Raw genomic sequence first — 72,089 nt, 5'->3', positions numbered from 1 at the left:
AACTTGGAAGTGCTACATCTGCTAAAGGGAACTGTCATATCCATAGCACTTTGTCCTCTCTAATATCCCTCATGATAGAAACCAATCCATATTACAAGACCTTACTCCCTCTCCCCTGGAACCTGATAGCCTTTGAACTTCAGTCTACAAGGTGCTGCTCAATGCTTTGGGGCCAACCTTGTCCTTGGTTAGCATGGCGTTAGTGAGGAATTTGGTATATAATGAACTCTAATGATATATCTGATTCGTTTCTCTGATGGTCCTCTTCTTACCTTGGGGTTCCTGGGACTAAATTAGAAGGAATATACTGACGATGTAATCTCACATGCCGAAGTTCCCATCATGGCTCAGTGGTTGACGAATCTGACTGGGAACCATGAGGTTGTTGGTTTGATCCCTGGCCTTGCTCAGTGGGTTAAGTATCCGGCTTTGCCATGAGCTGTGTAGGTCACAGACGCGGCTCAGATCCCACATTGCTATGGCTGTGGTGTAGGCTGGCAGCTGTAGTTCTGATTCAATCCCTAGCCTGGGAACCTCCATATGCCATGGGAGTGGCCCTGAAAAGGAAAAAAGACAAAAAAAAAATTTAATCTCACACGCCAACAACAGTTGTTTGGTGATGACTTCCTAGAGGGCTGTGTGGAAGAGTATGTCCACTGAGCATCTAAGCTTTCAAGGAAAAAAGTGTTACGTCTGCCCTGGATGCTACATGATAGAACAATGGATCACCTGCCATGCACTTGCAATTCTTGGCCTGATCTGTAAATTTCTCAAAAATAGAGACTGTGTTTTTTCATCTCCATATCCCCAGCACTTGGCATAGCATTTGATACATATTAGTTCTAGCAATAAACCTTTGTTAAAGTGTTCAACCTTTTCATTGGCCTGTTAATAGCTTTTCTCTGCTACAGTTCCACATGATGGGTCATTGCACTGACTGCTGTTGTAGTCCCATAGTAAATATTACAGCAAACTTGGGTCTCAGTGAGGTGGTCATGGTATATTAAGAATGAATGGTGGTATATTAAGAATGAATACACAGGTTCCAACAAAAATATTCCACATTCCATAAATTCAGTACATTCCAAGAGGGATTAATGCTATATACCAGGATCCCCCCTCATGGCACCACATGTGGACACTTTGTTGATTTATGTGTGTCTCTTTAAAAGTCTTTTTTTTTTTCAACCTTATTTGAAATCTCATGTAAAAATTCTTTGGGAGTATTGCAGTCTTGTAGCAATAATCTAACAATGACTCACCTACATTTCTTAACTAAATACAGTAAAAAGCAACACCCAGAGCTTGCCAATGAATTCCTCAACTGTCTTCTCTATGACCTATTGAAATAGTAATGGCTTTTTCTGTTATGGATGATTGAAGGCACAGAGAGCAGTCCAATTTTTAAAAAATTGTCCAATACCAGAGTAATAGAACAGAAGTCAAATTACTTTGATTTCTATCTCTAAATACAAATTTCAGATTATTTCAAAACATACAAGTATTTCTAACATACCACTAGGGTTATAGAAGGAAGAATATTCTTAATGAGAAGTCCCAGAAAAGAGAAAGAAGGTATTTTAAAATGAGATGGTATTCGGTAAATAGAGATCAGAGTGAAATGGGGTAACACTATGGCTTTGGATTTATGTAAATTTGCTCTTATTCTTCTCAGAAAAGAATAGATTACCTACAGGTGTGGACTATCCTGCTTAAGGTTCAGCAGGGACAGCTGGTAATTTATTCAGGCTAGAGCAGGTAAGGTGGGGCTAGGGACCTAGATCTGGAGTCGTTGTGACTACTGGGAAAGATAGGAATAGGATGAAAGATGAGGACAAGCCCATTTGGAGTTGATGAAAGGAGGTGGGACATAACAGGTAAAGAATGGATATCTTAAAGAAAATGAATATCTGCACAGAAAGTCAGTAGTACTTAGCACAGCACCATCTTCTTGGGAAAAATTGTACCCAGCAGATAAAAATTTTAGATCAGGAGTTCCCGTCGTGGCGCAGTGGTTAACGAATCCGACTAGGAACCATGAGGTTGCGGGTTCGGTCCCTGCCCTTGCTCAGTGGGTTAACGATCCGGCGTTGCTGTGAGCTGTGGTGTAGGTTGCAGATGCGGCTCGGATCCCGAGTTGCTGTGGCTCTGGTGTAGGCCGGTGGCTACAGCTCCGATTAGACCCCTAGCCTGGGAACCTCCATATGCCGTGGGAGCGGCCCAAGAAATAGCAAAAAGACCAAAAAAAAAAAAAAAATTTTAGATTAGAGGATTTATGTGGCTGAGCATAAAATTAGCATGAAGTCAGTGGTTGAGTATTATTAAGGTATATCATTATTTCACAGTAGCGTATCCATTTTTAAGAACTATTTAATTCAGAAGTGTTTAAATAAAGGATATGTTGATAGAAGCTAATAAAACTCTACATCTGCTGGTAAAAGCAAATTTATTTTTTAAAATCCTGGATGATTTAGCTGCTTAACATACCCCTTCAGCAATCTAGAACAAAATAACACGTAAATTCTAGCTTCAAAGAACAGAGTATTACCACTCTTTGAAAGATAAACTCTGAATTAAAGAAAAAAAAACTCTCATGGCTTTTATATAGACAGAAGTGTGAGCATCCCTAACTATGAGAAGGACCAGTTGACCTTTTCAAGAAAAAATAGAACTATGCTAATAAAAGTAGATGGGACTACAGCAGAAAAGAGTTCTTAAAATTGCAAATACCCCTGCTCTGAAATTTCCAATCTTCTTCACTTTTTTCTCCATGATCCTGACCTCCTTCTAAGAAATTATTTTACTTATTATTGTTTTCTGCCACTTTGTAACTAGTTCTTTGTGTTAAGTTATTAATAATGAACTACTTAGCATGGAATGGTCTTTCCTGACTGACATAGCACCTTAGTTGGATTTTCCTTTACTTGACAAAGTCACTTTGTGAATTGATCCAAATCTTAAGAAATAATTAAAGCTTCTTTACCCTGTGGATTGGTAGATTTTAGTGAAGTCCACCCTCCTTTTTAATATATATGATAGCCACACCAGATTGCTGTCTTTACTCCTTACCCATACTGAGGCCATAGTCACCCTGTAAAGGCCATGGTCACTACCAGCCTGAGTTCTGAGGATTGCTCCAAAATTTGACTCTCCCATACTATACTTGAAAATTCTTATTTGACTTCCAGCTTGTTCTATTCCTACTTAATGGCTCAATACCCTGATTTGCCTTTCTACTCAAGCCCAAGCCCCTTAATATGGATAACATTCTTAGATTGTCTATCATGTCTTCTCAAGATTTACCTGTCTAACTGCTTCCTTGGATATACTTACATTTAGCCCTAAAGCAAATGATGTACTCCTCTGCACGCAACAAATGTGTTCTAGGAACTAAAAACAACCCGGGGCTAAGAATCTTTGGAAAGAAACCCTGCAAAAAAAGATCCACACTCACTCTATGTGTGTGTTGCAGAATGGATTAAAAATTTCTTCTGCTAATAAGTAGAGAGCAGGATGGAAAATTTTGAAGATAAACAAAGTCACTATTTTAACCAGTATATAGTGAGCTATACTTTGTGCTTAGCCGTGTTCTATGTGTGAGGGATATACCAGTTAACAAGACAGGAAAAGTGCTCTTCTCTGTTCTCCTAGAACCACTTCTGACTTTTTAGAATGGCAAAGAGAAACTACAGCCAGTAGATCGTGTTGTTAAAGTTTTCAAGGCAATGTTTTCGCAAGAGGCAAGTCAAAATTTTGATGTCAAAAGAAATATCTTTTCATCCCATGTGATTAAATTGTGTTGTCTTCCCCCATAATGAATGCTCATCCTAGCAAGGCTGCTTGCTTCTAGGGCAAATGAGAAAAAAAATTCAGCACTTAGGTGATAAGTAGACTGAGATGAAATGGAGCCCCACTTTTGCTCTCTCTCATTGACTATATTTAAGACCCTCTCCCTCTGTGGTCCACAATGCCTGAGTTGAAGAGTATCAGCATCCAGTCCAGGATCAAGGCATCTAGAATGTATTGGATGCAAACATGGTCTGGGTGGCGAGGAGGAGGGTGACAGAATCTCTTAACTAGGGGGGTAGAACCCTTAGAGGGGAGAGAAACACAGTGGAAAGAGAGATAGTGTCTTCACAGAACTCTCTACTTTTGAATGCTTAAATATGTCAGACCCTCAGCAGCCACACCTGAAAAGATGCTCTTTAAGGTTTCATTTAGTACTAACACACCACAATTCTAAAATTTAAAGCATGATGGAAAAAAAAAAAACCCTAAATACATTATTTGGATATCACATTTGATATGGCTTAACATTTAAGGAAGATACACTGTATTTTTTTTTTGGCCACACACATGGCATGCAGAAGTTCCTGGGCTAGAGATCAAACCCATGCCATAGCAGTGAAAATGTCAGATCCTTAACCTTGAGGCTATCAGGGAACTCATATATTGTTCTTAGTGCTCAAAAAGAAACAAAAAAGGTACTCTAATTTTCAAAAGCACTTGTGAATTTCAAGGTCTTCTCAAGAAGGAGCTGCATTCAGTAAATTCTACTAGGAACTGATCTCTTTTTTTTTTTTTTTTTTTTTGTCTTTTTTAGGGTCACATCTGTGGCATATGGAAGTTCCCAGGCTAAGAGTCTAATCGGAGCTGTAGCCACCAGCCTACAACACAGCCCCTGCAATGCCAGATCCAAGCCGCATCTGCGACCTACACCACAGCTCATGGCAACGCCAGATCCTTAACCCACTGAGCAAGGCCAGGGATCAAACCCGCAACCTCATGGTTCCTAGCTGGATTCGTTTCTGCTGTGCCACAATGGGAACTCCAGGAACTGATCTCTTATCAAGATAAAATTTCCTTCTAAAAGCAAAGAGTATTTTCCATGTTAAACAAAAATGAGATCTTTGAAATATTCTGGTACAAATTTTACTTTTATAATCTGGTTTAATCTTCATATCTGCCCTATGAGGTTGATAGAATTTCATATTTTTAGGCGTGGAGATTGGGGCTTGGACAAACTGAGTAACCTGTTCAGAATTACCTAGCCATTCAGTGACAGAGCCTGGATTGGAACTTGTGCATCTTGGTAGCTATTATGCTATTCTGTGGTACACCAGATAAACTAGAGGATGTTACAGCAACAAAGGAATAAGAAAAGTCTTGAACTTGCCTTGTTTTAATAATCTTGAAGGAAGCAGGAAGTGTTCCAGGACCTAATGCAAAGGCCCTTGAAGATGGCCCCACACACGTTCTGTCCAATAGTGAGCTGATGGGGGAAGGGCAAGCCTGTGGAACTGGTCTGAGAGAATGCTGAAGCTCTTTCAAGTCTAAAGGCCTTGTTTTCCAAGTTCTTTATCTTTGCGTTTGGAGATAAGAAGCAGCAAAACTATGTCTATCGCTTCCTACACAATCCTTGCTCTCTATTTTCACATGCCTTCATCTAGTTTCCAAAAGGAAATACAACAGACTTTCATCACTCAGTGGCCCCTTTACAGGGAGCCTTTGCAGTCTACAAGCATAGTTGTCCTTGATCAATTATTGGAACAGATCCATTTTCCACATCTTTGTAACAGACTGCTGACTGCCTTATCGGAGGAGGCAAGAAATAGGAGTCCCAACTCACAAGTTTATTTTTCTTAGTTAAAAATAAGATCATAGTCATACAGCAGTCTGGGGCTCGGGTGGTGGGTGGGAGGAAGTAGAACTAGAGAAAGGAGGGAGAGAAAGAATAGCTACACTCAGCTCTAAGTGGGCTGGCTTCTGTTATTTTCTAATGCCTGTTATTAATGGAGTTTTTCGTTGAACTGATTCCAGTAGTTTTGGATCTACAGTGAGGAAAGTTGGTCCTATTCTAAATTCCCAAACTCCTACCTATAGTACACTTCCCCAAACTTTACTATGGCCTCCAACAGAGTGCCACACGCCACAGCTTAGATCAACAATGTTGGTTCACAAACATCAGTGTGGATCTTGAGAACAGTGGTTCTCATCTTGAGTTGCATATAGAATCCCTTGAGAGCTTTTAAAAGCTACCCATATCTAGGCCCTGGCTTCACAGTATTTCTGATTTAGTTGAGATAGGTAAGAATGGGCATCAGAATTTTAAAAGCTCTGCCCAGGTTTCTCTAGTCGTAGGCAACACTCTGATCCCCTGCTCTAGAATCCCACATCTGATGTCCAGACCCTCTGCCTGTAGATCAGAGAATTCTTTGGGGCAGGATTAGACAGGGTGTGAGTGAATATAGTCCTGGCCATGGGAGGCCTCCCTGCAGCTCTGCAAATGCACCTTCCGCCTTTCTTTTGTCTTTTTAGGCCATCCCTGCAGCATATGGGAGTTCCCAGGCTAGGGGTCAAATCAGAGCTGCAGCTGCTGTCCTACACCACAGCCACAGGCACACTGGATCCGAGCTGTGTCTGCAACCTACACCACAGCTCATGGCAACACTGGATCCTTAACCCACTGAGCAAGGCCAGGGATCGAACCTGCATCCTCATGGATACTAGTTGGATTCATTACCACTGAGCTATGACAGGAACTCCCTCCACTTCTTTAAATGATGACTGGGGCTTGAAGACAGAAATCTAACCTAGTGTACCCACAAGCTACTCCTTCCAGCAATACAAAATCTCACAGATTTGAGTCAAAACTACAAAGACTAATCAACGTCTCTCCATACTCCTACCAACCAATAGGTAGTATTAGTGAGCCAAGGAAGAACCCCTCTTCATCTGGTCTTTGTTTCCTGGACATGATTTTCAGTCAAAATAAACTTAAGCCACTCGTGAGAGTATATCTTCTGCCTCATAATTCAAGTTGTCCCAAAAAATATACTGCCTTTTCCCTTATTTTGTGCCAGCTACATGCACCTGACTCTCAGAGGAATAGGAATAGGACCAGGACTTCAAATTTCTCAGAATTAGAGGCACATCCAATTTAACTCTAAAGGATTGCTGAAATCATGCATTTAGCAAAGGGCCTAACATCTCTCCCTCTAGGGCCCTTAGGAATATGTGAGTAATAAATTTATTGCCCAAGTTACATGAAAGTCCTTTGTGGACTTTTCCAGAGTCTCAAATCTAATCATGGTTAAGCCAACAAAGGGATTACAGCCTTATCAGGAGTTTATTTTGCAAGACTCCCACATTGCTTTGCCAGTATCCTGTTTTTCCCACTATGCTGAGCTCAAAGATCCCATTAAATAAAGTTGAACTCTTCAGTTATGCAGAAATATAAACAAACTTCTCAGTGTGATTTCAAATTATATTTTCTTTTAGAAAAAGATAATGTTCAAATACTAAACAGTGTTGATACCCCCCCCCGCCATAACTCAAAATCTGAATGTGGTAGAAGAGGAGATTCTAAAATTTTTCCAGTGGAAAAAAAGCACTATGTATTCAACACACACACATACATATATACATACACACACACTTTGGGATTTTTTTCTACCCAAACCATAGAGTCTACTTGATAATCAATGATACCTATAGAGTTTCTCAGTGGATAAAATATTAAGGATGTATATTCATTCATAGTATGGGACAAATCCAATAGAAAGCTTTTTTAGACTCAAGTCTAAACAATTCTTCTTATATACAATTAGTTCAACCTAATCTGAACATATGGAATTTTTCAGGCTTGTTAACAGTGTGTCTTGAGAAAGATGTTATATGCTATAGATAGGGTTGGACATCTCTACTATGTAGGTTTCTGTAGATAAATATCTAATACTTGGTCTTAAGTAGGCCAAACTAGTTGAATGGAAGGTCCATGTCCAGATACAATTAGATCTAACCAGCCACTTTAACAAAAACAAAATAATTCCCATTTCTGTGAAAAATTATGACCTTAAATAACAACAAGGAAATCGATTGTACATCTCAGAATTCTACATACTATCTTTCTTTCTACTGACAGATAGGACTTTAAGCCACATCTCCTCAGGTGCATTTGTGACTGCAATGATGAGTGATTTAGGAGATGATGGAAATGGAAGAAGGTTGTGGAATTTACTCTTCTGAAAGGACATTGATCACCCCATTCCACACTGCATTTTTTTTCACTCACCTCATGGCTATAAAAGCAGTATGACTGAGGCTCTGGCTATAACCACCACATAATCAGAGATATCGCATTTTCCAAAATGGCTGCAAAATTATCTCCCATTCTTCTTGCTATGTGATAATGTCATTCCTCCCCTCAAGAAGAGAGTCCAGTTCCTTTTTGTTTGAATCTGAGCAGGATTTGTGGCTAATTCTACTAGTAAAATATGGCAGAAGTTATGCTGTATAACTTCCAAGATTGGGTTATAAAAGGCAATTTTACTTTTGTCTTGTTCACCAAAACAGGACACTTGGAGCTTCCAGCTAAATCCCAGAACTGCCAGGTAAGAAGTTCAGCTACCATGAGATCACCATGCTGTCAGGAAGCTAAGCCACATGGAAAGTCCACAAGAAGGTTCTGCAGTCACCAGCCCCAGTGGCATTTCTAGCAATACTCAATACCAGCTGCCAAACCTGAGTGCCTCGTCTTGATCAGCCTAGTCTAGCCTTCAGGTGACACAAATGCAGTGCTATCTCATTTCAGCTATTTGACACCCCCCAAGCTCCTCTCAAATTCCTGATCCCCCCACCCTCCCAAAAATAATGAGCAAAATAAAATGGCTGTTTTAAGCCTCTAAGTTTGGGGGTAATTTGTTATGCAACAATAATAGCCAAAACAGAATTATTTCAGAGTTACCTTTATTTTTTGCTATTCAGACTGCTTCAGAATCTAAGAAGATCAGAAGTTTCTGGCCACCTTTTGTAAAGGAGTATCTTTTCTGAGACCCTTGGCCTTGAATTTTCTAACACCCTGGCGTTCCTAGAATTTGCTAACCGCTAAATTTTCTGAGAGATTTCTCTATGTATTTGGGAAAATGTATTTTACTCAACTACATGGTAGAAATGAAAGTAGGGAAGAGCAGGATATTCTGTCCATGTTCAATTAATAATAAATAGTTGCTAAACTTCCTTCCAAGGGGAGGGGGGAATCCTGTTCATAGTGGATGCATTTGCTCTGTTGAGCACCTAGCTGAGCAGAAACTGCAAGTGTAGGAAAAGAACTGAATAACTCAGCAAAATAGAGGAAACTGGCCCATGTTTGGAAAAAGTGAAAAGGAGAACACCCTGTTTGCTGAGCAGCCAAAATGAGAACTTTGGGGAAGAGAGATATTCAACAATGTTTTGAGAGAGTTTGCTATTGAATGTGCAAGGAAAATTTATTCCCTGTCATCCTTACCAGAAGTTCAGTAAATATTACTTTGCTCAATCATTCTCTTACTGCAAGAGGTTTAGAGAAATATGGAAATGTTGGGGTTGGTAAGGTGATTAGAAGAGACTGCTTATAAGGAGGAGTAGATATCTAGGTTACCCACATACTGGTAGAAATGTAGCAGAACAAAACATTTTTTTGAAAGGGGAAAGAAAACAGTGGAAAAGTAATTTACCATAAGCTATCACCTAGCCATGGAAGCCTTTAAAGGAAGCATTTTACACACACTGTCTCCCGAATATTGAGAGAGAGGATGGGCACGCTCGTGAATTCCTAAACATTGATCAGTGTTTTTGTCCTCTGATGCTAATAGATGTTTAGTTTTAAAGGAGAAGAGACTTGTGAGAAAATTTGCACTTTGGATATACAGAAAGTGTCATATACCAGAGTCACATATATAAAAAAAAGTGGCCCAGTACTTTACCAACTTCTGGCAGTTAGTTTTGTCTCTTTCAAAAGTTTCCTCTAACTTGTCCCACTTTCAGGGAACAAACTCTAATGTGATTCTGTTCTGATAAACATATCAGCACTAAATTATTAATAACTTCTCCCAGAGCAATAGAAATAAGAGCAAAAATAAACCCATGGGACCTAATCAAACTGAAAAGCTTTTGCACAGCAGAGGAAACCCAAAAGAAAACAAAAAGACAACTTTCAGAATGGGAGAAAATAGTTTCCAATGATGCAACGGACAAGGGCTTAATCTCTAGAATATATAAGCAACTTATACAACCCAACAGCAAAAAAGCCAAAAACCCAACGGAAAAATGGGCAAAAGACCTTAAGAGACTGTTCTCCAAGGAAGATATACAGATGGCCAGCAAACACATGACAAAATGCTCAACATCGCTGATTATAAGGGAAATGCAAATCAAAACAACCAGGAGATACCACCTCACACCAGTCAGAATGGCCATCATTAATAAGTCCACAGGCAACAAGTGCTGGAGGGGTCGTGGAGAAAAGGGAACCCTCCTGCACTGTTGGTGGGAATGTAAACTGGTACAGCCACTATGGAGAACAGTTTGGAGATTCCTTAGAAATCTATACATAGAACTTCCATATGACCCCGCAATCCCACTCTTGGGCATCTATCCGGACAAAACTCTACTTAAAAGAGACACATGCACCTGCATGTTCACTGCAGCACTATTCACAATAGCCAGGACATGGAAACAACCCAAATGTCCATCGACAGATGACTGGATTCGGAAGATGTGGTATATATACACAATGGAATACTCCTCAGCCATAAAAAAGGATGACATAACGCCATTTGCAGCAACATGGATGGAACTAGAGACTCTCATACTGAGTGAAATGAGTCAGAATGACAAAGGCAAATACCATATGATATCACTTATAACTGGAATCTAATATCCAGCACAAATGAACATCTCCTCAGAAAAGAATATCATGGACTTGGAGAAAAGACTTGTGGCTGCCTGATGGGAGGGGGAGGGAGTGGGAGGGATCGGGAGCTTGGGCTTAACCAGACACAACTTAGAATAGATTTACAAGGAGATCCTGCTGAGTAGCATTGAGAACTATGTCTAGATTCTCATGTTGCAACAGAACAAAGGTTGGAGGAAAAAAAATGTATACTTGTAAGGATAACTTGATCCCCTTGCTGTACAGTGGGAAAAAAATTAAAAAAAATTATTAATAACTGGTAATAAGTGAATGTATTTTATGTAATTAGTTCTCTGGGTCATTTGCATTTATTTATGAAATTTACCCCACAATCTTGAGTGTGAGAAAGTATACTGTTCCTTCACATTCCTCAAATTAAATCCAAGTTTGAGCCTCTTTCTTTCTGAGATTGTAGAAAAATTTAACTTCTCTCATTATTGGGATTGATGAGGAGAAGTCTTCTTCTTAGGCTCCATCTATCACCTAGTAGCCTAATTTGGGTTCCTGAAAATATAGGGGAAGTCACGGATCTTCAGTCCATCCTGACCTGCTGTATACACTGCAGATTATACTGTCCTCTGAAGTCTGGTGGCTCCAAAGTTTCCTCCACTGTGTGTAGGTAGAGAAAATGTAGCTAAGGCAGGAGCCCTGTACCAATGTCCAGCCTCCTTAGGTGCAGGTTTCCTGGGTCCTGCCTGCCATCTGTTTCTCTTTCATGGTGTGGGATTCCGCACACAGAGTTCCATTCCTTCCAATCTTGAGGAGTCTCCCTTCTCAAAGTACATTCACTTCTCTCCTCTTTCCCTAGTATATGATCAGCCCTCTGTATCCATGTGTTCTGCATCCACAGATTCAACCAGCTCCAGATGGAAAATATTTGGGGAAAAAATCCAGAAATTTCCAAAAGGCAAAACTTGAATTTACTGTACCAACAACTACTTACATAGCATTTATATTTTATTAGGTATTATAAATAATCTAGACATTATTTAAAGTATATGGGAGAACATGTGTAGGCTATAGACAAACACAACCCCTTTTAAATCAGGGACTTAATATCCACAGATGTTGCTATCTTGGTGGGGATCCTGGAACCAATCTCCCACAGATGTTGAGGGGGATGACTGTAATTGTCTCAAGGAGATCAGCCCTTGGGGACATAAAAGCCAGAAAGAGCCAATGTCTGCAGTAATTTTTGCTTCTTGCACCTGCAACACAGTCCTCCTCCGAGGCAAGGGAAAGACTCAGAAGGCAAAGCTACCTTCCTGGGAGAGGTAGAGAAAAACAAATTGCAAAAAGAAAACGCAAATTCATGTTTCAACAAGACACACAAAAGTAGCAATATTTTCATCCAAAGGAATGGGACTTTTTTAAAGTGGGTCCTCCAGCACTCCTAAAGTCTGGGCAGAAGTCCCTCTCCAAAAAGGCTCTGAGCAAGTTTGAAACACAATGCACTTGAGAAAATCCTGAGTTTAGGGATGTTGTTCCTGGAGTCAATCTTGAGAGAGGAGACATGGCTGCAAGGACACAGTCCTGAATCATGTTTGACCAGTAAATGTTCAGAAGACATTTTCCTGCCCCAGCCCCCGCTTCTGGGGTAATGTTAGCAATAACTTGGGGCTGCTTAGCCAAAGGCAAGCCCTGTCCTACCTGACTCCTGCCAGAAGGAGCTGCCTTTGAAAACAGCAAAAATAGCTCTCTGTGTGAGGAGGAAGCAGCAAGACCCCTGGCACTGACTGAGCAGACCTCTCATACTTCCTTCTTGCCACTGTTTACAGGCAGCACAGTGTAGGGAAAATGAGGTCAAGGAGCCTCTCTTGCTGCCCTCTTCATAGGCCCGGGTAACTGGGAAGATGATCTTCAGAAGCAGGTACCTTGGTCACTGCCCTTGGTGCCCTTGAGACTTAGACTCTGACATGTGACCTCAGAGGGGTTCTGTCGAAGCTCCCTGTTATCCCTCTGAGAATGGCAAACTTAGAAGTCTAAAAGGATGTGGATTTTCATATTCAAACTAAGAGAGAGATTCTAGCAAAGCACACGTTAAATTTCCATAGGACCCTTTTTTTTTTTTTTTTTTTTTTTTTCCATTTTACTTGGATCAAGCAACCCCAAATCCAAGCCCTTAGTCTCAGGCTTCTTATTGCTTTCAGCAGCCTCACTTTACAGGAGGCAAACTGAGGCTCAGAGAGATTAAGTGACTCATTTCAAGTCCCACAGCTATTAAATTGTATAGTTCAGGATGGCAAGCTGAGATTTCTGGTTGACTTGACCCATTTGTGGCCTTTTTAGATATATATTTCACTAAAACATTTTTAAGTTTATATGTTAAAGATAGATGTTTGAAGAAAACTGAAGCTTCCTAACATTAAGATAGGCTGGATCCCTGTTAGTAAAACCAGACATGTCTTTATGAAATTCTAAGCAAATTATCTGTCTCTGGCAGGCACCAATAGATCGCAGTTGTCAAGGGAAGACTACACAGGTCTCTTAATTATTTTACAAAAAATTATTTTCTGTTTATGAGCTGTTAGCTCAATTTAAGCATTAGTGTGCATATTGGGGTGTGTGTGTTTGTGTGTGTGTATCTGTGTGTGTGTTAGAGGTGTCCATGAGGTAAACAAATAAGCTTTAATATAGTGCTGGGTAAAGCCAAAGAAAAAGTACATTGTATACAGCAGAACAACTAGAGTGTTCTGTAGCTTTGAATAACACTGTGGCCAAACAAAATGTTCTGCCAGGGGCAACATGGGTTAGCCTTCTGTCATCTCAATATGAGCAGGTTATTTTCAGGTTCTATTGGCCTTCAAGGTCCAGCCTAATAAATTCTGTTCTTGGGTACCGTGTTTTGTGACAAGACTAACAAGTTCCATTTGGGGAGCTGTAAAGGAAGACGCTAATTTTCACAAAAGTACATTTTTCAGAAAAATTCTTGGTTCAACAAGTGCCTCTAAAGAGGGAAAGAAGAGATATGTTTCCTTTTGAGAAGCTGTAACCTTTTTAAAGCAATTTTTCAGTTGATTGGGGGTTTCATTAGGACCATGTAATAGTAACCACCATTAACTGGATGGTTACTTTGCACAAGTATACAGACATGATCTCACTTAATGGCCAAGGAAATCTCAGGACAAAGGCAGTGTACGTCATGCATTCAGACACAGAAACTAGGGTTCAGAGATTTTAAATAATTTCCTTTAAATGACCTCATGGAAAGTGGTGGAGCTTTTGGACCTCAGCTCAAGTCTTTGGCCCCAAAGCCTTAACCACTACACATACTGCCTCCCAACTTGACACTAGGAAAAGGATAAATTATCCACATGGAAGAGGTGGGAGTCAGTACAAGATAAGCAGTAACTAAAGTGTGATACTCCATTCCTCCAAACTGAATGAGGACAACTGTAATCTTGATCTTTGCTTTGAAGCAAATTCTTTCCTGTAAACACAGTCTATATTTTTCTAGTTTTCAGCTGGGTACATTGTGTGGAGTGGGGAGAAAGATACTAAAATTTAATTGCTTTGCAGAAAACACCTCTTTTTTCATCTCTTGGGGCCATAAAAAAAAAAAAACACACATTAAACTAGATCACATGCAAATGTCTGAGCTAATCATGTAGAGGTTATTCTTTCCTAAAAAAAAATTACGTTGAAGTTCAGATGTATCTAAAATGAAGGTATCTGCAAGATAATATAAGAAAAGGAATATGACTGGGTCACTTTGCTGGGTGAGCAGAAATCACCTATACTTTAATAAAAATAATAATATATAAATAAAAATAAGGTCATCTATAGAAACTTTGTTACCAGTGACACTGATGGCTTTAAATAACAGTAGTCTTCACAGAAAGCTCATTTGAATGTTCTTGAAATATAAAAATGGTGGCAACAAAAATTGCAAAATGTGATTCATTTGTCTACTTGGCATTGACATGGATGAAAATTGTGGACATAATGAAAAGCAAAACAGAAATTTCAGAATACTACATAAATATGAATCCATTTATATAAAATTTAAAATATGCAAAATTAAATAATCTGTTTTATAAGGATATAAATATATGTGGAAGCTACTGAGAATTTCATGGCAATGATACCCCAAATTCTGGACATTGGTCATCTCTGGGAGAGAAGGAGATGAAATCTGAGTAGGACACACACAGAGCTTTAACTGGGTTTGTCGAGTTTTGTTTCTTACTCTGGGTGATGACTGAGACATTTGATTGTTTAAAGTTCCCCTGAGATCACCATGCCCTCTCCAAATGAACAAAACAAAGGTCTGCTCATCATCTTTGAGTACATTGCCTTCTTTTGACCATCTTGTGCCTGAACTCTTGAGAACTTACATCTCAGATGAAACAATGAAGACAACTACCAAGATCCCATTTTGGAAAAATATGAAGTTGTTCCACATCTACAGCCTGGACTCTCTTCAGCAACTCTCAGAAACTCAGTAGTGTGGATTCAGTGCCTTTGCCCTCGGCCTAGGACCTCGTGGAAAAGAGGTACTGACTTTCTGAGAGACAGAGAGAGAGATTTGAGATTGCATTCTAGCCTTGCCATTTTTTACCCTTGATTTCCTCGTCTGTGAAATGGACCTAATAAGACAAACCTACTCATTGGATTTTTATAAGGATGGAATTAGTTACTACATACAAAGTGCCTGGTGTGCAAAAAGCACTCATAAATAATGTCACCATAATTTATATAAATCACCAGTCTAGGAAAGTCTGTTCTGATTCTTTTTCTTGCTCTTACTTTCTCTCAGATGTCTTTTTTCAAATTTGTCCTGTAACTAAATATTTTCATTCAGATCACTTTCTGAGGCTTATGGTAACATGCATCCTAATTCGTTGTTTGGATAGTCCATTTTCCAGTTATTTCTGAACTTAAAAAAAAAATGTTCTACTTAGTCATGTTTCTTTCTTTTTTTAAAAGTGCTAGTTGAGGTCATGAGACCATTACCTCAGAGTGCTCAGACATTAATAAAACAAATTACTCTGGGTCACTGTAAGAGGAGCCCTAACACTCATTCTGACAGAGGAGGCCTGGAGGCCCCCTGAGAAGGAGTGAAAGAATGGATCTTTTGTTGGCTCACACATGATATTATTTAGAAATAGCTTGTTTTGCTAATATGACCAGATGTCTCCCAGCCATATTTAAAAACATTCTAACCCACACTGATTTGCTTGATAAATGTCCCACAACAAACCGAAGGGCATGTGTCTTTTAGGGGTAAATCTCGTTCAAGGATTGCACCCTCTGCTGATGAGAGCTCTTCCTTGGTTATACAAAACCCTAATGTTAACGGGAAAAGCACTCACTTGAGCTAGAGATTGTAAGTTTGAAATTTTACCTCTTCATTTGTAAAGCAGGGACAATAATATGAATCCCAAGGAGTTTTGATAAGATTTAAGTGAATACAATGAAAAAATTTGAAACAGACACCGATGCATAGAAAGCATTCAGCAAATGTTGGGTAAACTATTAATTGACTCAGTAGATCAACTTGGACACATCTTCAAACTTCAGATCCTAGTTTCAAGATGGTAGAGATGATAGTGAAAGGGAAAAAAATGTTAGATTTCGAGTAAAGAAAAGTAACTAAATTGAACTTATTACTAGCTGTGTGGCTTTGCACAAATTTCTCAACTTTCCAGGATTTTGAGATAAGCAAAGTTTTTTTCCTCAACCTTCCAATTTTGTATTCCTTCTGTTTCTAAATGTAACAACTATTGTTAAGTATGTATTTTTGTTTTCTCAAATTACTCCTTCTAATGGAAAGACTAGCCTTCAAAAGAATCCAGTGGAAGAATTATAGCTAGGTTCTGAAATTCTACAGTTCTCTCTGAGGGAACACTTTATATGCAAAAGCAAACAGAACACTAGTTCCTTCACACAGAACATTAGTAACAGCAATGATTAAGATAATTATCCAGCTCTGGAGAAATGCCACCACCTTCTGTGACCTTATGCTTTCAAGTTCAATAAGATGGAATAATTCCATAGTAATTTAAATCCCAGAACTACCTTTACTAAGAGTCTGAGTAATAGTTTCTGAACACTCAACAAATCAAATTTTATAGCCAATTGGCTGCATTGTTGAGTAAATTGAAGGATAAGGCTCATGAAAGCCTGAATTCTTTAAGAGTTCAGACCTAGTGAACTGGGTGGTATTCTAGAATATGGGGTATACATTAAAGTTTACATAATATTGCCTAGAGGATAATAACTTGAGTTAGTTTTTAGTTTAATTGAATAAAAATTCTTAAGTTAATTTCACTTCTTCCTTTGGGGACAACACTCTTTAATCTCTATAAACAATACATGAATATGTTTTTACTTGAAAAAAAAAGTTAAAACCCTGTAATAGTTAAGCCTCTTTCATTAGCACTTTCTTTCTCAAAGGTGCCTATGATCAGCTCACTTTATATTCTTTGAGAAATCTTTTCTCTGCATTTTCTTCTTTCTTTCTTTTTTGCTTTTTAGGGCCACACTTGCAGCATATGGAGGTTCCCAGGCTAGGGGCTAAATCAGACTTACAACTGCCAGCCTACGCCACAGTCAGAGCAATGCCGGATCCTTAACCAACTGAGCAAGGCCAGGGATAGAACCTGCCTCCTCATAGATGTTAGTCAGATTTGTTAACTGCTGAGCCATGACAGGAACTCCTGCATTTTCTTTAATACATAATGTATATATTCAAACAAATAGTTTCATTAGTGTATATTCATACAAAAATAATATAAACTATCCTTAACTGGCTTTTTACTCCACAGCATGTATTAGTCAGCATGCAGATAGCCACCTCATTCTTTTTAACTGTTACATAGTACCCCATGGTATGAATGGACTATCTTTGATTTAGCCATTTACCTATTGACTTACAAATGAGTTGTTTCAAATATTTTGCTCTAATAGATGCTGCTTCAATAAATATATTTTACCAAGTCTTCTTAGGCATATGAGTAAATATAAAAAAGTAATTACTGATCATAAAATATACACATTTCAAATTACAATTATAATACTGTCAAATTACTTTTCAAGATGTTTATACCAGGTAATACTCTGACCAATAGTGTATTATGATATCTACTTCTCTAAACTTTTACCAACATTTGATATATAGAATATTTTAATTTCTTGCTTAATGACAGGAAAATGGTACCTCATTGCTATTTTTAATTGTATTTCTTTGATTGGTTATACTATTGAGCATCTTTCCATGAGTGTATTGGTTATTTTCTCTTTAATAAGCTGCCTGCTAATATATTCATAAGATATTTTCATACTTTATTCTTTTTAATCTATTTGCATTTTCCTACATAGATGCTATTTTTGTTTAATCTAGCTTTTTATGTTTTAGTATATTAGGGGAGGGGCTCATCTTCAATTTATAGAGACCTTTTTACTTATGAATTTCTTACACAAGGAAATATCTAATTGCACATCACTCCTGTGACCAAATGACAGCTACCTCTCTCCATTTCTTAGAGATGGGGACATAAAATGACAAAATGTATAGAGCCAGATCTAAAACCCAGAACTTTGGGTCCAATGCTTTTCTTTCTGAAGGTCTGTGATTATACCCAGGTGCCACAGAAGCCTAGAATATTTGTGGGGAAGTAATTTAGGTAGGAATTATCTAATTTAAACTCCTCATTTCACAAGCTAAGATATGAGAAAGCAAAATACCTGTGACCTGATACTAGAACACTGGTATTCAGGTCCAATTGAAATTATTTCCACTAATCCGTGTGGGTTCCTGTAACAGCAGCACTTTATAAACAAGTTCTAGTGTTTTATCCCTATCAATCACCTGGAAGGGGAGAAGAATTCAGAACTCATTGTCGGAGCTTCAATTTTTTCCCATTCTCTTAACTTCACAAAATAAGGGGGAATAAAATTGTCAAAGTTGAGACTGGACACATAAAAATTAAAGTTCAAGAGTCTTTTACATCTTTATACTCACTCTGTGAAAAAGACAAAGGTTTAAATGATAAAAGACAAAGGTTTAAACATCCTTGGTTTAAATGATAGGAGGATTGTTTATCAACTGTCCTACAGGGTGTCTCATGTATTTCATGACTGGTGTTGCATCTATAAGTAAGGATGGACAAACATGTTTGAGATGAGCAGTCACAACTATCTTGACTTCTCTGGAACAGAAGCTCATTCAAGTTCTTTCTTTTATTAGGATCCCTCACACCCCGATATTCTGAGCTAGAAAACACATGAACACAGCATTTCAGTAGCCTTATTTTACCTGATAGTACTTTTCTTTGCTGTGGCAAAGAACAAGAACAGATTAACCTGTGTCACCAACTTCAAAATTGTTGTAACTACTCTTAGAAAAACAGATCTAGGAAGCTGCCTTTAAACAGATAGCAATACAGATCTTCTGCAGGGTAAGTTATGTAGCAGAAAGAAAAAAAGAGTCCTACAGGGTCATGAGCCACATAGCCTGAATGAATAATTCCTGGTATTCCTGGGTCCCCAAATTGGCTGTCTTACAGCCTGCATGTGTTCTATTTGCTGTCCTTAGGCAAATTCTTTAAGCTTTTTGGTTGCATTTTCCATTTCAATTTGTTCTAAATAATAGATCAGAACACATCTTGAATAGCCTGAGATCTAAAACATATGTTTGTGCAATGAGACCACAGAGGTGGAACTACAGAACCTGAAGCCAATTTTATTTTTAGCATAGACTTTAGATGTCTGTTCAGCACATTTATTTGAAAAGTAATATTTGTTCATCCAATATGTCATGCTGTCAACTGAGTTCCTATTCTCCAGGAGTATATAATCTTATTGGAGAGCAAATGGCTCAATCCAAAATGGCCCTACACCCTGCACAGAGCATACTAGTTTAAAGAATTTGAGGCTCAAAAAATGTAATGGGAGTGAAGTTGAAGGGGAGTACTCTTTCCTCCTTTAGCCACTCTCAAGCCAAAGAAAAATCCTTACCAACTACCTTTGGGCCCTTGAATAAGAGAGGAAACCTGTCAACTATATGGATGACTCAGGTCTAATTTAAAGTGTTCCTTTGTCCCCTACAAGATTGTACTTCTCCTATTCATACACATACTTTCCTGGCTCTAGATCACACACTTAGATACAAAACCCATTTCTCAGGACAGCCTCTCTTCTTTTGGTGAGGGTTCTGTCTGCTCAGATGTTCTTCCCTTGAGCTAAAATTATTTCTTTCTTAACTAGGCAGATACTTTCCTGCTTCTTCTGAAGATTTCTGGTCCTAGAACAATAATAATTCTTCTTCCTCTTCCTCTTCCCCTTCCTAATTTTCTAGAAGAATGTGGAGGAAGAAACAGTGTTATAGGAAAACCCTGAGTTAGGACTCTGGCTCTCCACTACTTAATAATTTGAGCTTCAACATTCTTAACTGTAAAATAGATAAAGCCATTAATAATCACCTGTCTTAGAAGATTGATGAAATGATTGAGTTATGTAAAAGCAAATATCTCTATAAATATTGTCTCCTGTCTCCTTAAATTCCTCCTCTAGGCTGAAGACCATCCCACCCTAGTCCACAGTCACCTTTCTTACTTTTCAAATAAGTTTCCATCACACTAGCCCCTGAATATCTTCCTGGACCAGTTCTCTCTTTCCTATGAATATTGCTTTCACTTGGTCCAATCAACTTATCTCCAGATGAAGCTCAGCTGTTTCTACCACCACCATCACTCACTGTTTGTAAACTCTAAATCATAGTACTTTCTTTTCAGGGGTCTCCATTGTGAACCTCCTACAGGTCCTGGTAAACTGATGGATTTGTTTGCTAGGGCTGCCAAAACAATAACCCACAACCTGCATGGCTTAAGCAACAGAAATTATTTTTTCACAGCTCTGGAGGCTAGAAGTCCCCGATGAAGGTGTTGGTAGATTTGGTTTCTTCCTGAGACCTCTCTCTTTGTCTTGCAAATGTCCATCTTTTCCACCATGTCCTCATATGGTCTTTCCTCTGTGCTTGCACATCTTTTCCATCTCTTTGTGAGTCCTATTGTTACTTCTTTTAAGGATGCCAGTCAGATTAAGAACCCATCATAAGGACCTCATTTAAACTTGATTGCCTTTTTAAAGGCCATATCTCCATGTAGTTACATCCTGAGTGAAATACAAGGTATTAAGGTCTTCAACTTCAAGACATGCATTTTGGGAGGGACACATTATAACCTGTGACAACTGGTCTTTGGCAAGAGGGGAGGAGAGGCAGCCCTGATTTCCAGCATGGTGCAAATATTCCTACCATGGCCCACTTCAAGCTACCAGTCATTTAATAACCAGTTCACAAATATTCTGAACATTTAATAATCAGTCTCACAAACTGGCAAGGGCTGGTTCCAGCACATAGCTGATACAAATTTCAGCTAAATGTGCCTTTCATTTGAGGTGTCCTTGTATTCTGTACCCACCATCAAACTTCATAGGTCCTTCTACTGTGTCCTCCATCCAGCTCTGGTTTGTAGCCCATTTGCACTGCAAAAATGATTGATGTACTCTTGATCCAAGTACATTCCGCAGTCCTTCCATGATTAGATTACAAATCCACTCACCTCATCAGAGAGGTAACCCATTCTTTCTACCCTTGAGAAATTGGTTATTGAGAAGTGGCTTTTTTTCCCCTTTCTTTTTTTTTTTTTTACCACACTAAATGTAGTGTTGCTTATGTAAACCCTGAAACATATATACAAATAATTTCACTTGGGGCGAAAGGAGGAAAAATTTGTCAAAATTCTCCCCTTTTCTCAAGTGATCTCATGAGAACAAAAGGGTAAAAAGAGAGTGAATCAAGTTCAGGAGAGGTCAACATGAAAAAGGCTAGGACTTCGGCTAGCATGAAAAATGATGGTCGTTATCTTTTATCATCCATGTCCAAAACTGCCTGACTGCTCATAATATTAGGTGAACATAATCTAATATTTTAAAATAATTTTAAAAGTTTCCAGTAAGATAGAATTCCAAACAAATAATGCACCAAGAAGAAAAAAATCCCATTACTTTTCTAATTTCTCATTTTATTCTGACAGCTTTGGAAGAGTAACAGGAAGTATCTTTTGATGAAGAAATTCCAAACTGGCTTCAAATGAAAAAAATTCTTGAATCTATTTTGTGAGACACTTTCAATTTCTGGGCTTTGTTTGATCATTATAACTTTGTAGATTCAGCAAAGTTTTTGGCCTTCAAATGATGTAAATATGAGAACTTCATTCCAAATTTCTGCCTACGTAGCTCAGAGTTATATGGCTAGTGAATCTATTTGACTTTCCACTTTGATTATGAAATTAACCAGATAATTCTCAAATTTCTATTTCACTTAGTGGGATTGCCAGTCACCAATGATCCCCTACTCCTGGTGTTCATGTCCCAGTGTCACCCTTTCCTATACTGAATAGAACTGACCTGTGTAGCCAGTAGAATATTGTGCAGAAATGTCATAGAAGACATTGCAGCTTCTGCTTTGCTATCTCTTAAATCAGCAATGAGGACTCTCAAATAGCCCTATAGAGAGATCTCTTTGGGGGGGGGGGGAACAGAGGCTTCCTATCAACCCCAGGCATCAATTTTTAGCATGTAAGGGAACCTTTTTAGAAATGGATCCTTTAGCTCCAGTCAAGCCTTCAGATAACTGTAGTCCCAGCTGACGTCTTGATTACAAGCTCATAAGAGACCCTAAGCCAAAACTAGCTAAGCTGATCCTGAATTTGACTCACAGAAACGATTTGAAATAATAAATGCCTCTTTTTGTTTTAAACTGCTAGGTTTGGGGATGCGATTTGTTACGCAGCAATTGATAACTAATACACCCAAGTAAGCATTTAAAACCCAATATTCACAGAGCCAGTGTTTATGAACCTTTCAAGGTCAATAAATGTAAAAAAGTTCCACTTTAATCCCTGTGGCAAACATTTTTTAGGTTTTTGATACTCCTTGGCCTTTGAACTTCCCTCCTATATTTACAATTCTCCACTTTCTTGATCTTGGTAAGAAGAAGAGCTTTTCCTTCTACTCTAGACTCAGAAAATGCAAGATAACTACTTCGCCACTTCTTCTGGCAGCTGTTACCAAGTGCTCCAGATATGATTTGCCAAGTGTTCTTATTTATCCAGGGTCTTGAATCAAGAGCTAGTGATGGAAACAGGAAGACAAGGACAGAGGAAGTGTCTCATACCCAGTGGCAGTAATGGTGGTATTCTAACCGACAGCATACACTATGGACCAGCAGCTGAGGTAGCAGTGGTCTTCCTCATTAGACTAGTTTCTTCCTGCCATTTCCCAATACTGGTTTTCTAGCCACAGAGATTCCATGAGCCACCCAATAGTCCTTAATAAACTTCTTTTGTGTTAAATCATCATCTGTTGTATGTACACTGTATCATTGTAAGTGCCATGGAAATCACAAGGGCATCAGATACAACAAAAGGCTACCACCAATAAAAATAGTCTGAGAAGAGTTCCATGGTGACAGCGGGTTAAGGATCTGACGTTGTCACTGTCATTTCTCAAGTCACTGCTGTGGCAAAGTTCGATGCCTGTCCTGGGAACTTCTTTATGCTGTGGGTGTAACCAAAGAAAAATTGTCTGAGAGAGAAGATAACCTCATTCTGGCCATTGAATCCATCTTTAAGGATACCTTTAATTGTCAGGGAGAAGCTGAGTCATGAAATGGAAATAAAAATGTTACAGGACATAGTCTATTTAAAATAAACCATTGTAGGTATTCATCAATGAGACAGGAGTTTGGAATCCTCAAACACTGGTGATTTATAAGTGAAACATTATTTTTGTTCAGTATCTTTATAATTACAGGCTTATTAAAATTATTTCTTTTCTTTTTTTTGGCTGGGCCCACAACACATGAAATTTCCTGGGCCACTTCAATGACAATGCCGTATTCTAAACCCACTTTGCCATAAGAGAACTCTAAGTTATTTCTAACCTTTCATGTACCTCAAAAAACAGAGGCATCAAGAAATGAAAAACAGAGTTCACTTTATGGCTGAGTGATTAACAAACCCAGTTAGGATCCGTGAAGATTCAGGTTCAATCCCTGGCCTTGCTCACTGTGTTGGGGATCTGGCGTTGCGGTGGGCTGTGGTGTAGGTCGCAGAGGTGGCTTGGATCCCAGCAGCTGTAGCTCTGATTTGACCCCTAGCCTAGGAACCTGACTATGCCATGGGTGTGGCCCTAAAATAGCCCCCCCAAAAAAATGAAAAAATTAATTAAAAAGCCATACTGGTTAAAGCAAGGATTCTTAGAAAATGAAATTTATTTACATACAACTTAAAATACATGGAACTGAAACCAGCTTTGAAAGTATGAGACAGTCATAAATATCAGATTTTCATACTGTTTCTCTAATTAAAAAGGCATATCCATGGCAGAACTTGGATTGTATGTTTCATCTCTTTCCTCATGTGCCTTTGATTAATACTTGAGTTTCAATCATAAATTCTTTAGGCTGGTAAACAGATATTCAGGGAAGCCAGAGAAATCACCTGTATGAAGAATAAATAATGCAGAGTCACAGCTGCGCCTATATGTCAAATTTCACTTGCTTCATCCCAAGCTTATTATGCTCATCCTCAGCTTCAAACTCAGCCCATTTACATGGCCTTAGTAAATCCTACAAGTCTTTCCCTACCTTTTCACAAGAAAGTACCTAGGATTGATTACTTTTTATTTTTTAAATCTTTTGGAAATTCTTATTTTTTTTAAATGCTACACTCTTTAAATCTGTATTATCTATTCATTAAATTATTTTAATGCATTCATTCAATATTTTAATTTTCACATGTGTTTTATTTTTTATTTTTGGCCATGCCAGTAGCATGTGGAAATTCCCAGGCCAGGGATCAAACCCACGTCACAGCAGCTACCTGAGCCACAGAAGTGACAATGCTAGATCCTTCACTGGCTGCACCACAAGAGACTCCAAAAGCTCTTATTTTTAATTACACAGAGTACATGGATACATTGTTGGTACAAAATCCAAACATTACAGATCAAGCTAAAGCCTCCCTTCCCTTCTACCTAGTTTTCTGTGTATGCTTGTAATCTTCCAGACCTTTTCTATGTATCTGTTGGAATGTGTAGATAGAGTTTAAAAAGTTTAGCTCTACCCTGAATTACAAAGAGAAATCATTTATGTTTAGAGTGCTCATTCATACTCATTCTAATAGCATGAAAAAAATTACTCCAGTGCATCAGGCCCTTCCATCCTCTCTTCCACCATGGCTGCATTGAAATGTGATGGTAGTTAAGGAAGCATGTGGTCCTCCAGTCATTTGTCCCATAGGCATTTGTGGAGAAAAGCCTGTTCCCATCTGCCTGGCTCTTTGGAACTGAGACTGCCTTTGCCACAACAAGATTGGTACAATAAGAATCTGTCTGTAGTGCCTGTTAAAGTAGTAGCATTGGAGAGAGTGTAGCCTTTTGAAAGGCAGGGATGGGAGTAAGGAGAGACAGAACAAGCCAGGCAGAAAATGCAACCAGAAAGGGCTGGGGAGGAATTTCTGAGAAAGCTGGATAGTAGGTCTGTGCATAAGAATAAGAGAAGCAAATGTAGTAGAAAATCAGATTGCAAAGATAGGGTGGAACTACCCTAATATTTTACCCATAAACAAGAAAATATAGTGATAAATTCGACATTTCCTAGTTTCCTTGACAAGTAGCCATTAACTAAAAGAAGACTATTAACCATGAGAAACTGAGTAAAGATTTGGAGTGATTGGATGAACATAGATAGCCTCGCCCTCAGTGTTGATGACAGTCTGCTGATGGATTGCTCTGTGATCCTCCAGCCTATGCGTGTGCACTGCCAGTGTATCTGCTGCTTTCCGCTGGCCAGAGCTCTTGCCTGACAACAGCGGCAGTTTGAGACTCTTAAGTCTATTTTACCATCCTGTGGAGGTAAGAGTTGGATAGTTTATGCATTGACTTCACAGCCCTTTGGGGAGACTGCCAAAGAAAGCATGTTTTGGATAGAAATCTGAAAAAAAAAAAATCAAAAGAAAAAAACAAACAAACAAAAAATTTAAATACCCAAGGGGAATTTGGCATAGGGATAAGGTTTCACATCCAGCTCCTCTCTAGGCTCTGCCATTTAATCATCCTCCAGGAGGCAGAGGCTGCCACAGGGAACCATGGATAGCGATTAGTCCTCCTTAGGCTGCATCTGAAAACAGCCTCCTTTGATAGGCAGTCAGAAAGTAATGGGATTTGGGTTTTAGTTGTAAGGGAATGGTGGAAAATGTTACAAACAGCTGACCTCTTGCGCCCCCACTGAAATGGCTGCCTTCCTCTGCATATTTTATGTTGCTTTGGGGAGAATGACAAAAGACAGATGCTTCTTGTTGGAATGCTAGTTGTTTAATCATTCTTTCTAGTCCCCAGACGTTTACTGTAGTTCCTTGGAGCTGACATCTTGGGCCGTTCCTTGGTTTTCAATATCTTGTAAATGTGTTGTGTTGTGATTTTCCATTGCACGGAATATGGGAAAATCTGTGGGAGAATTTTTTTGAAAAGGTGTTATGTAGCAGCTGGTGTCCTCAGGTCAGAAGCCTTAAACTGGAAGTGCATTAACTGTAAACAAACTGTACACTCATGTAGTCAGACACAAAATACACAACATTGTCCATCTCCTATCTCCCCCAGAGCATCATTCAGTTGTACTAAGATGCTTACCTCCATTCCAAGGGTCAGCAGCAACATACAAACTTCATCTTTCCAGTAGCACGACCTGTCCACATAGCACTCACAAAGGAGGAGACCTGCTTCCTCTCCAGGGTCTGTGACTTCCATGGAACCCCAGGAAACTGTGCAGTAGGCACAATGACTTTCAGAAACAAAGGGATACTCTTGTGTCGGCCACAAACTACCCTGCTCAATAGGTCTCTTGCTCTCCATTTTCATAAAGATAGCATAAAAGAGAATATGAAAAGATGTCCATTTCATCATGTTAAGGATCTAGATAAATGATTAATCTCATGGTCACATACAACTGTTTTCCCGGAAGGATCATATTCCTCTTAACAGGCAAGTCATAATAGCAATTTGAAACATAATTCATTTCTCCTCCCCTAAGCATCTTAACATTTGATAGAACTTCACATTTCTTCTTATTTTAGTGTATCTTGTTTAAATTTATGTATTTTTTCTGATTTTGAGCCTGTGCATTTTTTTTTCTCTCCCTCTTGGTTAAATTTAAAGTTTTTGGAGTTCCCATGGTGGCATAGTGGAATTGCATCTGACTAGTATCCGTGAGGATTCAGGTTCAATCCCTGGCCTCACTCAGTGGGTTGGGGATCCAGCATTGCCGTGAGCTGTGGTGTAAGTCACAGATGCAGCTCAAATTCCCACACTGCTGTGGCTGTGGCTGTGGCCAGCAGTTGCAGTTCTGATTCAACCCCTAGCTTAGGAACATCCATATGCCGTGGACGTGGCCCTAAAAAGCAAAAAAAAAAAAAAAAAAAAAAAAAAAGCAGTTTCTCTTGATTAGTCCTGTGGTCTCCTTCTACCTGGGGTGAGATGATCATTTCTTTCCTCTCTGGTGATTTCCATACCTCTAAGGAGCTCTCTCCTCAGTGTGGGGAGGTTTAGAGAAAAATGGACATGACTAGAAATGGGAAACTATGTCTGAGGTGTCTCTGTGTAGGGGCTCTGTGTATTAAGTAGAAGAAAAGTTTTAGGGAAGGATACATCAGGAACTTTTTTCCTACATACCATGTGGGCTCAAGGGCCATTTGCAAGAAGGTGGAATGAATAACAAGACTTTGCATTTCTATAGCACCCTTCCCAAGGACATTTATAAATATGGAACGATTATCCTCAAAACACTGTCTTCAATCGTTTATTTTCATATTTCATGAAGGGACACCAGACCAGGAGAAGTATCTCAACTCTGTCAGTTTTACCCAGCCCAGAGATGAGTCCTACCCTTCAAAAATGAGTGATGTCATCCAGCCGACCACTGCTGCTCCAGCCTGAAGCCTCCTGCCTCTCTTTGATTCTCCACTGTGTGCAACCAATGTTCTTGGCTCCTTGTGTGATCTTAAAATGAGTGTTGGGTGAATCAGTCAGAAGATTTGGACATTCTGTTCAGAAAATGTGATAAATTCATCAAGATTTGCTGGATCTGCAAAACTCCTGGCATTCTCAGTAGAATAGCAATCTTCTGTCCCCAGATGACTTCATGAAATGTGGGACTTGTGTGAGGAGATGATACAGTTTCTCCATTGCCCTGAAAGAGACACACCCTGTCACAGCTCCCTGCCTTTATCCATGATGTCTTCTCTTCCCTGCCCTTGTCTACCTGTAGCATTCCTCTGCATATTTTAGGACTCAGTTTGACCATTATCATCTTCATCCAGGCTTCACATGCATTCTCAAGTTCTGCTTTCTTAACAGAGTCCCTAATTTGGTCAGGTCTCTAGTCACTCCCTCCCACCAGGGTGAATGCTTGGTGAAAGGCACTGACCTTAGCCCAGCTCTATGAAAGGCCTAATTAGTGTAAGCATAATCTCAGCCCCTTTGCTAGAGATTGTATCTGTGACTTTGACCAATCAGACAAGAGAGGAAGCCTATGGGGGCTCTTGGTCCTCACTCTTCAGAGGAAGAAATGGGTTTGGGGAAGAAATGGTCAGGCTTCTTCCTCTGGGCATGCTGTGTCTGGCTACAGCCTTGGGATGGCTGCTACCTACTCACGTCCAGCTTGAGGATGAAGCAAACACTGACACTGATGATAGCAGAGCAGAGAAAGGATAAAATCCAGTCTTGAAGGCTTTGTAAAGCCATTGAAACAACCAGACTTGAAGTTGGCCCTACTTCTGGATGCCTTCTTATGTAAAATAGTAAATGACCTTATTAACTGTCAGAGTCCTACTTTGTTTCTTGCAGCTGAAAGCCTCATAATGTACCCAATGCTTTTCCTTAACTACAAGCCACATCTTCAGTAAGAACTGAGTATTCCTTCCTTTGATTGCTAAAGGTATATACCTTTTTTAATACATCAATACTGGATTTTAGTGATCTGCTTATTTGCCTATCTTCTTCACTGTGAAATCTTTTTTTTTTTTTTGGTCTTTTATATTTTTAGGGCCACACTTGTGGCAGGCATATGAAAGTTCCCAGGCTAGGGATCGAATTGGGGCTACAACTGCCAGCCTACACCAGAGCCACAGCAACGCGGGATCTGAGCCACATCTGTGACCTACACAACAGCTCACGGCAACGCAGGATCCTTAACCCACTGATCAAGGCCAGGAATTGAAGCCGCAACCTCATGGTTCCTAGTCGGATTCGTTTCCACTGTGCCACAACAGGAACTCCCAACCATGAAATCTTTAAGGATCATATTTTATTTAATATTCGATTCACATTTTACTTACTTATTTTTAGAGCTTAGTGTAATGGCTGACAAATATCAAGTAATTAATGAACATTTAATGAATGAAGGAATTAATTTACTCAGAATACATCAAAGTGAGTGCTATAGGTAGCCTTAGCAAAGCAATTTAAATAAACCCTTGGAGATCCTAGCCCTTTGGACCCTGCTTCCAGGACTTGACTGTGTTTTTCCCATGATTTCTCTATCCATCCATCCAATCCACAGAAATACCACCCCTTGGAATTTAGAGAGATATGCTGTCCTCTTCTGGCAAAGATTCCATTCCACCCCCACAATGTAATTTGGGGGTCCTCTGGCCCTTCAATACCATTTCAGGTATAAATTGTGTCTAGAGATATGTGGGAAGCTAGCAATAGACAGAACTACAGCTCTCAGTGTAGACATATGGCCAGCACTGAGAAGGAAATGCTCAGCTTTCTACCCAGGAAGTACAGGTGGACACAAATCTAAGAGAGAAAAATAGCAGAGGGAACTGCTTCCCATCTGAACACTGTGGACTCTGACTCTCACTGGGCCTGGTTACACACAGATCCTGGGCACATCTGCTATACCATCTTTATGACCTATTGTGGCTATTTAGGAATGCAGAGAGCTTGCAGTGCCCTAAAAAGAGAAAAGTCTAGAAATTTAAGAATTTCTGAGTCTTCCTATTTCTTTCTTTCTTCTAGTCCAGAAAATTCTAAGCTACAGGTCACTGGGAAGAAGGCAGGAGAATGCCAACTTCTAGATCTAGCCAGGACCTTCAGAGATTATGGAGTTCTCCTTATTATCAGAACATAATATAGTTAAGTGTTTGGAGTTCAAGGAGTAATTCTGCTGGTCGACTGTGAGCTTCTTTTCCTAAGCATCCTTGCAGTTCCCGATGGTCCCTAAGAGTTCCAGTCTTCTGGAAAAATCTTTTTCCTTTAATGGCCAAATAAAATAACTGAATCTCTGGCCAGTGTAATTTGGGGAACTGCAACACCCTCCCCAGCTTTTTGAAAATGCCTAGTGGTGTGCATGCCTTCCTCTGCTGACTTCTTGTCATCTCTCTCCCTAAACTGCTAATTCCAACTAATTTTTGGCCATCCTTGTTTTCTCATCACCAGGCCTGCCAACTATGCACTCTTTGTTCTGTTCCCCCCAAATGTGGGCAGAGTTTCCTCTTCCTTCATTTCTAAATCACCATTAATCATGCAATTGTGTCTAACAGTTTTTAACTAAATATTAACAGAGAGGCATCTTTAATTCTAATATTCTTTAGCTACCCCCTCATAGAGAATTTATGACACACCAATTCTTTTTGTAGTAAAGGCCTATTCTATTTCTTCTTTTATTTCTCAAGAGCTTTTGTAGCAAAGGCCTACTCTGTTTCTATTTATTCCTCAAGAGCTTCCAAAATTCCTCTTACTAGAACCCAGAAAGAAAACTTTTTAAGTTTTGCTGATCATTTTATTTCCCTTTATTTTGCTATTTCCAGTGCATTCTACAACCTGAGCCCTCTTCTCTGTCTAAACTGTTGGTATATTTGTCTAAACTGTTGGTATATTTCCCTAAACAGACAAATTTTCCTCTCATGCCTCTTTTCTTACATCCAGATTGTAGAAAAAACTATAATAAGATTTAAACAAGCAATTTTTAAAATCTCTCCATTGCACTTGTTTCTCAGTTTAGATGTGATGTACTTGGCATGTGAGGTCCTTGGCATGTGGTGACAATTGTTAACCATGATAACATTCAGTCTTTCCTTGAAGATAGTAAATGTCATGAATATTTCATGTGTTGTTTCACTTTTTCATCTTAGGATCCTTTCGAAGGCTTTGGTAAATTCTCTCTTGAACCCTAAGTCTCAGTCCAAACCAAACAAACTATAAAGCCCACTTCATGCGTGCTCTCATTAGCAAGCAAAGCAAGTCCACATTCCAGCTGGCTTCTTGGTAACACCCAGTGGTCAGTTTACTCTGAGTGTTAGTTTCCTCTTTTGTAAAATGAGGAAGTTGGCCTACTTTATCTGCAGCTTCCCTCTAGCTTTAAAATACCATGTGTGCCTCTTAAGGATGATGGGGGAGGAGATAAGGGTTGGACCCAGGAAGTAGAAAAGGCCAGCTAATTTTATTTGTAGCTCTGACCATCTGCTGCCATTAAGGCTAACAAGCAGCTATTTGTTTTTTAGGGAATGGAGTGATCTCAACTTCCCAGTTTAAGAAATAAGTGAGTACTAACTTTGATTAACCACTAAGAGATTCTCACATTTCCCCTTTCCCTGAGATGAGACTGTTAATACTTAACCTCTATCTTGTTTGATAAACAAAATGTTTCAGCTAAAATTAAGTGACAGTGGTAATGCAATTCAAGTTTGGAAGCAAAAAACAAAAAACTTTTCTCCTTAAGTTAATTTAAACCACTTTCCCTTTCTTCTGTAATTGTTTCAGAATTAACAACTAAGAAGACGTAAAGAATTAGTAAATGGAGGGACAGTTGTATGGAATGATAAAAGAAAAAAAAGAGCAAGATTACTGTCTGGGGTCAGATTTTAGCTTGCTTGGAAATAGTTAAAAAAATTAAGTTGAAGCACCCTCTAGTGGCTCTTAATTGTGTTTTGATAAAAGTTATTCCCAATTTCCCTCAGTTTAGGACCACAATTAATTTGTCTTATATGTATATATGCACACATATATGTGTTCAGAAAATTAAAAAAATGTTTTTTTGTCTTTATGCACTTGTAGGAAGTTGAGAGGGAGTAGCTTAGCTTTTCACTCTTCCCAGAAAATCATGGCAGTAAGAAGGGAACAGATAAGAAGCATGAATTCAGATAAATCTCTTCAGGGAATGATGGAGTCTTTTTCATGGAAAAAGATTTGATAGGTAATGTCCCATGTATTTCAGTTCCTCTGTTTCTTGGGCTCACATATTCTCTACAAGCCCACAACAGTATCTTTATCTTTCCAATTCTACAATGCAGACATGCCCTTTCATGCCTTGGGACTGGCTGACTATTAGATCATCTTTGCATATCCCCAAATGCCATTTCCTATCACAAGCATCCCTTGAGTTTATATAACCAGAAATTCTTCTGGAACTGTCTTAGAGATGGCTCTCACACCTATGATTACTATATTCTGAAGTTACATATATTTCATTATCTCTGAGGGAGGAATGAAAACAGACCATGGCCATACACATGAATTAAATATTATTTGCTTCATAATCACTAGAGGAAGAACAAAAACAGGCCATGAAAATGCACATGAATAAAGCATAACCCGTGTTGCAAGACTGAGAGCAAAGCTTGTAATTGGCAAACTCAATCAGCTTAAGCTCAACTGCATATGGAGCAAAAACCAAAAATAACAGTGCCATGAACAAAAAATGTTTATCCTAGCTCACGCCAAAGTTTAAGGTAGGTAGTCTAAGGTTGGTACGGGAACTCTGTGGTCATCAAGGTCCAGAACCCTTCCATCTTTCTTTTCTACCATCTTAGCAAGTGGATTCCATCTTCAGTGTTCCTGTGGCCAAATGTGGCTGCTGGACTTCCAGTCATCACATCCATGTTGAAATCCAGGAGGTAAGAAGGAAAAGCAAAAGAGGACCTCTTCATTTTTCTTTAAAGAGCTTTCCTAAAAATATCACACAAGATGTATGCTTACACTTCAAAAAAATTTGTGAAAAATTTTGTGGGTGGTCATGCTGAGTTGCAAAGGAAACTGAGAAATGCCTTTCAGCTAAGTTTGTTAGGGTTTCACCAACCGCTCATACTGTTACAATTAATCCATTACGTAATGCAGACAAGAAATGGAATTGAGGCACTGGAGCTCTAAAAGGTGAGGTGGCATTCAGCACTGTCACCAGTGACTCTAATAGTTCCTTAATTGGGATGGACTTATAATTTCTTCAAAAATGCAGGTACTGCTAAAAATGATTCCTGGCCTTTTATTCAGCAATCAGACCAAACATGGAATACAACTACCTAAGTAATTGCTCCAAGTGAGAAAGAGATGGGAGGTCAGCTATGGGCCGACTTGAAGGTAACACTTGTAGTAGCTCCTGCCATTACAACCCTGATTTGCACCTCAAGTGGGTAGAGGGGACAAGTAGGTAGGAAGAAAGCACTATCCAAAGAAACTAGCAGGTGTAGAAAAATGGCATAGCATTTTTATTTGCGTTTTGCTGAGCCATCTGCCTCTTCATGTGGGAAGCAGGGTTGTTTCTCATTTGTAAATAAGAACTCACTAGGGCCAAGGGAAAGGTAGACAAGTCATTCTAGGTATTTACCATGACAGGCAGCAAGCTTTTGCCTGTGTGTATATATGTCTGCTAAGAGGTTGACACAGGCTTGATACTTATTGCATAGATTCTAAATACAAAGGTATCAATAGAAACAGGAACAATTTAGATAGATGTCGAACTGGAAGGCTTATCACAATTGGATGCTTTTTTTGGTGACATTTAACCTAGTTTAAATTGACTTTCAGATTTTTTCATTTTCATTCTCTAGGAAAAAACATAAAATGTATAATTAAGCAGGAATGACCACAAGCCTTTAGAAGCATAGAGACTGGGAAGTAAACACTTAAGGAGGCCCAGCCAAGCTTCATTTCCCCCATAAAATTAGAGGGTGGCCTAAGACAGGTCTCTTCCCTTGTTTTGGTGCTGCAGGCACTTCTGTCTGGGCTCTCAGTTGTTAACAAAGCTTCTGTGTCAAAAAGGAGGTAGGCCACAAGCAATGTGCCAAAAAATGGGTCAAGCTTTTCCCCAGGACATTGTAAACTTAGTCTTATAATAATGGAATCTTTCTAATGAGTCTGTACCTTCCAGTATTCACTTCCTACCTGCGATCACCTGTTCTCTGGAAGTAGAGGAATCCCACGATGACCAAGATAACCAAGAAAAGAGGGAATTTCACATACAGAATGATCAGCAGGTATGATGCTGGAAATCCCAGGATTCCGGCACCTTTAAACATAGGCAACACAGCAGGGGTGGAGAGCCATTTCAGAAATTCTTCTAATGAACAAATTAGAGTCTGTAATTTAAAAGAGCTTTTTAAAATATTCCTTAAACTTCACAGTCTATCATAATCAAAACACCTCATAGATTAAAATTTGACTGTTGCTAATATATCATTCTTTCATGACAATTTAGAAAAAGTGTGTTTTTGTTCATGGTAGATTTTTAATAAATATTTTCTTAATGCACACTAAACATTGTTAAAATTTCCCACTTTTATAAAAAAAAAGGAAATGTACTTTCTAACTTCCCATATAAATGTTAGTTTTAGGGGGCATTAATATTTTATTTTGAACACTATTTGATAATTTCCACTCAGTGAAGTGGTTTTATCACTGAGTTGATATAACCCCTTTAGTAGGGTATTTTGTGTTTTCCTGCTTTCATTTATCCATCTGTGAAATTGCCCCAAGAACTACTGAAAAGATAAAATGAAACTAGGGACCATCATTACAAAATCTTTTCTCCTATGAAAACGACAACCAAAAGTGTGTGAATTCTAAGTACCATTGTGAGTCTTTGCTCAAAGTGTCCTGTCAACCTGTGAAATTACCTACTCAAGTGCTAAAGCTGAAGACAATTTCCTAGACACTGTCAGGGAAAAAGATCACAACCTTCAAATTCTCACCATCCAACTGGGGAGTCAGACCAGACAAATGAAAATATAACTTTTGAAAGAGTGAACAGTGCTAGGTGAGCATTACAGATTATAAATCATCTAAGGAATAGGAAAGCTTAATCAGCTCTAACTGGGAAGTGGGACTTGAACTGAGCCTTTCTAATAACAGGATTAAATAGGTTAAGAGATGAAAAAAAAAAAAAGACTTTTCAAGGGAAAGAACAATATGAGCAAAGATTTGAAGATGTTAACTTTTACCATGTAGAGCATAGAGTAAGATATATAAAGATGAAGTCTATGGTGATCTGAACCTAACTCTGCAGTGATTTGTATGAGTCAGGCACTGTGCCAGACTCTGGGGATGTAGAAATGAATGATATGGTTCCTGTTCTCAAGGTACGTAACCTATCCTGGGACTCAGAGAATTGGGTGGTCAATTATAGGACTCTGGAAGTATTCAGGCAGAAGTGTGCATGAGACAATGGAGTGCATGAGACACAGAAAAGGAACAGCTCACCAACAGCAGGGAAAGAGAAAATTATTCCAGAGGCACTATATCAAACTAAGACTGAAAAGTTCAATAGGAATTGATCAAATAGAATGGAAGAAGAGAGTATAGCGAAGGACATACATGGTGAAGAGATAGAAATTGCATGTAAAAGAAAAGAGAGGAGTAAAAGATAACACTTTGAGGAGCCTGAAGAGGCCCACATGCCTGGAATACAAACTGGAGAATACCAGAAATAAGTCAAGGAGAGCAGCAGACCAAAGGGGTTTAGCCTTCCATGAGGCAAAAAGAAGCCACTGGGGGCATTTAAGTAGGGAAGTTGCATGTTTTTCATTTTGGAAGTCACTGGCTACACTATAGAGGAGTGGAGGGAGGTAAGCCGGGGGTCAGAAGACCTGTTACAAGAACATTGGAACAACCCTGGTGAGAGATCATCATGTGTTCAACTGAGGCAGTTAGAAAGAAAAAAGTCTGGCTTTAAGAAAGTTTTTTAAGGTAAAATCAGCAAAATATTGTACCTGATTTTTTTTTTTTTGTATCTGATTTTGAATATGGGAAATAAGAAAGAGGATAGAATAGCTTTAATTATCTGACGAGTCATTTATCAATAACATAAAATATGGGTTTGGAGCTTAGGAAGGAGAAGAGAAAAGGAATTCTGTTTTAGGAATATGCAATTTAGGTGCCCCTAATGTATTCAGGAAAGGCTGGCCAATTGGAAATTGATTTTGATCATGGAGGAGCCAAGAAGAGAAATCTGGGCTAAAATGTAGATTTAAGAGTCAAGAATTAGACAGTAGGAGTTCCCGTCATGACTCAGTGGTTTATGAACCAGACTAGTATTCATGAGAATGTGGGTTCAATACCTGGCCTTACTCAGTGGGTTAAGGATCCAGCATTGCCATGCGCTGTGGTATAGGTCACAGACACAGCTCAGATCCCACATTGCTCTGGCTGTGGTGTAGGCTGACAGCTACAGCTCCTATTCAACCCCTAGCTTGGGAACCTCCATATGCCTCCAATATGGCCCTAAAAAGACTAAAAAAAAAAAAAAAAAAAAAAAGACGGTAACTAAAGCCAGGGGTATGATGAGATCTCTCAAGGAATAAGGGTAGAGGTGAAAGGAGAAGAAAGTCAGTTATGAAACTCATAGAAATGCCTTTCTTCATGGGATGAATAGATGAAAAGGAATCTATTAATAAGACTAACTGCTTGACTGAAAGTTAAGAAAAGAAGCAAGTGAATATGGGAGGAAAACAGATGAGAAGGGAGGAGAGATCACATCAAATTTCACAAAAAGACTAGTTTATAACAAGACATAAATTTATATTTTATTTGGCATCTAGGAGCGCTTCAGTGATTTTTGTTAGAACATTTTATTTGCAGAGAGATGCATGTGAGTTAAGGAGTGAATGCGAGGTGGCATAGAAAAGACAGTGAATGCAGAATCCTCTATTTTTTTAGATTTTTAAATCAAAACATAGTTGATTTAAAATGTTGTGTTAGTTTCAGGTATACAGTAAGGCAATTCAGACATATCAGTTTAAAAACTATATATAAAACTTTTTTTGGTCTTCTCCATTATAGGTTATTATAAGATATTGAATATAATTCCCTGTGCTATATAGTAGGTCATTGTTTATTTATTTTATATATAGCAGAGTGTTTCTGTTAACCTCAAACTCCTAATTTATCCCTCCCTCCTGCTTTCCCCTTTGGTAATCATAAGTTTGTTTTCTATGTTTGTGAGTCTATTTTGTAAATAAATTCATTTGTATCATTTTTTTAGATTCCAAATGTAAGTGATATCATATTTGTCTTTTTCTGTCTGACTTGATTTAGTATAATAATCTCTAGATCCATCCATGTTGCTGCAAATAGCATTTGTTAATTTTTGTGGTTACACAGTATTTTGGTGTGTGTGTGTGTGTGTGTGTGTGTGTGTGTGTGTGTGTGTGTTTAGGGTGCTTCTATGTCTTGGCTGTTGGAACTAGTGCTGCCATGAACATCGGGGTGTGTATATCTTTTAAATTAGAGTTTTCATCTTTTATGGATATATGCCCAGTAGCAGGATTGTGAGTTTTTGTTTGTTTTTTTTTATGGATGCACCTGTGGCATATGGTAATTCCTGGTCTAGGAGTCAAATTGGGGTGCAACTGAAGCCTCTACCACAGCCACAGCAACACTGGATCTGAGCTGCATCTGCAACCTAAGCTGCGGCTTGAGGCAAAGCGCCCCCAGCCTCACAGAGGCAGTGTTGGGTTCTTAGCCCCCTGAGCTAAGAACTCCTGGGATTGTGATTTTTAAGGAACCTTCATACTGTTTTCCATAATGGGTGCACCAATTTACATTCCCTGCAATAGTGGAGGAGAGTTACCTTTTTCCACACCCTCTCCCTCCCCTTTCAATATAGGAGGAAAACAGTCATGTTTATATAATCAGTCTTAGTGAAAGGATTTGTGAAACAAAGACTGAACAAAAGAGAGAAAGGATAATTAATGAAGCAAAGCTTCTAAGGACATGAAAGAACAAAAAAGAGTACAAGTTGAATGCCTGGTCTACAGAAGAGAAAACCAGACAGAACTAGAGATAAATGCATAGGTCTGGAGATAACAAGTGTAAAATAAAAGCCTAGAGTTTGTGTGAGATGAATTGTGGAAAATAAAAATCAGAAGTGATTAGAAGTACATGCTACAACATGGTGTTCCTTGAAACCATTATGCTAAATAAAAGAAGCCAGTCACAGAGGCCATATGATTCCATTTATATGAAATGTCCAAAACAGGAAAATCTATAGTGATGAGAAGGTATGTTTGTGGTTACCTAAAACTAGAGAAATGGTGAGATTAATTGATAACTAAATGGTAGAGGGCTTATTTTGGGGTGCTGAGTATGCTCTAAAATTAACCATGGGGAGGTCTAAGATGGTGGAGTAGCAGGACATAAGACTCATCTGTTCCCACAAATACATTGAAAATACACCTATATGTGGAAATATTCAAACAGAAAATTTGCTAAAAACTGACAAAAGACCTCAAGAGTATGATAGAATAAGAAAAACATTACAAAACCAGAGAGGACATAAGAAAGAAGAAGGAAGAACAACAAGAGAAAAAAAAGCAAAAGGAAATGAGATGGGACCTGCTCTCCCAGGAGGGAGCTAGAAAGAGGAATAGCTCCTGCACCCTGGTAAGTTCCCTCACCTGCAACAAGACGAGCCAAAAACAGAGGGGGAACTCTAGACAAATGGTCTGAAACAGTTAAGGAGACAGTCCTCCACAGTCGGTGATATTGGCAATGGGCAACCATATTCGGGTGCCAGCAGGTATTGGGAACTAAAACTTTGGCCTTAGAGATCAGACCCAAAGAGGGATCTGGGGCCAGCTATGTGGGGGGAAAAATGGGGTTGACTATGTAGAAACAGCCTGGAAGGACTAGAGTATAAGGCAGCCACAATGGAGAGCATCTAAGTGGAGGCAACCCAGTTGGGCTTAGAGACTAGATGCCATTGTTTGGGGGTGGGGGGAGCTGGAAGAAAGGGATGGGATCCACCACTACTGCCTTGTTCCCTATGCCCACTTTCTCAAGCTGCAGGACACTGCCTGCCTCAGCTCAGAGAACCACTTGGCCGTAGTGGCTGCCTAGTGATGGCTGGGGTAGCGGCCCCAAACTTAGGGCTACAGACTTCTTGGAGCAGGTGGAGTAACTGCCTAGGGGAATAACACAGGTTCCTGGTTCCTGCCGCAGGGGCCCTGCGCTAGTGGAGCCCAACCTGCACCAGAAGAGCTGCCATCAATGGTGGCGCTCATCCCCAGAGAGATCAGGGAAAACACAGGTGCTTTGGCTCCACCCAGAGAATCTGCAGGGGCTCTGACCAGCAGGGCAGTACCAGAAAGGCTGCTGGAAGCAGTGCCCACTTCCTGCAAAAGTAACAACCTGCCTAAGCAGGGAAAACACAGGAGTCTCAACTCCGCCCATAGAGGCTGTACCCATTCCCACGAGGGGGCCGCCGGTGCCTATTCCCTGGCAATCAAGGAAAATACTGGCACCTTGGCTCCACCCAGAGAATCTACGGAGGCTATGTCAGCAAAGCAGTGCCAGAAAAACTGCTGATGGCAGCACCCACTTCCTGCAGAAGTAGTGACTTGCTAGAGCAAGGGAAACACAGGCAAACTCGGGCATATCAGCTCTGCCCAGAGAATCTGCAGAGGCTGCCAGCACGGCAACACCCATTCCCATAAGAGGGCTGCTGGTGCCTGCTCCTTGTTGATCAGGGAAAACACAGGTGCCTTGGCTCTTCCCAGAGAATCTGCAGAAGCTCGTGCCAGCAAAGCAGCACCCATTTTCACGAGAGGGTTGCCAGTGCCCACTCTCTGACAGAGCTATGGGCTGCCCAACCAGCAAAAAGCACAAGATACAGGACCCCTGCCAGTGGCCCTGTGAAGGCTCACATCAGTGACACTCTTTCCATACCAAGGGAGCCAGGGGAGGCCCAGTAACCCACATCCCAATCTGCAGGGCTACAGAGAACACTCCTACCAGCAGCAAGGCCGGGGTAGGGACCATCAGAAACACACATCCTGAAGCTACAGAGAGAGCCTGTGAGCAACATTTAGGGAGAAGCCCCCTGCCCCTGAGGCTTTGGAGAGAGATCCCCAGAGTGGCCAAGCAAGAAGAGTGCTGGCAGAAAGTAGAACCTGCTCCTATATCTACAGAGAATAGTCCCTAGAGCCTACCCAGCAAGAGGTACATGTGAACCACTACCACCCTTGAGAACTCCAGGACTGGGCACCTGATTCAACATCTACATACCAGCTGTCAAGGGGATGATAAATAGAAAGGTAGACCTTATGAGACATCAAAGAAGCAGCTTTCAGACAAAGGAACAAGACAAAAAACAAACAAACCCCCACCAAGTGATGAGGGGATAGGCAATTTACCTGAAAACGAATTCAGAGTGATGATTGTAAAGATGATACAAGATCTTGGAAAAAGAATGGTGACACAGATCAAGAACTTAAAGGAAATGTTTAATAAAGAGAGGATTTGAAGAGGAAAATGAATAGTGCAACAGCTGAAATGAAAAATAATCTAGAAGGAATCAATAGCAGGTTAACAGAGGCAGAAGAACAATTAAGTGAGTTGGAAGGCAGAGTGGTGGAAATCACTGCAACAGAAAAGAATAAAGAAAAAAGAATGAAAAAAACTGAGGAGAGTTTGAGAGACATCTGGGACAATATTAAATATACAAACATTCGCATCATAGGGTTTCCAGAAGGGGAAGAGAGAGAAAAAGGGCAAGAGAAAATATTTGAAGAGATTATAACCAAAAATTTCCCAAATATGGGAAAGGAAACACTCAAGTAGAAGAAGCACAGAGAATTCTGTACAAAATAAACCCCAGAAGAAATACAGAAAGACACATACTAATCAAACTGACAAAAATTAAGTTCAAAGAAAAAATATTAAGAGCCACAAGGGAGAAGTAATAAATCACATATAAGGGAATTCCCATAAGGATAACAGCTGATTTGTCAGCAGAAATTCTACAGCCCAGAAATGAGTGGCAAAATACATTTGAGGATGAAGAGGAGGAACCTCGAACCAAGAATATTCTACCCAGCAAAGCTCTCATTCAGATTTGATGGAGATATCAAAAGCTTCACAGACAAGAAAAAGCTAAGAGAATTCAGCTCCTCCAAACCAGCTATACATCAACTACTAAAGGAAATTCTCTAAGCAGAAAAGGAAAATCCACAATTAGAAACAAGAATATTAAAAATGAAGAAGCTCACTGGTAAAGGCAAAAATAATTTAAAAGTAGGAAATCACCCATTGACAAATATGATATCTAAACTAGCAAGCATGAGAAGAGGAGAGGACAAATGCAGAATATGGAAAATGCATTTGAAATTAAGGAGACTGGCAAGATGAAACAATTCTTGCCAATACATATAGACGGATATATCAAAATATAAGGGGAACCACTAGTCAAATAACTATAATGGTCACACCCATAAAAAAGAAAAACCAACCCAAACATAACACTAAACATGGTCTGCAAATTGCAAGAAAAGAGAGCAAAAAGAGGATGGGAAGACAAAAGACCCAAAATAACAAAAAAATTTTAAGTAAATGACAATAAATACATGCTTATCCATAATTACATTGAATGTAAATGGATTAAATACTCCAACTAAAAGAAAAAGACTAGCTGAGTGAATTCAAAAGCAAGACCCATGTATGTGCTCTCTGCAGGACACCCACTTCAGATCTAAGGACACAGATGGAATAAAATATTACATGGAAGTGGAAATTATAGAAAAGCAGGAGTATCAATACTCATATCAGACAAAATATGTTTTAAAATAAAGAAGTTCACAAGAAAAAAAGAAGCACATTATATAATGATCAAAGAATCAATACAAGAAGAAGAAATAAAGATTGTAAATATATACACACCCAAAACAGGAGCAGTGCAATATTTAAGGCAATTACTAACAGCCATAAAAGGGGAAACTGACAGTAACACAGTAATAGTGGGGGATGTTAACACCCCACTTAGATCAATGGACAGATCATCCAGGCAGAAAATCAGTAAGGAAACACAGGCCTTAAATGACACACTGGATCAAATAGACTTAACTGATATCTATAGAGCTTTTCACCCCAAAACAGCAGCATATACTTTCTTTTCAAGTGCACACAGAACATTCTCCAAGATAGAGCACACCTTGGGCCGCAGATCAAGGCTTGATAAATTTTTAAAAATTGAAATTATTTCAAGCATTTTTTCCAGTCACAATGCTATGAGACTAGAAATAAACAAGAAAAAAACAGCAAAAACCACAAACTCTTTGAAGCTAAACAATATGCTACTAAACAATCAGAGGATCATTGAAGAAATCAAAGAGGAAATTAAAATATACATAGAGACAAATTATGATGAAGATACTACATTCCAAAACTACAGGACACAGCAAAAGCAGTTCTGAGAGGGAAGTTTATAGAAATACAGTCTTATCTCAGGAGAGAAGAAAAAATGCAAATAACCTTACACATTAAACATCTAGAGAAGGAAGAACAGACAGAGCCAAAAATTAGTGGAAGGAAAGAGATCATAAATACTATAGCAGAAATTAATAACAGAGAGATAAAGAAAACAATTGAGAAGATCAATGAAACCGAGAGTCAGTTCTTTGAAAAAATTAAGACATTGATAAACCATTTGCCAGACTCATCAAGAAAAAAGGGAGCGGGTTCAAAATTAGTAATGAAAAAGAAGTTATAACTCACACTGCAGAAATACGAAGCATCATGGGAGACTATAAAAGCAACTGTATGCCAATAAAATGGACAACCTAGAAGAAATGGACAGATTCTTACAAAGGTACAAGCTGCCAAGACTGAACCATGAAGAAATGGAAAACATGAATTGAACAGTAACAACTACTGAAATCGAAAATGTGATTAATAAACTTCCAAAAAATAGAAGTTCAGGAACTGATGGCTTCACACATGAGTTCTACTAAACACTCAGAGAAGAGTTAGCACCTCTTCTTCTGAAACTTTTCCAGAAAATTGCAGAGGAAGGAATACTCCCAAGCTCATTCAGTGAAGCCACAGTTACCCTGATACCAAAAACAGACAAAGGTACCACCAAAAAAAAAAAAAAAAAAAGAAATTACAGGCCAATATCACTGATAAACATAGATGCAAAAATCCTCAACAAAATATTAGCAAACTGCATAAAAATATACATTAAAAAGATCACACACCATGATCAAGTAGGATTTATCTCGATACAAGGATTCTTCAGTATCCACAAATCTGTCAATGTGATACACCACATAAACAAACCAAAAATTAAAAACCATATGATCATCTCAGTAGATGCAGAAAAAGCTTTTGACAAAATTCAATGCCCATTCCTGATAAAAACTCTCCAGAGAGTGGGCATAGAGGGGAACTACCTCAATATAATAAAAGCCATTTGTGACAAACCCACAGCTAGCATCATTCTCAATGGTGAAAAAGTGAAAGCATTTCCATTAAAACCAGGAACAAGACAAGGATGTCCCCTTTTACCAATGTTATTCAACATAATCTTGGAAATGCTAGCCATGGAAATCAGAGAAGAAAAAGAAATAAGAGGAATCCAAATTGGAAAAGAAGATGTAAAACTATCTCTGTTTGCAGATCACATGATTCTATACCTAGAAAATCCGAAACACACTACCAGAAAACTATTAGAGCTCATTAATGAATTTGGTAGGATACAAAATTAATACACAGAAATTGATTGTATTTCTATATACTAACAATGAAAGATCAGAAAGAGAAATTAGGGAAACCATCCCATTTACCATTGCATCAAAAAGAATAAAATACCTAAGAATAAACCTACCTAAAGACACAAAAGACCTTTACTCTGAAAACTATAAAATACTGATGAAATAAATTAAAAAAGACACAAATAGATGGAAAAAATATACCATGCTCTTGGATTGGAAGAATCAATATAGTCAAAATGGCAATACTACCTAAGGCAATCTACAGATTCAGTGCAATCCCTATCAAATTATTAATGACATTCTTTACAGAACTAGAATTAAATATTTTAAAATTTGCAGCAACATGGATGGAACTAGAGAATCTCATACTGAGTGAAATGAATCAGAATGACAAAGGCAAATACCATATGATATCACTTATAACAGGAATCTAATATCCAGCACAAATGAACATCTCCTCAGAAAAGAAAATCATGGACTTGGAAAATAGACTTGTGGCTGCCTGATGGGAGAGGGAGGGAGTGGGAGGGATCAGGAGCTTGGGCTTATCAGACACAACTTAGAATAGATTTACAAGGAGATCCTGCTGAGTAGCATTGAGAACTATGTATAGATACTCATGTTGCAACAGAACAAAGGGTGGGGAAAAAAATGTAATGTATACATGTAAGGATAACTTGATCCCTTTGCTGTACAGTGGGAAAAAAAATTTTTTTTGTATGGGAACACAAAAGACCTTGTATAGCCAAAGCAATATTGAAAAAGAAAAAAAAGCAGAACTGGAGAGATCAGGCTCCCTGACTTCAGACTCTACTACAAAGCTACAGTCATCAAAACAGTATAATACTGGCACAAAAACAGAAATATAGACCAATGGAATAGTATATAAAACCCAGAAATAAACCCAAACACCTATGGTCAATTTATCTATAACAAAGGAGGCAAGAACATACAGTGGAGGAAAGATAGTATCTTCAATAAATGATGCTGGGAAAATCAGACAACTACATGTAAGAGAATGAAATTAGAACATTTTCTAACACCATATGCAAAAATAAACTCAAAATGGATTAAATACCTAAAGGTAAGGCCAGACACTATAAAACTCCTAGAGGAAAACTTAGGCAGAATGCTCTTTGACATAAATCACAGCAACATCTTGTTTGATCCACCTCTTAGAATAAAGACAATAAAGACACAAATAAACCAATGGGACCGAATTAAACTCAAAAGCTTCTGCACAGCAAAGGAAACCATTAAAAAAAAGAAAAGACAACCCACAGAATGGGAGACAGCTTTTGCAAAATGACTCAACTGACAAAGGTTTAATCTCCAAAATATACAAACAATTCATACAACTCAAAAACAAAAAAACAGGAGTTCCCGTCGTGGCGCAGTGGTTAACGAATCCGACTAGGAACCATGAGGTTGCGGGTTTGGTCCCTGCCCTTGCTCAGTGGGTTAAAGATCCGGCGTTGCCGTGAGCTGTGGTGTAGGTCGCAGACGCGGCTCGGATCCCGCGTTGCTGTGGCTCTGGCGTAGGCCAGTGGCTACAGCTCTGATTCAACCCCTAGCCTGGGAACCTCCATATGCCGCGGGAGCGGCCCAAGAAATAGCAACAACAACAACAACAACAAAAAAGACAAAAAAGACAAAAATAAAAACCCAATTTAAAAATTGGGAAGAAGACCTAAATAGACATTTCACCAAAGAAAAACAGATGGCCAAGAGGCACATTAAAAAATGCTCAACATCACTAATTATTAGAGAAAAGCAAATCTAAACTACATTTAGGTTTCACCTTATACCAGTTGGTATGGCCATAATTAACAAGTCAAGAAATAACAAATGCTGGAGAGGATGTGGAGAAAAGGGAACCCTCCTACACTGCTGGTGGGAATGTCAATTGGTACAACCACTATGGAAAACAGTATAGAGGTACCTCAGAAAACTATAAATATAAAACTACCATATGACCCAGCAATCCCACACCTGAGCATATATCCAGATAAGACTTTCATTGAAAAAGGTACATGCACACATATGTTCATTGCAACACTATTCACAAAAGCCAAGACATGGAAACAACATAAATGCCCATTGATAGATGGATGGATTAGGAAGGTGTGGTACATATATTCAATGGAATACTACTAAGCCATAAAAAGGGGCAAAATTATGCCATTTGCAGCAACATAAATGAACCTAAAGTCTCTCATACTGAGTGAAATAAGTCAGAGAAAGACAGACACCATATGATATCACTTATATGTGCAGTCTAAAATATGGCACAAATAATCTATCTACAAAACAGAAAAGATCATGGGCATGTAGGACAGACTCATGTTTGCCGGGGGAGGGGAAGGGAGTGGGATGAATTGGGGTAGATTGGGAATCTGGGGTTAGGAGACAAAAACTCTCGTATTTGGAGTGGATAGGCAATGAGATCCTACTGTATAACATAGGGAACTATATATCTAATCACTTGCAATGGAACATGATAGGGGATAATGTGAGAAAAAAAATGTATATATGTATATGTGTGACTGGGTCACTTTGATGTACAACAGAAATTGATAGAACATTGTAAATCAGTCATAATACAAAATTTTTAAAATAAAATTGATTATAGTGATGGTTGATATACTTTATTTATTTATTTATTTATTTATTTATTTATATTCTTTTGATGGCTGCACCTGCACCATATGGAAGTTCCCAGACTAGGGTTTGAATCAGAGTTGCAGCTGTAGCCTACACCACAGCCACAGGAGCACTGGATCCTTAACCCACTGAGTGAGGCCAGGTATCGAACCCACATCCTCACAGAGACAACACTGGGTCCTTAACCCTCTGAACCACAATGGGAACTCTGGTTAATACACTTTAAGTGGGTGAATTGTATGGTATGTAAATTAGATGTCAGTAAAACTGCTACAAAAAATAAATAAATGTGAATGATGTTATGACAAATAATTGGATATGATTATTTCTAGTAACATAATAAATTATACATTATAAGAATGTAACAATATATTCATTGTAATGAGTATAATAGCTAATGTGAATTAATATAGTTAATACAATAGCTAACATTCATCGATATAGAAGCTAATATTTGTTAATACAATAAACACAATAGCTAATATTTATTGAGTATTGACTATGTACTAAGCACCATGTTAATTATGTATTTTATTTAATTAACAAAACCATATGAGGTGGGTGCTATCATCCCATTTAACAGATGAAGAAATCATGAGATATTCACTAGACCTATTTTGGTAATTACTTCATAATACGTACAAATATCAAATCATGTTGTACATCTGAAACTAATATAATGTTACATATAAATTATATCCTAATAAAAAATATGAGACAGAAAAGTTAAATATTATTCAAAGTCACACAGCTGGTAAATAAGAAGCTGTGTGTTACCAAAGGTTTTGCTCCTAACCAACAGATTATACTCTCTGGAACAATCTAAAGACATGCACTTTCCAGCCTTAAACACATAATATTCAGTAAATATCTGCCAAGTGAATGGATGAGTTGATTTTGGATGACAAGGGAGAGGAGCAAGGATACTTATCTCTTATGCAGGGTAGCAAATGTAGTAGTAACTACTATAAGAAACAAAAAATCAGGAAGGGGATAATTATTGTTCTTGGCTGTCTAAGTACTGTTAAATTTTTTAAAAGTATTGATAGTCTATAACAGTAATTAATCTCAAAGTAAAAGCCTAAGGATCTATAAATTAGCAAAGAATATTTTTACAGCTTCCAGAATGAAAGATATCTAGAGAAGATAATAGTTAAGAAGTTATTAATTCTTGCTATTGGATTTAGAAATACAGTTTCTCCAGTATACTAATGATTATCCAGTTAAGTTTTAGAGAGTCTTTTCAAATTAGGAGCACAAGTTTTCTTGTGCACATGTTCTGCTTGGTCATTCGTAATCTGTGGAGTAAAAGGCTGACCGTCTAAAGAAACAGGTGCTTACCTTGATTCAGCTCTAAGAAGAGACTCTTGTTGCCAGTCACGTGGGAGACAGTGCAGGACACATTAGGTACATGACGGGCCTTCCAGTAGCACATACTCCAGACAGTCACTGTGCCATTGCCCCCGTGAGGGTTTTGCTCAGTGACACAGTCCCCCTCAGGGGTCCAGGAAATCTGAGCAGCCGGCTTCCCTGCGACCGCCTTGCATACCACAGTTCCATTCTCGCTTTGAACCAGGGTCACCTCAGGGGGTACTGCAGAAATGTAGGCATAATGCTTCAGTCTTAACACATACATGGGACAAGGAATTAGAGAGAGATTTGTTTCACTGCTAAATCTGGTTATCTGCAGTGCCACAGACATGATGTTCCTTACCTAATACTTGGAGGTGATAGCCACGATGGAAATTCCCATTTGGTGCTACCTTTTGACACCTGTAATACCCATCATGAGTGATGGCCACTGGACCAATCTGAAGGGCAGGATTCTGGTCAAGTCTGGAGGACCAGATTATTCTCTCATCAGTACAGTTTCCTGATGTGGTCTCATTTGTATCAGCCCTGTAGGCTCTGAAGCAGGGGGCCTTGTCTCTGAGGACTATTTCCCATGTTGCTACCACCACAGTTGTCCACAGCACAGGAGGGCAATAGAGCTCAGCCGTTGTATCCACCAGTACAGGTAGTGAAATATTAACTGCACACACACACACACAGAAGATAACCAAAGAAAAGCTTGATAAGGGATTTCATGTGTTAAATTTTATCCACAGTATATTACATGAAGTGTACTAAAACATTACTTTGCTGGTGATCTTATTCTGGAAATATTAGACTTACATAGAAAAATTAAATATTCTCACAGTGTATATAACATATTAAACCTAACCTAGAGATTAGCCCATTTTCTCCTATATTATGTTTTATTGGGTAAGCAATATTATATATGTGTGAACTATTTTAAGTATTTTAAAATTAATTCATGATTTTTGATATATGTATATGTGTGTATGTAACAAATAAATGATAAAACACAATTATAAATTAAAAGACCGACAATACTCTAAATCAAATGCTTTCGTCTTAGAGACTACCAGATTTATCTTGTAACTCATACTCAAGATAGAACGAGGAATTAGTGATATACTTGTTTCTTCCTAAGTTTTGATGAGAGAGAAGAAATCACTAACACCAGAATGCAATGCTTATTCCTAAGAATGGCACTTCAACATAAATATTGAAAGTATATGGTAACTTATTTAAAATAACTAGGATGGTATTCAGGTTAAGCAAGCTGGAAAATGTTTATTATTTATTTGGAGAATCATAAAGTCAGTAAAATCAACAGATCTTCCTCCTCCCTCCCTTTCTTCCTTTTCAGCCACACATACTATCAGACAGTTCAACTCTGACTCTGCTCACAAATTTTTGTTTCTGTACATTCAGTCTAATTGTGAGGATTAAATAAGGTGACTCCTTTTTCCCATCTTTTAAAGTGAAAATCAAGCCCTGCAACCACTAAGCATTTTCCAACAGAGAAGCTCACTCTTTGCCATAAATTCACGTGTTTCCATGACTGGTAGGGGTGTGATGAGATACACTGATTAGGTGTTTCTGTTACAACTCACCTATAACATCAGAGGTGTCAGTGTGTCAGTGATTTCATCACTTTAACATGAACAGAACCAGCTGTGGCAGGGTAAAATTTTTATGTGAATAAAATTATCTGTGATGAACTCTGCATTTAATATCTTTCCTCTCCTCTTTTGGTGACACTTGCCTCTTATGCGATGTACTCAAGCCCTGGCATTCCACAGCTAAATAAAGATCACATAACTAGATAAAGGAAGAGGGAAGATTTTAAAGCAGATCTGAGAGTACAGTTAAATCTATGCTCTTTCCATCACCCCAAAGGGAACTCCCTTGCAGAGGGAATCTCCCACTTGGCAAAGACTTAGAGACCAGCAAGAAAATGGCTTGTTGGAGAACAATTAGAGGCAGGCATGGATAGGCATGTGGGCACAAAGGAAAGATGCCAAAGCTAAAATCAGAGAGATAAGGGACTAGTGAGGGAGAAAGCTGTGAATGCTTTCATGTTCTTCAGAGTTTAAAATTTACCTTGTAGGGATATGCAGCCTTAATGTTTTCCCTAATGTTTATCCTCAAGATCTGACTCTGTCTTTTTTTTTTTTATTTTTAAGGAAAGTACCAGCTAGTCAAATAAACATTCATTTCAAAAGAGGCACAGTATTCAAAGAAGTAACTCTAAAGATTACTTTCAATTGGCCTTGGGACATTCCCTTTCTTTTCTTTTCTTTTTTTTTTTCCCCCTACTAATGCTCCTGACAGGGAGTTAGTCCTGTTTTATTTAAGTATAATTGATTCACAATGTTTTTCCAATTCTTCTGTAGAACAAAGTGACTCGGTAGTACATACATAGAATTTCTCTTTTTTTGCATTTATTATTATTATAATTTATTTATGATTTTTTATCAAGTTCTGTTGTACAGCAAAGTGACCCAATCACATATACATTTCCCTGTGCTATACAGTAGGATCCCATTGCCCATCTATTCCAAATATAATAGTTTACATCTAAAAAACCCCCAAAATGCCCATCCATCTCACTCCCTCCCCTTTACTCCTGGGGGACCCCAAGTGTGCTCTTCTTGGCCATGATCTGTTTCTGTTTTTGTTTTTGTTTTTTTGATAGGATCATCTGTTCCATACTTTATTTTATTTTATTTTTATTTTTTTCCTAAAAAGACACCAAAAAAACAAAAAAAAAGGATCAATTTTATATAGTTAGAAATAGAGAACTAACTGAAGGTGAACACTTGGGTTTGAGCGCTTAGACTGGGGGGTCATTTTATAGATTTGCGAGTAGTTGGATTCCTCAAGGGACTGCCTGGCTGGGTACCTATATAGCATTTTACTATTACCAGGTTATTATAAAGGATACAACTCAGGAACAGCCAAACAGAAGAATGCACAGGGCAATGTATGGGGGTATGTTTCTGTTCCATATTTTAGATTCCACAAATAAGTGATATCATATGGTATTTGTTTTTTTCTTTCTGGCTCACTTACTTAGTATGAGGTCTATCCATGTTGCTGCAAATGGCATTAGTTTGTCTTTTTATGGCTGAGTAATATTCCTTTGTATATATGTACCACATCTTCTTAATCTGTTCATCTGTCAATGGACATTTAGGTTGTTTCCATGTCTTGGCTACTGTGAATAGTGCTGCTATGAACATAGGAGTGCAGTTGTCTTTTTTCAGTGAAAGTTTTATCTGGACGTATGCCTGGCAGTGGAATTGCTGGATCATATGGTAGCTCTATATTTAGTTTCTGAGGTACCTCCATACTGTTTTCCATAGTACAGAAGAAATATATAAACAACTCATGCAACTCAATAACAAAAGAGCAAAAAGCCTGAATGAAAAATGGGCAAAAGACCTTCTCCAAAGAAGACAAACAGATGGCCAACAGGCATATGAAAAAATGCTCAATATCACTAATTATTAGAGAAGTGCAAATCGAAACAACAGTGAGGTACCACCTCACACCAGTCAGAACGGCCATCATTAACAAGTCAACAAATAATGAATGCTGGAGAGGGTATGGAGAAAAAGGTACCCGCTTACACTGTTGGTGGGAATGTAAATTGGGACATTTCCTTTCTTTTTTTCACTACCATACCCTAGATTAAGTCCCCATTATCATGCACTGAATTGCTGCAAAAGCCTCCTAACTTCTATCTCTGACCCAGAGCTCTTTTCCTTTCAGTTCATACCTTACACTGCAGCCAGTACATCATTCTACAACACATGTGATTCTCTCAACTCTAAAACCTTCTAGAGGCCTCTCACTGCCAGAATAAGACATTTGAATGTGGTTGTATTGGCTTTGAAGGCCCTCTATTTCACATTGATTCACTTTGCAATTTTATCCCCTACACTGCCCCCATACTCCAGAAGAAAAAAACCAAGCACAAATCCATTTTGATGTCATTTTTTCACCCTGTTTTTACTCTCTAGGGTGTCCTACATAATACTCTTTTTCTATTAAAACACTCACTTCCTTTAAGACACAATTCACATGCTGCATCCTTTGTGAAGCATTTTCTAAGCCTTGGTGCTTAACACTCCCTCTCTACACTCCTGGTTCTCTTGATGTGAGTGCTTATCTCCTCTGCTGTGTTCCTATCTGGGTTCCCCCACAAAACTGGGCTCCCTGGGGGCTCTCTGGCAGTCTTGCTCATTTTGCTCACCTTCATGTTCTGCATAAAGCCCAGGACAGTGCCTCATAGAGAAAGCTCTTTAATCTTCCAGTAGAATTGAACTGCTTTAGGGAAGAATGGGTGAGTCATTCAGGATCCCTCATTCTTCAGCTGGGCACAAGCTGGCACTTGGTCCAAACTTACCAACTATGTTTCTTCAGTACTAGCCTCAAAAAAAGCATATTACCTTCTTCAGGAGATATTACAGTGCTCTGCTTTCTGTCTGTAGATGAAGTAATTGTTGAAGCTATAAAATATTCAGAGAAAAGTAAATGAAATCAATTTAGATACTTATGAAATGGAAGCCATTATTTCCCAACAAAAACTTAAATACAACATAATAGTCAATTAACTATTAACAAAAATCCTTGTAAAACAGAAATGAAAAGTTGTTCCATCATGACATGGGAACACACACTGACATTTTTGAAAATACATTTATAAACTAATAATCAGTGATTCCTCATTTAAGGGATAACCTCCTTTTATACTGGAAAGCTATATTATGCAGCTTTACCCCTTCCCTAGCCATAATGGATTTGTCCTTCATGGGTATCTCACACAAGTTGAGCTAATTATAGTCCTCTTTCCAGATACCACCCCCTGATTAAAATTGTTTGGCCCAGTGGTGGGCACCTCATATTGGCAAATCATAATATTTTTGTCAAGAATTTTGGGACTAGAACAGAGAAGTATAGCTCATCTCTCTTCCTTTTCCATTTTTCTTACTGTGATAGTTAATTTTATGGGTCAGCTTGGCTAGATCATTGTACCCAGATATTTAGTCAAACATTATTTTAGGTTTTTCTGGGAATGTATTTTTAGATGAGATTAACAATTAAGTCAGTAGACCTTGTGTAAAGCAAATTATCCTCCATAATGTGGGTGGGCCTCATCCAATAAGTTGAAGATTTTAATAAAAAAAGACTGACCTCCTGGGACTGCCAGCAGACTGCCTTCAAACTGCAACTCATCAGCCTGCTGGTCTACCCTGGAGATTTTGGACTTGACTAAACCTCTACAATTACTCGATCCAATTCCTTAAAGTAAATCAGTCTCTCTGTCTTTGTCTTACTATCTCTCTCTCTGTATCTTTCTCTACAGAATGTATGTCCAACACACACATACATCCTGTTCTGTTTCTCTGAAGAACCCTAATATACCTACCTTGGGAAGAATGAAGCGGAATAAAGAGATGGCAGACATCATCTAGCTCAACTTCCCAATTCGGTAGTCCCTGAGACCTACTTGCATTCTTTCCCTTGAGTTTCATAGAGTTTCTGATAATCAAAATAGTCCTAATCTACTTCAAATTTGGTGTCTGAAAAACCTGTCTGCGATATTAAAAAAACGCAATGATTTAAAAAATTCTTCTTAGGATTTAAGGGCCTAAAAAGTCCCTCCTCTGGGTTTATAAAACTACCATTCAGTAACTATTTATGTGCCCTCTGCTTATAAAAATTTACTTCTTGCTTCCCATTCTAAGTATCCACCCAATTTTACCACATTAAAAAATAAACAAATTCAATACAGGTCTTAGAAATGAGCAGTGAACAGGCCTCTATAATAATTTGGCTTTTCTAGGTAGCTAAATGTTATTGCCTTGGGCTGGAAGGAAAGCAAGGAATGAGATTCTAACTGTTAAATTTAGCCAATATTAGGCTCAAGAATTTATTCCAGAAAGAGATAAGAAGTCAGAGCTGACCTTGGAAGGATTACTGAGATCAAGTTGTGTCTTCAATGTTCTAGACTCTAAAGCTCTATCATAGCACACAGTATAGCTTTGCCAAAGGACCAAAGAGTAAATAAACATTTGAAGCTTTGTAGTCCATATGGTCTCTTTTGCAAGTATTCAACTCTATTAATGCAGCAAGAAAGCAACCACGTATAATACATAAGCAAATGTGCATGACTTTGTTTCAACAAAATTTTATCCAAAAAATGTGTGCCTGGCTGGATTTTGGCCATGGTCTATAATTTGCTGACTCTTGATTTAAAGCATAGTTATTTGTTCATTCTAATTTCTTGCATCTACCACGATTAAAAATAAACATCTATCAAGTATTCCATTTTCTTCTGTTTACTTTCCCTTTTAAAAATAAACTGAATCTCCACTGACAACCCCAAGTTCTCCCCCAAACTAAATAAATTCCCTATTATAACATAAGTTGTAATTCTCTTTCCTTCCTTCTCTCCTCCCTTTCCTTACCTTATCTTACGTTACCTGAAGTGTGCCAAGTATAGAGTACCCAATACAATTCTGATGAATAAGAAAACTCTAATGGCTCCTACCAGTTTCCAGCTAAAAGAGAGCTGTCTAATCAGCTGATCAGAAGATACCATCCATGACAGACAAAATGTTACTCGTGCCTGTGAGGACCTTTTCTTAAGGGCATCTTGACCTCGGTAGCCCTGAGATCTGTTGTTTATAGAAGAAAGTGTTTCACAAACCTAGAATCCTCTGGTCCTGGTTGAACAGATTTCTCCTTTATCATCGATTCTTTTTATGTTTTGGCTGCCACCCATCATGCTCCCTATTTTGAAGGTATAGACTGTTATCAATGGAAAGTTCAAAGAAATGAACCTTGATTCCTTTCAAAAGGACTTTCTTCTATCCTTTGGATTTTACTTCAAGTGCCCATTAGAAATTATGAATTTTAGTGACAAAGAAAATGATTTCATGCTTTGAACTCTTAAGTTGTTGCCATCTCAGTGATTCCCATTTTAGTTATCTTGTTTGAGAATATTGATAATTTGGCCTCCTCTTGATGAACTTACTTTTTTATTATGAAATGTCTTCTGTTATCTCTGATAATATTTTCTTTTTGGTCTGAAATCTACTTTATCTGATATTAATTTAGGCACTCCAGCTTTCTTTTATTAGTGTTATCATGGTATATTTTCCCCCAATCTGTTTACTTCTAATACTTTTCTGTCTATGTTTACAGTGCATTTCTCATAGACAGTGTAAAAATTGGGTCTTGCATTCTTATCCATGGTAATCATTTTTCTAGAACTCATAAGCTGCTGTAGTCTCCAGAGATTCCAGAAGATACTTCCTTGACGAAAACAGTAAGAAGTTCAATAATAAAGGATAGGGTGGGAAGAGAGTATTGGCATCATTGAGAAGCTCAATGGTGGGATCTTTTGTAGGCCAGAATAGAGAGTAAGAGAAGTTGTTATGGAAGTGGGCTTCATAATGACAGTGGAGATGATAGGATTCTGCATTACCAAGAAAAGATGACAGCACTTAACAGTCAAAGGCAAGATAGATACAATTATCAGAAACAGTAGTAGAGCCAGAATGGAAACTAAGAGACACTAAGAGAAACTAAGGATTTGTGGAAAAAGCTAAATAAACCTTGGTATTCTAAGGGACAAGAGAGATCAGCCAAAGAATATATATGGTTTTCACTATATAGCCAAAACAAGAGTGAGAATCTTAGTTTTGTCTGCTGCAACAAAACTGCCATGGACTGTGTAGTTTAAACAGTAATTTATTTCTCACAGTTCTGGAAGCTGAAAATCCTAAGGTCAGGGTACCTACAGATGTGGTGTCTTATGAAAGCCCACCTCCTGGCTTATAGGCAACTGCCTTCTTACTGTATCCTCACCTGGGAGGGGCAGAGGGAGAGAGAACAAAGCAAATTTTCTTGTATCTCTTCTAATAAGGGTACTAGTCCCATCATGGGGACTCCCCCTTCATAATCTAATTACTTCCCAAAGGATCCATCTCCAGCTGTTATCACACTGGATATTAGGGTTTCAACATATAAATTTGTGGAGTACCTATTCAATCCATAGCAGTGAGTGAAGGCTCAGGTATATATCATAATGGAAAAATCATAATCCTTCACCAAGTTTCTCTACTCAAACTGGTTCTCAGACTCAAATCCACATAACCATAAGCTCACATTCCAAAATTATAAAAACAGAGGAAGAAACAAGCAGCCATAAAATGAAATAATATACCCTTCATTGGCTGTCCTCTCTGATTCCTAAAGAATAAGAGTCAAAACTTCAGATATGAAAGTTACTAAATGAATCAGATATTAGGATATTGGAATTCTTGAATATAGGTTATAAAATAAATGTGTTAAAGAAATCAAAGAGGAAAAAAATTTTAAGACAGGAAAAATATGCTTTCTTAAAAAAAAAAAAAAAACTAGACAGATAAGAAGAACACAACATTAATACATCCATTGATTCTCTACTTATCCTACCTGGAAAACCACACTGACAAACAAAAACATGGAGGATGAGAAAAAGGCAGAAGAACTTCAGAATGTGGATCATTGACATCACTCCAAGATATAAAAAACATTTTGGGTAATAAATGATAAAATAACATATAAAATTTAAACCATAAAACAGAGTGAGAAGATAACACAACTTCTCTGAGTCTCTCCTACTGATGTAAATGATCACATTCTTTAAAATGTCACTATATTTCTATAAGGAAAATTATTTTCCCAAAGACTGTATTTCCCTGTTCCTCTAAGATAAAGCAATTTCAGTTAAAATTCAAATACAGAGCAACAAGATTTCTTAGATTGAAATGATTATCCAGAGTTCTGCTTTTTTTTTCAATATGGCCAAGTAACTGTTAAAGAACAAACTCTTCTATTTACCAACTGTAACTTCTGGACAAAATATGAATAACTATTATCTGAAAGTACTGGAGAGCAATCAAGAACATGCATATAGAGAACAGGAGTGAACAACTGGAAAAAGGGAATGACACTGAGTGAATTTCTTATTTTTAAAACCTTTGGGGAGTTCCCGTCGTGGCGCAGTGGTTAACGAATCCGACTAGGAACCATGAGGTCGCGGGTTCGGTCCCTGCCCTTGCTCAGTGGGTTAAGGATCCGGCGTTGCCGTGAGCTGTGGTGTAGGTTGCAGACGCGGCTCGGATCCCGCGTTGCTGTGGCTCTGGCGTAGGCCGGTAGCTACAGCTCCAATTCAGCCCCTAGCCTGGGAACCTCCATATGCCACGGAAGCGGCCCAAGAGATAGCAATAACAACAACAACAACAAAAAGACAAAAGACCAAAAAAAAAAAAAAAAAAAAAAAAAAAAACCTTTGGCCTGAGGGCAGGCCCAAGTTGATACCAAGTGATACAGTTAAACTCTCATAGAAAACCTTCAATCTTACTGATGTGAAGAACCACCAGACAAAGTTTGGGAAAATATAAACCACTGGAAATTATGATGGTAAATTTTGGAAAAGGCAAAACCAAATAGAGAAAGTCCCCAATTTTGTTTAAGACCTCTGCCCAAATCTCTGGCTGACTTCTAATCTAAGTATGTGTAGGGCAGAATCCAAGTAGCTAAGCTGAAGACTAAAAGTGATCTGAAATTTAAGTTTCTGCTCAGTGCAGTGAAGAAACAGCTTGCAATTTATGTCAATCCAAGTTAACTGAGAAAATAATTAATTAATAATAATTAATCAATCAATACAGAGAACTGTAACAGAACTAGAATCTCTCTCATTCACAATGTTCAAGATAAAATTTATAATCTTAAAAGAAAGGACAATGGGGACTGTCCTTGAAATAATCTAAATGTGAGAATTAGCAAAGTATTAAAGAATTTTTTTTTTAATTTTTTAAAGTCAGTTTAAACTTTTTTTTTTTTTTTTTTTTTTGTCTTTTTGCCATTTCTTTGGGCCGCTCCCACTGGCCTACACCAGAGCCACAGCAATGCGGGATCTGAGCCACATCTGCGACCTACACCACAGCTCACGGCAACGCCGGATCGTTAACCCACTGAGCAAGGGCAGGGACCGAACCCAGAACCTCATGGTTCCTAGTCGGATTCGTTAACCACTGCGCCACAACGGGAACTCCTAAAGAATTTTTAAAATTAAAATATAGTTGACTTAAAATATTGTATTACTTTCATGTATATAATATGATTCAATATTTTTCTACATTATGAAGTGTTCACCATTGAGTCTAGTTATCATCTGTCACCATATAAGTTATTAAAATATAATTGACTATGTCCCCTATGCTATGCATTACATCCCTATGATGTATTTATTTTATAATTATGAGTATATACTTATTAATCCCTTTTACCTGTCTTGTATACCCCCTGCCCCTTCCTTTCTGGTAACCATGAGTTCCCTGTATTTATGAGTCTGTTTCTATTAAATATTTGTTTATTTATTTTGTTTTTCACATTTCACATATAAGTAAAGTCATATGTTATTTATCTTTCTCTGTCTGACTTATTTCACTTAGCATAATACCCTCTAGGTCCATCCATATTGTTGCAAATAGCAAGATTTCATTCCTTTTTAGTGCCCGAGTAATATTCCATTGTATGCATATGTGTGCATGTGTGTGTGTGTATCACATATTCTTTATCCATTCATCCATCCATTCATCTTAATTATGCTCAAGTACCTAAAGAAATAGATGAAAGTACTAAATAAAACATTAGGATATCACTCAGAGATATAAAACAATCTTTTTAAAACAAACTGAAATTATAGAATTAAAAAATACTAAATCAGCAATTAAAATTCACCGAATGAACTTAATTTAGCTGAATGAAGTTATTAAAAGAGCCACCCAGATTAAACACAGGTAAATAAAAATCCTCCAGTCAATAACAAAGGGAACAGATTAAAAATAAATAACCAGAGCCTCAGCAGCTTGTAGGACAATGTAAAAAATGTTTAGCATACGTATATTAGAGTACCAGGGGTAGAGGGGCATAAAGAACAAGGCGGAAAAGAATATTTGATAAAATAATAACAAAAATTCTTCCAAATTTAATGATTTACAGATTCAAGAAGCTCACAGAAGGAATATCACTATTGACTGCAGGAAAAAAAAGAGAATTGTAAGGGAATACTAAGAACAATTACAGGGCAACAAGTTAGATTAAAAACTTACTCAAGAAAAAATAGTAAATCTGAATAGACCTATAACCAGTAAAGACATTGAATTAGTCATTTTAAAGATTCGCACCAAGATAAGCCCAGGTGCAGATGATTTCACTTGTGAATTCTACCAAAGCCTTAACCTTAAATCTTCTCAAATTTTTCCAAAAAATAGAAGAGGAGGGATAACTTAGCAGTTTATTCTATAAGGCCAGCATTACCCTGATACCAAAGCCAGCCAAAGACAATGCAAGAAAATTGAAGACCAATATCCCTTATAAGTATGATGCAAAAAGACCAATATCCCTTATAAGTATGATACAAAAATCTTCAACAGATTATTAACAAATTGAATCCAGTAGCATATTAAAAGGATTATATGCTGTATATGTCTAAATGAATCACTTTGCTGTACAGCAGAAATTAACATTATAAGTCAATTACACTTCAGTAAAATAATTTTTTTTATAAAAGGATTATACACCATGACCAAGTGGGATTTATCCCAGGAATGTAAGGATAGTTGAACATGTAAAAATCAAACAATGTAATACAACACATAAATACAATAAAAGACAAAATCCATACTACATGACTATTTCAGTTGATGCAGAAAAAGTCTTTGACAACACCCTTTCATAATAAAAACACTCCACAGACTAAGGATAGAAGTGAACTCAATCTACTGAGATATCTATGTAAACCAATATATAACATTAGTCCTAATAATCAAAGGGTGGCAACTTTTATATTAAAATCAGAATCAAGAAAAAGATGTCTGCTCTTACCATTTCTATTTAGTATTATTTGTAAGTTCCATACAGAGCAATAAGGCAAGAAAAAGAAATAAAATGGTAGTAGTGAGTGTAAAGAAGCAAAACTTTTTCTCTTTGAAGATGATGTGATCTTGTACAGAGAAAATCCTAATGAATCCATTAAAAAGCATTTAAACTAAAAAACAGTTTTAGTAAGTTTGCAGGATATAAGGTTAATGTGCAAAAATCATGTTTGTATATGCTTGCAGTAAGAAAAAAATCCAAAAATAAAAATTAAAGAACAATTCCATTTACCATAGCATCAAAAAAGACTAAAATACATAGGGAAAAAATTGTAAAGAAAAGTGCAAAACATTTATTCTGAAAATAAAAACCATCATTAAGAGAAATTAAATGGTACAGTATTCATGTTCAAGAATCTGCACTTGATCTTAGCCAAAAGGCCGAGAAGCGATGTGTTCAAGAATCTGAAGACTTAATATTGTTAAAATGCTGACATTCCCCAGATTAACCTACAGATTAGACATAATCTCTATCAAAATCCCAGCTGGCTTTTTTTTTGCAAAAAATTACAAGTAGATTCTGAACTAATATGGAAATGCAAGAGACCCTGAAGAGTCAAAACAGTCTTTTAAAAGGACAAAATTTAAGGACTCACATTTGCTTATTTAAAAACTTACTACAGGTATTAGGGCATTATGGTATTGACATAAGGATAAACATATAAAGCAATAGAATAGAACTGAAGTCTAGACATAAACCAATATGTCTATGGTCAACTGATGGTCAACTGATTATCAACAAAGGAGTCAAGATCATTAAATGGGGGAAAAATAGTTTTTTCAATAAATGGTACTGAAGCAATGTGATATCCGCATGCAAAAGAATAAAAGTGGTAGAGGGGCATAAAGAACAAGGCAGAAAAGAATATTTGATAAAATAATAACAAAAATTCTTCCAAATTTAATGATTTACAGATACAAGAAGTTCACAGAAGGGATATCACTATTGACTGCAGGAAAAAAAAGAATTGTTAAGGGAATACTAAGAACAATTACTATATTAATACCGTATACAAAAGTTAACTCAAAATTAATCATAGACCTAGGAGTTCCCATCATGGCTCAGTGGTAATGAATCCAACTATTATCCATGAGGGCACGGGTTTGACCCCTGGCCTTGCTCAGTGTGTTAAGGATCTGGTGTTGCTGTGGCTGTGATGTAGGCCAGCAGCTATAGCTCTGATTTTACCCTTACCCTGGGAACTTCCATATGCCACACGTGTGGCCCTAAAAAGCCAAAAAATGAAAACAATCATAGACTTAAATGTAAGAGCTAAAATCATAAGACTCTTTGTAGGAAAAAAAAAAGTCTTTGACTTTGAATTAGATAAAGTTGTCTTCAACACAATTCACAAAAGCACGAGTGACAAAAGAAAAAGATGGATAAATTGTACATCAGAATAAAGGACATCTTGTGCTTCAAAGGATACTGTTAAGAAAGTGAGAAGTCAACTCACAGAATGGGTGAAAATATTTGTAAATCACATACTTGATTAGAGACGTGTATCTGAAATACATAAAGAGCAATTAAATGCAAATAATGTAAAAATAAATAACTCAATTTAAAATTGGATCCAAAAACAAACTATCTGAATAGATAGTTCTCCAGAGGAGAACATAAACACATGAAGGGATCTTTAACATTGCTAGGCATCTGGAAAATACAAATAAAAACCATAATAAGATGTCATGTCATTTTCACTGAACTATCTATAATCAGAGAGGTAGATTATATCAACTTTTGGTCAGGATATGTAGAAATCTAAACACTCACAAATTGCTAGTGGAAAATTAAAATGATGCAATCACTTTGGAAAATAGTCAGTTCCTCAAAAAAAGTAGAGTTACCATATGACTCAGCAATTCTACTCCAAGGTATATGCCCAGAATTGAAAACATATATCCACAAAAAAAGCTTATACACAAACATTTGTAGCAGAGTTGTTCATAACAGCCAAAAGGTCTATTATGAACAATCCAAATGTCTATTAACTGATGAGTTGGGTAAATAAAATGTGGTATATTCTTACAATGGAATATTATTAGGTCATAAAAAGTGACATACTGTTACATGCTACAGCATAGGTGGACCTTGAAAGTCTTTTGCGAAGAAGACAGTCTCAATAGACCACGTATATGATTCCATTTTCATATAATATGCAGAATAGACAAACCCATTAAACAGCAGTAGAATTGAAGTTTCCTAAAGATGATTTTGTAGGGAAATGAATGGGGAATTAACCTTTAGATCAAATACTGGAAAAATAGTATGTTTTTTCAAATACTAAAAAAATAAAGTAGTTAGCCAAAAAGTCAACAGCTTTGTTAAAATGATGTCCTTAAATATATTAGTTAACTCAAAAGAAAGTAGGAAAGAACAAAAAAGGGACAATAAACAAAGAGGACAAACAGAAAACAAATAGTAAAATGATGGGTGCAATTTTTATCATCTTAACAACTATTTTATATATTGACACAAAAGTAGAGATTGTCAGAAAGGAAAAAAAAAGCAAAAGCCAATCATATTTTGCCTACAAAAATGAACTATCCAATGAGATACATGTAAGTTGAAAGTAAATGGATAGAGAAAATATAAACTATGCAAACATAAGGACGAAAAGGCCAGAGAGCTATATTAATAACAAATAAAATCTTCAATATAAAGAACATTACCAGAAATAAAAAAAATTTATATCATTAAATTGATTAATTCATCAGAAAGACCTAATTATCATAAATGTATATAGACCAAATAACAGTTTCAAAATACATGAGGCAAAATTGATTAAATTAAAGAGAGAAATAGACTATTGCATAGTCATAATTAAGGATATTGACATCCCTCTCTCAGAAATTAATAAAACAATTAGACAAAAATATTTTAAAGACAGAATATATGAATAGTATCAATTACTTTGATACAACATATTTATGGAATAGTAACCCAATGTGCAGAATATACATTCTCTTCAAGTGCTCTTGGTACATTTACCAAGGTTAACTATGTTTTGGACATAGTATGAGTGTCAGTAAATTTAGAAAGATTGAGAAAAACAATATGAGTATAAAGGACTCTCAAAAATTCATTTTTATTGAAGAAAATTTATTGTTAATAATGCGACTGATGTTAATCTCTTGGTTGTGATTTTATATATTCTGAAATAAAGAGAAACATGCACTGGTATTTCTACTTTGAAGAAAAATCTTTTCCTTCATATTTATCAGCCTGTTTTGGAATAGTGCTTTACCCAAGGAGTAAAGAGTATAGCCATTTCATTTGTGTGTAATATGTTTGCTCTCCTAATCTTGGTAATGATTGTTTCACTATCCTTGTTCCTCATCTTTCTCTCCCTTCTTCCTTAACTAACTTTCAAACTATGACTTTGCTTCAAACACTTTGGGAAAGAAATCCCCCATCTCCCTACCACCAATCCATAAATGACTTGCATCTGTGCCATCTTATCTTTATTCTCGTTGTTAAAATGAAAGACGTCACCTTTTGTAATGTTAACCAAAATTTCAGAAATGGAGATATGATTGAAATAAAAAGGTGTTTATTTGGGGAGTTCCCGTCGTGGCGCAGTGGTTAACGAATCCGACTAGGAACCATGAGGTTGCGGGTTTGGTCGCTGCCCTTGCTCAGTGGGTTAACGATCCGGCGTTGCCGTGAGCTGTGGTGTAGGTTGCAGACGCGGCTCGGATCCCGCGTTGCTGTGGCTCTGGCGTAGGCCAGTGGCTACAGCTCTGATTCAACCCCTAGCCTGGGAACCTCCATTTGCCGCGGGAGCAGCCCAAGAAATAGCAACAATAACAACCAAAAGACAAAAGACAAAAAATAAATAAATAAATAAATAAATAAATAAAAAGGTGTTTATTTGGAATTTGTTAGGACTGCAGCCAGGAAAAGACATATCCAAAAATACTTGAAATGTATTATATTGGCCTACAAAATGGGGGGAGCTTATAAAGGAAAAAAAAAAAAAAAAGCAAGGTTACATAAGTTGTTTGTTAAGAACTAGGATTGGAACTGCCAAAAAATAAGGGCGATGTTAAACAAGGATTGTTTGGAGTTCAAAGTAATTAAATAGTTGGGAATGGCATAGGGAATTTTGAAACTACAAGGTTGCAGCTAGCAGCTGCTAGCACATATTTTTTTGAAAATTGCTGATGGTGTCCTTGAGTTTGATTTAGATCAGAAAGTTCAAATTCTCAGTGATGCAGGAGTGTGTGTGAAAGCACATCCAGAATGGCCACTCTGCTCCTCTTTTATTTCTTAAACCATAGTTACTTCATTTTGATTTTTTAAATGATTTTATTTTTTTAAACTTAAAAAAATTTATTATAGTTGATTTACATTGTTCTGTCAATTTCTGTTGTGCAGCCGAGTGACCCAGTCATACATATATACACACTTTCTTTCTCATATTATCTTTCATCATGTTCCATCACAAGTGATTGGACATAGTTCCCTGTGCTATACAGCAGGACCTCATTGTCTATCCATTTTAATTTTAAGAGTTTGCATCTATTAACCCCGAACTCCCAGTCCATCTCACTCCCTCCTCCTCCCCCTTGACAACCACAAATCTGCTGTTCATGTCTGTGATTCTGTTTCTGTTCTGTAGATAGGTTCGTCTGTGCCATATTTTAGATTCCACATATAAGGTGTTATCATATGGTATCTGTCTTTCTCTTTCTGATTTACTTCACTTAGTATGAGAATCTCTAGTTCCATCCATGTTGCTGCAAATGGCATTGGTTTGTTCTTTTTATGGCTGAGTAGTATTCCACTGTGTATGTATACCACATCTTCTTAATCCATTCATCTGTAAATGGATATTTGGGTTGTTTCCATGTCTTGGCTATTGTGAATAGTGCTTCAGTGAACATGTGGATGCACGGTCTTTTTCAATGAAAGTTTTGTCTGGATATGTCATCACTACCAAAATCCAGTTCCTCCACTTGTGCTCTGAATCTCATTGTATCTCATTTTTTCAGTGTTTTTTCTTATTTAGTTAATATATACCACTCTCAATGAAGAAAAAAAGGAAACTCAGCAAAATACTTCTTTTCAGGAAATAACTAATATACTGAGAAGCACAATTTGTTAAAGCAGATACTTGAGAGCAGAAAACCTCCAAAGGAATCGGTGTCAGAGTAGAAAAACCTGAACTGTAATTGGTGAATTGCTAGAGGACAAATGAGAGTTCAAAACTCCAGAGGTACACAGTCATAGAGGGACCCTCACACTTTTGAGAGTTTTACCTCCAGGAACTCAACCAGGTTCTCACAGTAAATATTGGAGAAAAATCCCTTCAAGCTTCTGTCACAGGAAGGGAAAAAGGAACCATTTTGAAATGCATCATATAACTCTGTTCTTTTTAACAAAGTCTGACCTCAAGAGAAACCACTTAAACACCCTGACTGAGAGAGCCTAATTTATACGGGGGTGGAGGGTGGAGGAGAGAAGGGAAATAGCCAACCCTAGCCTACTCCATCCATCATTTTCAACCTAAATTGTGGGAACAAAAACTGAGAAACATTTGTAAAGTTCACAGTCCAGATAATCAGCTCACTGAAAAATTTACACCTAATCATAGGACAATAAACTGCCCCCCCCTCTATCTTATCATCACATTACTGAAGTCCTATTTAAAGTTGTTCTTGGCATTCCCATTGTGGCTTAGCAGGTTAAAACCATGATAGAGTGTCTGTGAGGATGCCGGTCCATCCCTGGCCTCACTCAGTAGGTTAAGAATCTGGCATTGCCATGAGCTGCAGCATAGATCACAGATGTGGCTCAATTCTAGTGTTGCTTTGGGTGTGGAGTATGCCAGCAGCTGAAGCTCTGATTTGACCACTGGCCCAGGAACTTCCATATGCCATAGGTGCAGCCCTTTTTAGAAAAATTAATTAATTAATTAAATTTTTTTGAACCAGTAATCATGTCTTGGTATCAAGAGACATACTAAAGTCAAAAATATAGTTTCGAAGAAACTAAACAATCATTGGAACCAAACATAGCAGATATAATAGAATTGTCAGACTGGGAATTTAAGACAATTATGATTAATATGCTAAGAGCTTTAATGGATAAAGTAGACAACACAAAATAACAGATGGGCAATGTAAGCAGAAAAATGGAAGTCCTGACAAAGAAGCAAAAAAATGCTAGAGATAAAAAACAGTGGAACAGAAATGAAGAATGTCATTGATGAGCTTATTAATAGGTTACTAATAATTAATGGCTGAGGAAGAATCTCTGATCTAGACTGAGGTGAGAATCTCTGACCTAGAGATATATATTAATAGAAATATCCAAAACTGAAAAGCAAAGAGAACAAAGACAAAAAAAATCAGAACAGGATATCTGAGGACTGGAGGGCAAATGCAAAATGTGTAACACACATTGTGATGGAAATATCAGAAGGAGAAGAAAAACAAGAAGAAATATTTGAAATAATAATGACTGTAAATTTCCCTCAAATTAATGTCAAAACCAAACCAATGTTCAAGAAATCTTGGAGAAAACCATCAGGACAAATGCCAAACAAACAAACAATGACAGCAACAACAACAACATAACTAGACATATCATAGTCAAACTAAATCAAAAATTAAAATATCCTTAAAAAAAGCCAGAGATTCAAAACATCTTACTTACAGAGGAACAAAGATAAGAATTATATCCAACTTCTGCTCAGAAACCATGCAGGGAGGAAGAGAATAGAATCAATCACTTAAAATTCTTATAGGGAAAAAGCCCCACCAACCTAGAATTCTTTACCCTGTGAAATTATCCTTCAAAATTAAAGGAGAAATAAGAATTTTCTTCTACAAACTACAATTGGGATGAGCTGTTACCAGTAGACCTGGCTTGCAAGAAACATTAAAAGTTCTTAGAGGAGGAGTTCCCGTAGTGGTGCAGTGGTAACGAATCCGACTAGGAACCATGAGGTTATGGGTTCGGTCCCTGCCCTTGCTCAGTGGGTTAACAATCCGGCGTTGCCGTGAGCTGTGGTGCAGGTTGCAGATGCGGCTCAGATCCTGCGTTGCTGTGGCTCTGGTGTAGGCTGGTGGCTACGGCTCTGATCAGACACCTAGCCTGGGAACCTCCATATGCCGCGAGAGTGGCCCAAGAAATAGCAAAAGACAAAAAAAAAAAAAAAAAAAAAAGTTCTTAGAGGAGATCCCACTGTGGTGCAGTGGGTTAAGGATCCAGCATTGTCTCAGCAATGGCTCAGGTTTGATCCCTGGCCTGGTGCAGTGGGTTAAGGTGTGGCCAAAAAAAGAGTTCTTCAGAGAAGGGAAATAATATAGGTCAGAACTTGGAACCACATAAAGGAAGAGTACTGGAGAATGAATAAGTTAAGGTAAAATAAAAACTTTTAGTTTTGTTATTCTTAATTGATCTTATAACAGCTTGTTTAAAATAATAGCAACAATATATTCAATTATTTATTTATATATAAGTGAAATGAATGATGGTGATAATACAAGGAATAGCCAAAATTGAGAATACAAATAATTCTAAGGAGTTCCTGTCATGGCTCAGCATTTAATGAAACCAACTAGTATCCGTGAGGACATCAATCCCTGGCCTTACTCAGTGGGTTAAGGATCTGGAGTTGTCGTGAGCTGTGGTGTAGGTCATTAATGTAGCTCAGATCCTGCATTGCTGTGGCTGTGGTGTAGGCTGGCAGCTACAGCTCTGATTCGACCCCTAGCTTGGGAACCTCTGTATGCTGTGGATGTGACCCTAAAAAAAAAGAGAGAGAATACTAATAATTCTGAACGTTGGCAAGAATGTGAAGCAGCATGGACTCTCATTGATTCCCAGTGGGAATGCAAAGTGGTACAGCAACTTTGGAAGAAAGTTTGATGCTTTCTTCAAAAACTAAACATATTTTGCCATACAATCCAGCAAAAGCACTCCTTAGTATTTGCCAAGTAGAGTTGTAAAACCTCATGTTCACACAGACACCTGCATACAGATATTTATAGCAGCTTTATTTATAAATGACAACACTTGGAAGCAATTAAAATGCCTTTCAGCAGGTAAATGGTCAAATCAACTAGTACATCAAGACAATGGAATATTATTCAATGTTTAAAAAAATGAGCTATCAAGCCACGAAAGGACATAGAGGAAACTTAAATACATATATTAAGAAGCCAGTATGAAAAAGCTACATACATACAATTCCAACGATATGATATTTTTTAAAACACAAAACTGTGGAGACTCTAAAAGGATTAGTGGTTGCCAGGGTTCAGAGGGAAAAGAAGGAGAAATAGGCAAAACACAGAGAATGTTGGGAGTTCCCATCATGGCTCAGCAGAAACGAATCTGAGTAGCATCCATGAGGATGCAGTTTCGATCCCTGGCCTTGCTCAGTGGGTTAAGGATCCAGCATCGCCGTGAGCTGTGGTGTAGTTCAAGGATGTGGCTCAGATCTGATGTAGCTGTGGCTGTGGTGTAGGCTAGTGGCTACAGCTCCAATTTGACTCCTAGCGTGGGAACCTCCATATACGGGGTGCAGCTCTGAAAATACACACACAGACATAAAAAACCACAGAGAATGTTAAGGACAGTGAAACTACTATATATGATACTACAATGATAAATATATTATGCACTTATTCAAATCCATGGAACATACCACACCAAAAGTGAACTCTATATAAACTGTAGACTTTGGGAGATAATTATGTATCATTGTAGGTTCATCAGTTATAACTGATGTAACATTCTGGTGGGGGATGCTGATAATGGGGGAGGGACTATGCAAGTGTGGGGCTAGGAGGTATAGGGGAAATCTCTGTATCTTCCTCTCATTTGGTGTGAACATAAACTGCCCTAAAAAATTAAATGTCAAAATACTCATGTAAGTGCGCGCACACACACACACCTTTTTATAATTAATGGGTATTTAATTTTATCAAATACGTGAGGCAATCTTATAGTTTTCTTCCTTTGAACAGGTCATAGGTCAACTACATTAATAGGTTTTATTTAAACTCTCCTCAACTACACTTTTTTGTCATCTATTTCCTGCCACATTTAAATATTTCTCTAGCCCTTTACATGAGTCAGAATCTGGTATTCACTCTCTTTTGAGTTCATCCTAAATGTTTCTCCATCCCTTCCAATTTCATTCAGCTCTTCTTGGCTCTCGTTTCCCCTCTTTCTTTCTCCTAAGAACTAGGTCTTCTCTCTCTTAACTAGACATAATATAGAAGTTTGGAAGTCTGTTTCTCAGAATATTGTGCAATATCATTGGGATCATTGCAAGAAAATATAGAAAGAATGCAAATATTTGTTTCTGGCTACTCAAGCATGCTCTAATTAGACTTACTTCACTTATTTATTTAACCTGTTTATGCTTTTGAGTAAGATTCCATTTGTATAAAGAGTTCTGGTGAGAGCTTGAAATCATTGACTTAGATTAATTATTTATCATTTATATGTTCTTATTTTCCTTGATCCTCATTTTCTGAAACAAATTGTACCCATAAGTTTCTTGCCTCTAAAAATTTCAAAACCCTAAATAGAAATTTAGGGGTTTCCCTTAGCCTCAGAGCTAGAAATTATAAATATCAAAGGAGAAAAATTACACATCAGTAAATATTAATGTCCCAAAACTAAAATTCAAGTGATATAAATAAAAATACAAACAAAAAAACCCAAAAACACAAAAAACTGGAGGAAAACAATGTATTTGTACAGTCAAAGAAGTTTAGTTTTACTCCATTCTAGGGCCCTCAATATTATTCTGCATTCCATTGGTCAGCTAGTCAGTGCACCACTATGATGAAGTAAATCAGAATGTTCTCTGAATAATGCACACATTTCTCATTGTTACTAGAACAAATCATAAAACATCCTATGAGCGGATAAAGAACATTCTAATCACTATTGAAATGTAGCTTTATTTTTTGCTAAAAATGTCATAGAATCAGACTTACCAGATAGGATGATAATGAAAGAGATCAGTAACTTCTCCGTTGAAGTCCTCCTCAATGTCTTCATTTGGAGTGATTGATTTTCTACTTTAGTACGAATCTACTGTAAATCGATCATTGACTCAGTGAGTCTCTCTCTTTTGGTCACTTTTGTTTACTCTCAGTTAAACCAGATTGCTTATCATTTTTCTTTGCCATTTCACTTTATCTTCATCTCTGTTATGTATGCTTTGGGCTGACTAGCCACTGACAGGAAATGTCTGTGAATTTTGCTTAGTAATAAACCAAAAAAGCCAGTGCTTACTATTCATTGGTTTTCCCACAGTACTAAGCTGATGAGATAAATTTTATAGTACTTCTTTTAAGAATTAACATTTTTGGAAGTATAAATTATCTATGGTAAAATGCACAGATCTAAGTATACAGCTTGATGAATCTTTATACATGTATACACTCAGGTAATCACCTCCAAGACCAAGATAAAACCATTCCCATTATTCAAGGAGTTTCCTTCCTGCTCCTTCTCTGTCAGTACCCCTTTCTTGGAGATAAACACCACTCTAAATTCTATCACCCTTTGCCAGTTTTTCAACTTATATAAATGAAACTCTTTTCATAGTTCATGTTTTAGTGCTGTGTATAAATTTTTATGAATATACCATAATTTATTCATCCATTTCTCTGTGGATTTAGATTGTTCCATTTTGGGATTAACATAGATAAAGCTTCTATAACATTTTCGTTTTATACATATCTTCTGGTATATCTATGCATTCATTTTCTTGGGTATATGCCAAGGAATAAAATTGATGGATAATAGGATAGACATGTGTGTGATTTCAATAAATACTTCCGATTATTGGTCGAACTGTGTCCCCTCAAAATTCCTATGTTTATGTTCTAACTCCCAATACCTCAGAATGTGAAGTTATTTGAAAATAGGTTCATCACAGATTAAATTAAGATGAGGCCCTACCGGGGTGGTTTGGGTCCTAATCTAATGATTGGTGCCATTAAAAAAAGAGGAAATTGGACTTGTTCACAAGAAAAATGCCATGTCATGATGAAGGCAGTGCTTCTATAAGCCAGTGAACACCAAAGATTTCCAGCAAGTCACCAGAAGCTCAGGGAGAAACAAGGAACAGATTCTTCCTGTTTTAGGAGAATGAAATATTTTTTTGATGACAGGACATGATACAAAGACACTTGAATAGATGATAGGCAGAACCCTTTGTTACTTACACCTCGAAAAAAGAGAAGGCTGCCACATAGGGTGACCTATGGATGACAGGGTTTGCACTTGTGAACAAAACAACAAGCAGCCTATCTATCACAAGAAGGGTGAGGTTAGGTTCCCAGGGCCTCTGGATGGGATAATTTGAATACTTTCCCAAGCCCTTGTGCATATTTATTGCTTATGGGCCTGTTCCTAGTGGTCTGGTACTTAGCCTTGAGGCAATGAAGAGGTGTAGCCTGGGGTATAAGAACCCAGATAAGGAGTTCCCATTGTGGCTCAGTGAGTTACAAACCTGACTAGTATCCATGAGGATGCAGGTTCAATACCTGGCCTCCCTCAGTGGGTTAAGTATCCAGTGTTGCTGTGAGCTGTGGTGTAGGTCACAGAAGTGGCTTGGATCTGGCATTGCTATGGCAATGGCTGTGGCTGTGGCCAGCAGCTGCAGCTCTGATTCGACCCCTAGCCTGGGGACTTCCATATGCTATATGCTGCTAGTATGACTCTAAAAAGCAAAATAAATAAATAACCCAGATAAGGGAAGTGGTTGGAGTGTGGACTTAATCAGTTGCTCAAGAAGGGGAATTCACATCTTGTAGTCAGGGTCTCAAAACTGGGTCTAGACAGCATTTTTTTAAATTAAAAACTGTATTAAAATTGACCCATTGATCATCACATCAGTTTTGAGCTTGACTGGGACAATTGAGTGGAGACTTTTTAACAATTAATGCCTAAGTTGCCCTAAGCAGTTTAGGGCAACTGTAAAGGAGACTTTTTAACAATTAGTGCCTAAGTTGCCCTAAGCAGTTTACAAATATTTTATTGTGAGAGTAAAATAGAGGGAAACAAGTAGAAGTATTTATGAAGATCAGTTTGTAGGCTGGTCTACAACCAAGTTCCTCACTTTATGGTATTAAACAAGAAAACAAATCTGACAGGATCTCTAACAACATCCTAGTTGAGCTGTAAAGTATGTTAAAAGTATGGATTGTATTTTTATGACAATATACTATCTCGGTGTATTCCTTAGTTCAAGGTGGCAAGCCCAGCAGTTATATGTTTAGAGGGTATGAACTATGGTTCAGCAATGGTTAATGTTATTTGTAACCAAGGGGAAGGGGTAGTTGTGGTGGTCATGATCAGAGATGCAAGGTGGGAGGTTGTGGTGGCAAACTGGAGGTAGGAAGTAGGAGAAGGCACTGGTGAATGGAAGGTCCTCTCCCCAGGGGTTTTAGGAGGTGAACCTATATGAAGAAATTGCTCCTGGGGAAAGTAATAATCTGCATTACTTTTTAGAATGGCACAGATTGTGACCT

The 72,089-nt window shown here is 37.8% G+C and overlaps 1 protein-coding gene across 11 annotated transcripts; it reads right to left on the bottom strand.

Annotated features, from left to right (window-relative positions):
- CD200R1L (CD200 receptor 1-like) lies at window positions 23,994-69,798 on the bottom strand. 11 transcript variants are annotated; one of them, XR_002337483.1, is made up of 8 exons: window positions 69,543-69,798; window positions 52,029-52,088; window positions 47,936-48,253; window positions 47,563-47,814; window positions 33,959-34,082; window positions 27,680-27,983; window positions 26,429-26,559; window positions 23,994-26,245 (listed from the first exon to the last, which is right to left on the bottom strand). XR_002337483.1 is itself a non-coding variant. In NM_001244415.1 (6 exon segments), coding segments are annotated over 6 exon segments (903 nt in total). In that variant the 5' UTR covers window positions 69,607-69,766; the 3' UTR covers window positions 27,578-27,898.

The sequence above is a fragment of the Sus scrofa genome, chromosome 13, assembly GCF_000003025.6.
Source record: "Sus scrofa isolate TJ Tabasco breed Duroc chromosome 13, Sscrofa11.1, whole genome shotgun sequence".
Classification (NCBI taxonomy): Eukaryota; Metazoa; Chordata; class Mammalia; order Artiodactyla; family Suidae; genus Sus; species Sus scrofa.
Note: the sequence above shows the minus strand (reverse complement) of the source record. Positions and strands in the feature narration are given on the sequence as shown.

Excerpts from the sequence above, each read along its gene's own strand:
- CD200R1L (XM_021068426.1), bottom strand. The coding sequence starts at position 69,606 with ATGAAGACATTGAGGAGGACTTCAACGGAGAAGTTACTGATCTCTTTC. Across the intron at positions 47,815-47,935 it reads CTATCACCTCCAAGTATTAG|TACCCCCTGAGGTGACCCTG; the intron begins GTAAGGAACATC and ends ACATTTCTGCAG. Across the intron at positions 34,083-47,562 it reads CTTCTTAGAGCTGAATCAAG|GTGCCGGAATCCTGGGATTT; the intron begins GTAAGCACCTGT and ends CTATGTTTAAAG.